General features: G+C 32.6%; 5 protein-coding genes and 6 non-coding genes across 12 annotated transcripts; 7 read left to right on the top strand and 4 right to left on the bottom strand.

Moving 5' to 3' along the window:
- The first annotated feature begins 2,738 nt into the window (after window positions 1-2,738).
- LOC133306840 (MYB-like transcription factor EOBII) lies at window positions 2,739-5,909 on the top strand. The gene is made up of 3 exons (XM_061507228.1): window positions 2,739-2,895; window positions 3,020-3,149; window positions 5,573-5,909. The coding sequence occupies exons 1-3, from the start codon at window positions 2,757-2,759 to the stop codon at window positions 5,907-5,909; spliced, it is 606 nt and encodes a 201-aa protein (XP_061363212.1). The 5' UTR covers window positions 2,739-2,756.
- Window positions 5,910-11,837: 5,928 nt separating this feature from the next.
- Window positions 11,838-11,909, top strand: TRNAP-UGG (transfer RNA proline (anticodon UGG)). The gene has a single exon. It is a non-coding gene; the product is annotated as a tRNA-Pro (tRNA).
- An 8,068-nt stretch (window positions 11,910-19,977) lies between these two features.
- Window positions 19,978-23,664, top strand: LOC133306834 (PWWP domain-containing protein 6-like). Its single transcript, XM_061507217.1, has 2 exons — window positions 19,978-20,248; window positions 20,516-23,664. Exon 2 carries the CDS (start codon window positions 20,555-20,557, stop codon window positions 23,441-23,443), a length of 2,889 nt encoding a protein of 962 aa, XP_061363201.1. The 5' UTR covers window positions 19,978-20,248; window positions 20,516-20,554; the 3' UTR covers window positions 23,444-23,664.
- Window positions 23,665-24,383: 719 nt separating this feature from the next.
- On the bottom strand, window positions 24,384-26,264 carry LOC133306839 (universal stress protein A-like protein). Its single transcript, XM_061507227.1, has 4 exons — window positions 26,041-26,264; window positions 25,240-25,361; window positions 24,922-25,040; window positions 24,384-24,780 (listed from the first exon to the last, which is right to left on the bottom strand). The coding sequence occupies exons 1-4, from the start codon at window positions 26,216-26,218 to the stop codon at window positions 24,672-24,674; spliced, it is 528 nt and encodes a 175-aa protein (XP_061363211.1). The 5' UTR covers window positions 26,219-26,264; the 3' UTR covers window positions 24,384-24,671.
- A 5,351-nt stretch (window positions 26,265-31,615) lies between these two features.
- On the bottom strand, window positions 31,616-32,146 carry LOC133306830 (uncharacterized). Its single transcript, XM_061507211.1, has one exon. It carries the CDS (start codon window positions 32,144-32,146, stop codon window positions 31,616-31,618), a length of 531 nt encoding a protein of 176 aa, XP_061363195.1.
- A 12,541-nt stretch (window positions 32,147-44,687) lies between these two features.
- On the top strand, window positions 44,688-44,768 carry LOC133306847 (small nucleolar RNA R12). Its single transcript, XR_009750965.1, has one exon. It is a non-coding gene; the product is annotated as a small nucleolar RNA R12 (small nucleolar RNA).
- A 75-nt stretch (window positions 44,769-44,843) lies between these two features.
- LOC133306846 (small nucleolar RNA SNORD24) lies at window positions 44,844-44,925 on the top strand. Its single transcript, XR_009750964.1, has one exon. It is a non-coding gene; the product is annotated as a small nucleolar RNA SNORD24 (small nucleolar RNA).
- Window positions 44,926-45,340: 415 nt separating this feature from the next.
- Window positions 45,341-45,421, top strand: LOC133306848 (small nucleolar RNA R12). The gene has a single exon (XR_009750966.1). It is a non-coding gene; the product is annotated as a small nucleolar RNA R12 (small nucleolar RNA).
- A 75-nt stretch (window positions 45,422-45,496) lies between these two features.
- Window positions 45,497-45,580, top strand: LOC133306845 (small nucleolar RNA SNORD24). Its single transcript, XR_009750963.1, has one exon. It is a non-coding gene; the product is annotated as a small nucleolar RNA SNORD24 (small nucleolar RNA).
- Window positions 45,581-57,819: 12,239 nt separating this feature from the next.
- LOC133306835 (cinnamoyl-CoA reductase-like SNL6) lies at window positions 57,820-62,955 on the bottom strand. 2 transcript variants are annotated; one of them, XM_061507218.1, is made up of 5 exons: window positions 62,401-62,955; window positions 60,524-60,705; window positions 58,854-59,048; window positions 58,355-58,508; window positions 57,820-58,265 (listed from the first exon to the last, which is right to left on the bottom strand). In XM_061507218.1, exons 1-5 carry the CDS (start codon window positions 62,663-62,665, stop codon window positions 57,970-57,972), a joined length of 1,092 nt encoding a protein of 363 aa, XP_061363202.1. In that variant the 5' UTR covers window positions 62,666-62,955; the 3' UTR covers window positions 57,820-57,969. The 2 variants fall into 2 exon arrangements, with proteins under 2 accessions (XP_061363202.1, XP_061363203.1); XM_061507219.1 differs by having other exon boundaries at window positions 60,524-60,702.
- Window positions 62,956-71,174: 8,219 nt separating this feature from the next.
- LOC133306844 (small nucleolar RNA U3) lies at window positions 71,175-71,398 on the bottom strand. Its single transcript, XR_009750962.1, has one exon. It is a non-coding gene; the product is annotated as a small nucleolar RNA U3 (small nucleolar RNA).
- Between the last annotated feature and the right edge of the window lie 691 nt (window positions 71,399-72,089).

The following is a 72,089-nucleotide window of genomic DNA, read 5'->3' as shown; positions in this document are numbered from 1 at the left end:
TTAAGACTTAAAATCATATTTAAACATAATTTAGTTATAGTTTTTATAGACATATTATTTATTAATGAAACTTGTAGTTTGTGTATCTCAAATTAAGATTCGAGGTATATAAATTATAATAGAAACAAACTTTTAATATCTTAGTTACTAGTGGATTGCTATTGTGAGAATGAAGATATCTTTTTGCCAACATAATAAGACTTTTAAAAAGAAAAGATAAAAAAAAACACAGAAGTTAGAAACAATAACTTCAGAAAATAAAATAAAATATTATAGATACTATATCGTATAATTTTAAAAAATAATAATAATATCTAAACACGACCATAATTATTATTCCATTTCTTAAGTGAGAATTAATGTTATCAGTCTGGTCTATTAAAAGATCAATTTAGTGGAACTTGATGAACCACTTTGATGGCCTCTGGTGACATTATCAAAGATAAGGGCATTCCTCTTAATTTTAAAAGTTAAGATATTTAAATAAAAGTTTCATAATTTTGAAATGAATGTACCATACATTTATTTATCAAAGTTAAGGGCATTCATGTTAAATATTCTTATATCTTTTTTAATAAAAAGTTATTTTATTTATTTATTACATTAGTTGACAGAATAACTTATAAAAAATTTGATTATTGACTGCTTTAATATTTTATACAATAGGAGTTAATTACAAATTAGTGCAATAAAGTCTATATATATATTTAACATGAAAATTTATTAGACATTATTAATAAAACTATATGATTTATGAGAACATGTTTGGTTTATATATATATATATATATATATATATATATATATATATATATATATATATATATATAGTAAAATTATTTCTGCAGCCGTTTTACGTACAACAACGACAGGTGTATGGTTATTATTCTCCACATTTAATATTTTCATCCTTTGTATGGTTATGATTTTCCGCATTTAATGATTTCAAGTATATATATGACAAGTATTTGATTGTTGCACGTACAACAGCTGTAGAAATGTAATCTCATATATATATATATATATATATATTTATATATATATATATATATATATATATATATATATATATATAGGTATAGGGCTTATCATTTCTCAAGTTGTCGGAGATAAAGTTATCTCCGGCTACTAAATCATAACCGAACAAAGATGGATCAATGATGATAAAGAAAGAGAAAAAAAAGAATCATAACTATTCAGAGGTGAATCAATTAATATAAGAAAATAAATAAACAAAACGACGTAGTTTTGTGATGGCCGGAGATAAACTTATCTCAAGTTGTCGGAGAAATATTTTTTGCATATATATATATATATATATATATATATATATATATATATATTTGATATGCGCGCATTAATTATCATCAACTATATACTAATATCACATGACGTTGATTGACGGCTGGATTAATAAATTTTGCATTTTATAAAATGTTATAAAAAAATAGAAGGGTACTATTGATAATTTAATCATGTATCTATACTACTAACATTGATATTCTCGTAACAACGTTAAATTTTCGCCACACTATTGAATTCTCTTTTAATATAGGTATATTTGTTCTGAACAAGATAATTATTAAATGGTTTTAACATTTTTTATTTTAATATAGAAATATTTTTTCTGTCCCTTTCGTATAAAAATGAGTGAGTTCTACAAATATTTTTTCTTTTTATTTATATTTAAAACGGGACCCACTTATTTTTATATGTGATAAGAAAATATTTCCGTAGCCAAAGTAAAATATTTTTTTCTTATTAAAATTATTTTAATATGATACTATATTGATAATTATTAATTAAAATAATTAATGGTTTGAATTTTAATAAAATATGATTTCATAAATAATAAATAATGTTATATTAAAGTTTATACATTTAATTACATTTTACATTTTAATTTTTTGAAATGTACCGTGTATTTAATTTAGAAGAAGTGAATACTTTTCTTCTCCCACTATATCGCACGAGACGTGCGATATTTTTGAAATATCGTATCCCCGTTCTTCTTTATAAAATATCTACATATACTGTCATATGCTTCTATTGCATGTGCTTGTATAACTTGAGAGGACGAAGGGGTATTAGTTTGTAAGCTATAGTTTACCGAAGAAACAAAAAATAGTCATGCATGCAAACATATATTAGTTTCGGTATTCATGCATGCATGTTTATACGATTAACATAGTTAGGTTCGTAAACACCTTTTTTTATTACTAATTGAAAAATTAACACTTTATTTACAAGTAACAAATTATCTTATTATTATCAGTGGCGGAGTCAGGTTCTAATTGGTGTTCGGGCCAAAAAATTATATGCGTATTTATTTTTTTAAATTTTTGTTAGTTCATATTATGATATATTTAAATTATATTAAATACAAAACACATGAGCAGAGAGCATCATCAAAAAAAATTATAATTTTATTAAATATATTTTAATTTTTTTATATAAGTGGAATGAAACACATAACTTAATACAACTTACTCAAATCTCTCACCAAATATATTTTAATTTTTTGATAAGGTCAAATTATAAATTTAGCCCGGGCCAAATTACAATTTTAGACTGAGCCAAATTATAATTAATTATATAATTATACATGATAAATACAATTTGTTAAAATTTAGCCCGAACCGAAGTCAACCCATGTAACTTGTGCCCCCCACTGATTATTATTCTTCTATTTAAACCCCCCAACACCCACTATGATTTCCATCTCTCTTCTCCTCTCTCTCTCTCTCATACATAGTGATGGACAAAAAACCATGCAACTCATCTCAAGATCCTGAAGTGAGAAAGGGACCATGGACCATGGAAGAAGACTTGATCTTGATCAACTATATTGCAAATCATGGTGAAGGTGTTTGGAACTCCTTAGCCAAAGCTGCAGGTAAACATGTATATATATCCATTTTTTTTTTCATTATAAACATCTTGAGTATTCTTCAACTCTTTCCATTCTTTCTCTATTTTTCACCATAAACCCTAGGGTGACATCATGGTTATTTTTGCAGGTCTTAAACGTACCGGAAAGAGTTGCCGGCTCCGGTGGCTAAACTATCTCCGTCCGGATGTTAGAAGAGGAAATATTACACCTGAGGAACAGCTTTTGATCATGGAGCTTCATGCAAAGTGGGGAAACAGGTGAATACACATATGATGATCATCATAAAAAAAAAAAAAAAAAAAAAAAAAACTTGCATTGCATGTGTTCTACCATCTAGATATTGAGTTTTGCACAAATGGTATATTGTTACCCAGAAATATTTTTTAATCATCAACCATATTCTCTATCTTTGTCATGGAGAGACAAAAGAAGTTCTTGGCTCTCACTTAAGTTGTACGTAGTATTTGGTTTTGGAATCACACCACTAGATGGCAGCATTAGTACGGTCCTTGAAGAAAACTATTTGAAGGGGGAAAGAACTTTGTCGTTGAGAGAATTCTAGCCAAAGATGAAGATTTAGCTAACACATGGGGGCTTTGTAAAACTTATGCTAAATCCGTTTCTAAAATTTTAGAGCCGCCAAAATGATTGGTTTGTGATTTTAACATATGGAAGAATTGGAGAGTTTTCCTTTGAAGGTACTTTGTTATATGTTTTCCTTTTTGTTCCATTCAATCTCTCTGTCTCTAGCTCGCTTTCCATGAATTATACTATAATGAAGATGGAGCATAAGTATATATGCTGTGAACTTCTTACACATGGCAGGTGGGGGGAGATTTAGATCCATCAAGAGCATATATAAGGAATCAATAGGCAAAATGTTAAACACCCTCCTCTTTTTCTTTCATTCTAAAGTTTTCCATGTCCTACTTTTTAAAAAATTTCATGAATTCATAGAGTGCAAATAGTTTCCCTTTATCTAATATTTTACTAATTTTAGAACTTCTAATTATCTATTATATTTGTTCTGAAAGTTAGAGGTTGGCTGTGAGAGGAACATCTAGCTTTGCTATATAATTTGATATTAAGACTCTAGAAGATCTATATAGATATGCCTACTACATAGGTTTAAGGTGAATAAAAATGTGGAAATCCAAAATCAAGTTAATTATTGTTAACTGTGTACAGTTTTCTTAAAAGATAATCTTAATAATAAAATGTAAATCAACTTTATAGAAGGTGAAAAAGACTGCATATGGTAAGGTTAAGAAACATGATAAAAAAAGGGGGGTAGAAAATAGGTACTTTTCTTAAACAAGAAATTTATGAACTAGGATAGGCTGTATGACTCAATAATATTAATTATTAGTTATATAATAGTGAAGGTATTAAATTTCCTGTAGCCATTCATTTTACGATTGGCTACCTCTATAATGATTGAGAACCAAATAGTTTGGACAAGCTTCTATTTTAGGCTGAGCTCATGTAGGAAGTGGGGCACATTTAAATATCTTTTTAGTTCACATGACAAAGAAATTACAAGGACTTTGGATGAAATAGATGCAAACCAATACCACGCATTTTTTGGCTCTTCATGACAAGGCGTGTACAATTGTAAATTTGTGAGTCTCCTTCATATATTATAGACTTACATAGTGCACAGATAAACTTGCCAGCTTAACCCTAGTAGCTTTCTCACCCTCCAACTCATCCCAACCAAGAAAACAACCTCAATGACTAAGATGGAAAAGACATAAATAGACCCTTCAATTCAAATATTACATTTATTTATAGTACTTTATAAAGTTACTAGCTAGGATAATGAAATCTGCCACGTATTTGGCACATGTGGCTTTTTCTTGAACAAAGAGAAGCGAAGTATATATATATATATATGTTTTATGAGAGTCAAAACACTAGGAAAGAATGAGGTCATCATATGTATGTACGTTAAAAAAGTTACTTGTAAATTTGTAATTGGATAAAACAAAACACAAAAACTGTACGTCTTTATGAAGAGAGAAATGTGTATGGAATTAAAAATACAATTGTAGATGTTTGAATTGAATCATACTTTCTACCTGAGGCATGCATTGAGAAATCTGAATATTTGGTGATCTTGAAGCCCCAGCTTCAAAGCAAAGGCATCATTTCCATACCAAGGGGACCTTCATCATCTTATTACAGAGTCTTTTTATATGTGTGAGTCTAACATGCATCACGTTTATTCTCAGCCAAAGAACATGCATGGTCTCAGCCAGACACACGATACCTATTTAATATTTGTGTTGCTACTTTTTGCTTATCAATAAAATGTGACAACCATTGGCAGCTTTTAATTAATATTCAATTTTATGCTTTTCTTTTTCAAGAAACTTCACGTATTTTTTTTTATCATAGTTTCTCTTTCACGCACCAACACACATGTTCACACACTATCATCACAAATTTCAATGACCTAGTTTCATTTCTAATGGTTTTCATCATATCATAACTTGCATTCTCTGTCTCATTAATATCCTTAACCAAATTAACACTCCTAAGACATACTTAAGTAATTTGTTTGACACCATTTTAAGTTTAGGTTCCAAAGTTTCTTAACATATGGCCAAGCAAAACAAGTACTTTTCAGTTATGTGTCATTGTCTTTTTCTCAAATCAAACATTCACAAATGTGTAGGTGGTCCAAAATTGCAAAGCATCTTCCGGGAAGAACTGACAATGAGATTAAGAACTTCTGGAGGACTAGGATTCAGAAACACATAAAGCAAGCTGAGAACTTCCAACAACAGAATTCAGAGATAAATGATCATCATCACCATCATGCAAGCAGTAGCCAAATGTCCACCATGGCAGAACCAATGGAGACTTATTCTCCAACTTCATACCAAGGAACTTTGGAGCCATTTCCAACTCAGTTCCCTACAATCACTGATCAGTCTAGTTGTTGTACCAATGACAGCAACTATTGGACCATGGAGGATATCTGGTCTATGCAATTACTCAATGGGGATTGAATTACCTAAGCATAAAAAAATATATATATATAAAAAATAAATTTATATATATACATAAATGCTTATGTGCCTATAAGCTAGAGTACTGTACCTGGCTGAATAACATTATTAGATATGTTTATGTAAGTAGTTAAAGTATGGAGTTTTACGTACGTACCATGAGTTCAGAGCTAAATTAGTTGTGGATTGTAATATATAGGAGCTTATACTATTTCTGCATTATCTTATTATAGTAAATGAGAGTAGGTTGATTATATATATATGTTTGAGAACCGCAAACGTTGAAGCATAATATATTCTCAGTGGCAGGCATGGTCATATTTTAATAGAGTCCTATTTTTTATTTTATTTTTTATCTCAATGACTGCTTTGTCTCTAATGTATGTGTATGCAGCTTAATTAGTTCAGGTTTTCTGTCTTTGTCTCAAGCTCAGCCTAATGATTAATTGTACCCTTACCTAGTTTAACACAGATTATTCTTACCAAGTAAAGATAAAACTTTAATTAATTAGTTGATAAAGGGAATTCAGAGAATCAGAGAAACAATGTACGTGAATTTGTCTAGGCCAATAATTGTCACGAGTCACAAAGGTTTATAAATATAAATATAAATATAAGAGTTTCATTTTGTGATGTTGCATGAAAATTATTTTCTCATATTGTGATTCAACTAGTTATGGGGCCCCACACTTATTATTAAAAAAAAATTTACACAAAAATCGAAGGATCACAAATTCACAACATAAGAAAACACTTCTCGTACAATATGCAAAGTGTTTTTCCCATAAATATATGACATTAATGTTTCTCATACTGTAGGAGATAATTTTATCTCCTATACACACATAAAAATGTGTGGGGCCCATGTGAGATCATGTGAAAAGAAGAGAGAAAAAATGGATCCTACACACTTTTATGTGTGTGTAGGAGATACAATTATCTCCTATAATATGAGAAACACTAATCCCTAAATATATTGGATGAGATATGTCCATTTTCATTTTATACCAGTATAAGTTATATTTTCTATCTTAGTTATTGTATCAATTTGCACCTAACGACTCACGTGACTAATAAACTAAAGTCGTTAGATACAAGTAGATCAACGGTTGAGATTTAGTAATTTTATCTCATCAATTGTATTTTCCCTTGTAGATTGGATAAGAACGTACGTGTAAGATGTGTTTGAGCTAGTAGTAGTCTGAAACTCTCATTCATATAAATGGAAAGACAACCAGGCGAGTATGGGCATGAACTTGCATTTACATTTCGGAAAAAGAAATTGCCCATACACTGCCTAACCGAAGCCACAAGGAAATTGACACATGGTTATGGAATAATAGCAACGTACCACTATCTATTTTTGTCAAGAATTCGCCTCTACTTTTCCTTATTACCCACTTTGGTGCATGGCCATGCAACATATTGGACCCCGACGTGAACCTAATTCTTGGCGATGAGTGCAGTTGAAGTCTTCACATGCCCCTCTTTAATTCACAACATCTACTTGTTCAACACATATATATATTCCATAACAACTTCCTTCACATATCCTTGATCATTAAGCAAGTCAAGAAAATATTAATTACTATTACTATCATCAATAGTAATTTTGTACAACTAATAATGCCATCATTAATATTGTTTTATACTATAGGGTGTTAACCCTCTTCCTTTTATGTATATTTGCTAGCTCTAGTTCTAGGTCATTGGTCATGATTCATGGCATTGTTAGAGGAAGGAGAGGAGAATAAGGATCTAATTGAAAGACTTGTCATTTTATGAGCACCAAGTTAGGCCAATGATGACATTAGAGTAGCATTCATGGTGTACCAAACTTCAACTTTAGCTCCCAACACATATTCAGACAAATGGATGAGAGGGTGACTAGAGTCTTGTCGTCCTCGGGTTGTGCCGTTTCTTATAATGGAAACGAGGACAATTACTTGTGAGCTTTAACTGTGTGCCTATTTCATATAAAAAAAGGAGCTTATAGCATCTATGGGCCATTCATTCTATTTAGTCACATGTTTTATGTGCAAAATACTTTTCCAAATGCAAAGGAAAACTCCCATGTGATGGATAAGGATCATGCACGTTGGGGGTCGGCCACTCAATGAAAACGTGAGCCAGCGATTTAAGAAGAGACAAAATTAATAGTACTTATATCGGGTAATTGTTTAGTGTATGGTGCACATACAATGGTTAAGAACTTTTGTTTCAATATGGTCATTACCTTTGATATAAAGCTCTATATCTCTTTCGCAATGTTATTGTTTAACTTAATTATATAACTCATTTTATTTTTTATTTCTAGTCTATCTTCATTTGCACATGCAGTACACTAGTAGTTAATGTGTACGAACGTGCAAATTATCCATGATATGCACTTGCATGAGTTTAGTGATGGGTACGTAGCTGAACCTAACATACTCATCTAAATGACCATTGATGATAAAGACAAAGGATATACTAAGGAAGGTATCAGTTAAATAAATAAAATAGAAGAAAAAAAATTATGTAATATTTCTTGTTTAAGTAATTATAAGTATTTAATACAAAATATTAAATATTTATTAACTAATATCTTTATAGCATTCTTTAATAAAGCCTAAAGATAATCAAGTGCCGACAAAGTTTTTGGTGCTAAACCTGATGATCACTCGTGGGCATGTGATGATGTCGTTGACTGAAACTGATATGGTGGATTGGTAGGTGTGACATCAGAGCGAAAGAACATTGTTTAGCAAGCTATGAAGATCGTTTTTACTCGTGGGTGAGATAACAAGTTTGTTACTTTGTTTTCCACTTTTTTGTCATCATAATTCATAAACTACTCGTAACTTTTTCTCAGCATCTACAAACCTGCAATCCTAAATTTCTCACTAGACCTGTGCAGGGGATGAACTAGGAATACAATTTTTTTAAGGGTCAAATGGCGAAAAAAAAAACTTTGACGACTTTCGAAAGAATAAATGCCAATCACAATCGACGGATACAATTGTTTAAATGGTTTAGGGTTGTCATGTACACATAAATATGATATTCATATTTTTTTTTTCCTTTTTCTTCTTTTTATATAGGTTCATACAGGTCACACGTATTTGTGTATAGAAAATAAATTTATCTCCTGTGATATAAAGAACCTTAAATCCTTATTTAATGGATATAATATTTCTCCTTGAAATAAAGTTATCTCCTTGCATACAAAATAAGCCATTTTGAAATTTAAAGAAAAATATTTGTATAATTTTATTTTATTTTGGTCTGTATGAAATTTTATAATGATATTTATTTTTTCCAAACCTTAAAACAACATTATTTTGAGGTCACATGATATAAGTTTATCTTATCTACGGAAAAACATTGAACATATGTTTAATTTTTTTTATTTTTTAGTTTGTGTACAATTTTAACAATCAAAAGAATTAGTTTTGAAAGGTAATATAATGACTATACAAACACATGCGTTTTATGTATTTGATACTTTGTTAGAGAGTTAGTCCAATATACGAACTTTCTTATGAACTCACTATGTGTCCTATCTATTCTTTCTTTCTTTGTATAGCACAATATACTTGCAGTTGGCTTATAATTATTTGCAACAGAAGTGATTTTTTTTTCTACTAATGTAATAAAGCGATAAAATGTTGTTGTGTATTGTTATTTCATGTAGCAAGAGAGAGATATAATATAAGAACTGAAGGTCGATAAATAGTTTTTATATTTTTTTTCTCATGCAATATCCATGGTTCAAGTCAAAAGGATTCTTGAGTAAAAGAGTGTGTTAGAGAGATATAATATAAAATCACCGAAGACTTATCACTTACAAGCTAAAACTAAGAAGCGAAGGTCTATTGAAGATTTTTATATTATATTTCTCTAATGTATAGAGAAAAATGTTGTTTTGCTTAAATTCAGGCACGTTTGGCATTGCAGCAATCAATTTTAAATTTCTACATTTGAAATAGAGTTTAGTTTGCCTATATTACGCACATGGAAGTCATGTCATGAGTGGGAAGAAAAACCAATCATCGATGTGGACCATGTGAGTTATTTCCAATAAAAAAATAAAAAAATGTGGACCATGTGAACTATGGTGCATGGCACGAGTAGTAGTTACATGTAACAATCGTCAAGATGCAAAGGATTTTCTCGCATTTTCACTGGGCCAATTATTGATTTGGTCCGAAAGAACAGAGGTTCGTTTGCTTCAGCCTCCTCTGAACGTTTATATAAAGTTGAAAATATGTGCTGGGCCTTAAGGGTCATGTGTTCTTCAAGATCCATTGATGGCTTATAACAAAGGAAAATTAAAAAAAAAAAGAAAAAAAAAAAGAGCCTTATATCCATAAAGCTTACCAAAGCAATTTCCTAAGGATGCAAAAGTTGTATTTTGATTCTTTTTACAGGTTACAAGTGTTAATCTAAGAGATGGAAGAAAGCTATTTGTGTAAAGGATTGTTGGTTAAGTGTTGAGATATATAAAATCATTAAAAAAAACCTTCATCCATCAGCTTAAGTTTTTGGGTTGAATTTGTTCTTTACATAGTATCAGAGCCCCATTAGGTGGCACGTGCATTGTCCACTCTTCAAGCTCAGTGGACTCTCGTGTGAGGGGACGTGCTGATATATATAAAACCATTAAAAAAAACCTTCACCAATCAACTTAAACTTTTGGGTTGAATTAGTTCTTTACAGTAAGCAAAGTCACTTTCTTGTGGCTTTCCTTGAAGATGGAACCAAAGAAGATTATGAAGCCATAGCTAAGGTTACTAGGTTAAGGTTAACTATTGAAAACTTGGCTAAGACAGAGAGAGGCATGGTTTTTGGGTTTGCTGTGACAGTTATTCAGAAACAGGTATCAACATTAGTTGATGTTTGTGCCTCTAACCTACTATTGGAAAAAACACTCTATGCTTGGTTTGTTGTGGTTATTCTTTCTGCATCATTAGTAACAGTTTATGCATTTTTTTTATGGAAGGAGGAGTGGTAGATGGTTCGACTTATGATATAGTGTATATTACCAATTGAAGATTATTGGTGTAAGCAGAGTCTAGATAGATGATCAAGCTGTAACATTAATAGGCCTAGGATATATTGACTTACTAGTTGTATCAATGTATGTGATCCAATTTACTAGAATACATTTTTGGTTCCATTCTTCATATGGGGCTATTGTTGTACCAAAAAACAAAACTATAAATGACTATCCTCCTTGGGGAGAAGATCTTTCTCGAGTTGCATGTATATATTGTTTAAAACTATTGTCTAAGAGAGAACATTCCCGATTATTGGAATTACATATTCAATATGCAAACTATTTATCATGATCATCACGGTAGTCAATAATATTGCTACTTAACCAAAGTGTCACAACAAAAGTATCACATGATAATAGTCAATCCAAATTAAATTACCTCCTCCTTTTATTTCTATAATTTTTGTTGAGTAGGAAGTGCATTTTGTTTATTTGAAAGGGAGGTCATGTATTTGGCTTCAGGCTTATTCAGCTAGGGAACATTAACTCGACTTGCTATAGCTAGGTTCAAATAACAAGAAAAAACAAAGGCCCCCCAAAACAAAAAAATATCCCTGCAATTTTTATTTTATTTTTCAAATTTGGTAAGTTTCACGATTTCATGAATTTGCAGAAGAGTTATAAATTTTTCTTGTAATTAACGGGAAAAACTTATAACCCAAAAAGAAATATCACTCATTAACAAATGCAAATCTAATTAATTACAATAACATATCACCACAACAAATCATATACTTTAATATTTGAATTAGTCAATCATATCATTTCTGTTTATTGTCTTAGACTCCGACATAGCTTTTGACCTCACTCCTTGGTTTTTGAGTTCTACACGGTCTACAAAATAACCGCAGCAACTGTTCTTTTGAAAACCAAAGTAGTAACAACATGGGCATTTGGTCTAGTGGTATGATTCTCGCTTTGGGTGCGAGAGGTCCCGAGTTCGATTCTCGGAATGCCCCATTTTACATTTTTGTATTGCAATACCACTTGTACCCTTATATCCTTTAACGACAAGCATTTAACTCCCTAGGGCAATTTAGGCACATCAATTTTCTTATTCTCTCTTCACTCAACGCATGTTATGGAAATATGGATTGAATTGAGGAATATTATACTTATAACTTATTTTCGTTTATAACATCTTATAATTATATATTAATCGTTGATTTTTGATTATCATTTATTGTGAATTAATAATTAATTAATAAGTTTGATTTGCGAAATTATTAATCTTTGATTGGCGGAAATCAATGGTTAAGATATGATTGTAAGAAATTGTAAATGAAAATAAATTGTAAATATAACTTTCCTCTACTGAATTAGTATTTCTTATGTTATATGATATAACATTAGGAAAAAAATATTTGTCCTTTTAAATGACACAACTTATGTCATTTCACTCTCACAAAGAAATAAGACCCACATATTTCTATTTTTTTGTCCACTCTCTCTCCTCCTTTATCTATCTTTTTTCCTCATTTAAAATGACACAACTTTACATCCTTTAAAATGATACACACTTTTCCCATAAAATTATTTCCTACATACATATAAAAATGTATAAGATTATTTTCTTTTTTTTATCTCTCCTCTTCACATTGCTCCACATGGAGCCTACATATTTTTACGTATATGTAAGAGGGAGTTATCTCCTACAACACATGAGAAATATTAATCTCAATATTTGTTATCTCAAATATCAAATAAAAAATTACCAGAAAAAAAGAAACGACTTCTAGAACTACCAGTAACGATAACGCCGCCGTATGCTTTGTAGAAATATGGGCATTTGGTATAGTGGTAGCCTGGTAGGAGTTCAATTCTCGGAATGGCCCCATATTTCATTTAGGGTGTGTTTGGTACATGTTTATCTTGGGTTTGATGGGAAAGTGTGGATGGGTATTGGTGTATACCATGTTTGGTACAAGTTATTGAAAAAAAATACTAGGAGACTTGAAAGGATAGGAAGCGTGCTTTGTGTTGATTTTTGGGTGAAAATCACTATTTGAAATAACCACTTGAGATGTGATTTTTTGGATATGATTGGGGAAGTGAAAAATAGGGCGCGAGTTTGACAAAATTGTGGACGGAATTGACCCTTGTGAATCATCTCCTCATGGGTTTCTTGCGAATCCTCATGCCCTTGTGAAAAGTCACCAGGTAGTGCAAGTTCTAATTCATCGGCCAAGTCCTCGAGTATCCCTTTCATTTCCTTGCATACCGTCATTAACTTCTTCATGGGAATGATATTTTGCATGATGTGTGGTATGCTGATTGGAGAAACTAAGACGGAGAGAAAGACAACGACTACGAGACCAAATATTGACGTTGGGGGGGAGGGTTTTGAGTAGGCGATGGTTCTTTAAAAAAAATTATAATGGGGTGTTTCTGTCTATTCAACCTATTTTCCCATCACTATTTTACATTCAACTAAATATAGATTTTGCAAATTTAAATAACTTTCTCTGGTAATATTTCGGTCAACCAAACATTTTTTTTTAACTTTTCTATCAAATTTACTTTCCTACCATTTCTCCAGTAATTGTATTTCCTTAGTAAAAAAATTTTTTCCTCTACCAAACGCTCCCTTAGCATTTTTGTATTGAAATGACACTTCTACGCTTATATCCTTTCATTGATCAAAATTTAACATATAGGGGCAATTACATACATCCACCTTTATCCTCTTATTTAATCTTTCTCTTTTTCTTTCTTAACAGTGTCACTCTCTGAGTAGAGGTGGCAATATAGGTTGAACCCAACTCGCCAACCCGCTAAACCTACCCCACTTATTTGTGGGTCAAAATGGGTTGGCGGTTGGTCAGGTCGGGGCGGGTTGACCCGCTGGTCATTTTTTTGTTACTATTTGATAGTATTTTATTTGTCACTAAACTTTTGTGGTATGAAATTTTTTTTATCTTAGTACTCTCTTAGAAAAAATAAAGAAGAAGAACTTTATTTATGACAAAGGTTATCCATATATAAAATAAGTTCCTAAAAAATGTTTGACTGAATATTAGTATATATTTAGGCTTGAGATTGAAAAAAAAGAAAGGGATTGTGAAATGAAAATAAGTAATATTATAAAATTATTGATATATAATTTATTTTTATTTTTTAATATTTTTTATTTTTTAGGCGGGTTGACCCGCCAACCCCCCACAAAACGGAGTGTGTAACACCCCGTATATATCTGGTTTGTTATCATATCATCGTATTAAGCCACGCTTAATTTAAAAATGCGGAATATCTTTTTCTTTTCAATTATGACGTCATTATCATTAGCCAAGTTGAATTACTTAATTCATTTCATAAAAAATCGCCTGTATGTAAATTGCAAAAGATAGCTAACTGAAATACCTCATAACATAAATAACATAATGTGTCTCTAGTCACGGAACTACCACACGTAGACCGGACAACCCTGATAGATTATACAACTCAAACTAAAAGTACTAACATCAATGTGGCATGGACAAACCCCATGCTCACCAAATAAGGCAACAAAGCCCACAAAAGAGTCTCAACTCAAATATCAATATAAAGACAGAAAACATAAACAGCATCCAATATCCAGTCATGTCAGCATACATCATATATAATCAGCTAAGCTCCGGCCTCCTGCCGCCAGAGGTCTCAACCCCCGCATTACCTGAACTTGAAATATGCGCCCCAAACGTGCGGTGAGATCTCTAAAAAGAAATCTCAATAAGACAAGGGTCCTCAAGGATCTTTCACTCCAAGCTCACTTACACAAGCAATATAAGTTCAAAAGCATTTAACAGTATAAGTTCCAAAACTATGCAGTGCAACAGATATTCATGCCATGTGTGTTATCACTATTCTACTGCCAGAGAAATGCAGGAATACTTCTATTACCTACAGTTAGTGCAAGGAACATCGCTTGCACCTCACCCACAGCCTCACCCTCTTGTATGTACTACATACTCAGGCTTACCGTATAGGTGGAACACCACATGCATATCATAAAGGCACTCGCATATAACAACTTAACAGCATTTCAACAAATCAATATATCATGAAAACAACATCATGCATATAACCATACCCCCATGGGACATAGTGGAACCAACAATGGCTAAACCGAGGACACGAAAGCTTACCTTGCAAGCTAACAATCCAAGCCAAGAGTCCAACCAATGCTCAAAGTCCAAACACAGCAGAATCACGATCTGATTTGGACCAGCAATCATATCAATAAACTTAGCTCATAAGCATAAACATAAAGGCAACGCTTCTCTTTTACGTTTTACGTCTTTAGGCTCCTCATAAAGCCTCAAGCGCTTAATCACTTGATTCTGACTTAGTTTAATTATTACAGAAGTTCAACTTCATCAATCTAGGGTCCACAAACCCCCAATAGCCTTCTGTATGAACAATACCTTCACTGTTCACGAAAACCCAAAATATCCGGATATGTGTCGGGGTAATATTCGGATATCAAAGAACCCCATATCCGGATATAAATATCCGGATATCACAGAACCCAATATCCGGATATCAATATCCGGATATTTTGCGACAGAATGCAGTTTCTGCATTTCGTGACATATCACTCCAAAGGTTCCATTTTTACCGATTACAGAAGCTTAAGCATGCATTTCTAGGTGTGTTTAACCTTACCCAACCTTAAGTTATGATCTTTAACTCATTACATGCATCAAGGTTCCATTTTTAAGCACTAAAACTCATGATCATGGTTGGTACAACTTACCCAAGCTTCAAACAGAAGCACAAGATGCTCTTGGAGCTCACTTGAAGCTCCCAAAGTCCAGCACACACAAGGACACGAAAATGGTGCACACACAAGGTCCTTCCTCTCCAAAGGTTGCTCCTTGGACCTCCAAAGTATGAAGCACAAGGTTCAAACACTCTCCAAACCCAAGGTCAGCACCCAACTCTCCCTCAAACTGACTCCCTTACTCAGAAACAAGACTACAAACCCATTCCAATGATAACCCTCTCTCACAACAAGTGTTTAAGAGAAGCTTTCATGCAAGAAAAGCCTCAAAGCTCAAGAAATGGAGAGGGAAATGCAATGGAACAGTAACAACAAGTCAGCTCCTCAAGAAGGTCACGTAGAGGCTGATAGAATACCTAGGGTTTGTGCAAGAGAGGTATTTATAGCCCACTTAGCCTTAATCGCACTGTATTATCATTAATTGTTACACTTAGCATTTTAATCCCAAACTTTAGAATCTGAACCTACTCATTTTTCTAAGATTTATCATATTTTTATTTTATTTTTCGCAGCACTTTTCCGGTAGGCGTTTTTCCATAGCCAGTATCAGTTCTGGCACCAGTTCTCATTATTTTGACTTGAAAATTGTTTTACAAATCCTATATATTATTCTAGTAATATTTCCACACTTATTATAATTTTCCGGGATACTTCATCGGTACGCATTTGTATCGAGTAGCAGAACCGGTATCTGCACTTTTCTTCAGAAAAGCGACTTTCAGATTATTACTCACTCACTGTAATTATCTAAGTCTCATAATAATTATTAGGGTCAATTATGGAATTATTTCCTAATTTCACATAATTAATTAATTAACTTCCTTAATTAACGGTGCTGGTTCTTACAGAGTGGGTTGGAATTTTCAACCCATATTTAAGATGCAGGGCGGACCAACATATTTTTGGCGAGTTGGCGGCGGGTCGGGCGGGCCGACCTGTTTTGCCACCTCTATCTCTGAATATCCGTTCAACAATGGCAAGGGCAACCACTACTCCTTCAAACCCTAGCCCTTTTCTTATCCTACACCCTCTTCTTATCCCGCACACTTCTCTAACAACACCATTCACTTCTCCACTATCCAAAAAACCCCTACCTTATCTCGCCGCCGTGTTTGTTGCTCCTTCCTCCCCCGTCGACGGTGCCACGTCGCAGCAGTGGAGGAGAAGACAGAGTTCGACGTGGTGATCGAAGGGGTTTTGAAGGAAGAAGCTGAAGATGCCAAGAAACATCTCATTGGAATCAATATTAAATTTTGTACCAACCCGTTGTATAATAATATGCCTTAGATATATGATGGTGCAACTTGAACCTAAATCGATGGAATCTTCTCGGCATTTTTCTTCCCTAATATGTGATTTGTGTAATTCTGATTAATGTTTTGAGAAGCATTTTACTGAAATTTCAAAGTCTAAACAATCTTGCAGTTTATTGCCTCATTCTATCAACATATATTTTTTATTGTTAAATGGAAAGTATTGTAATTTGTGAGTGATTGTTATTGTTAAAAGATTTCACCAACCATCTCATTGGAATCAATATTAAATTTTGTATCAACCTGTTGTATAATAATCTGCCTTATACATATGATGGTGCAATTTAAACCTAAATCGATGGAACCTTCTAGGTCTTTTTCTGCTGTAATATGTGATTTGTGTAGTTATGATTAATGTTTTGAGAAGCATTTTACTGAAATTTCAAAGTCTAAACAATTTGCAGTTTACTGCCTCATTCTATCAACATATGGTTGTTCAAAGATAGGTATGTTTCTTTGGTCCTTGCTCTCTCTCTCTCTCTCTCTCTCTCTCTCTTTTCATTGTCTCTTATTCAATGCACGGAGAGCATTGAATTCGGAGCTCCTTTTTACTAAAAGAGGAAAATTTTAAGGACTTAAACAAAAATGGGAAAAAAAATTTCTTTTTAGTAACAAGGAGCACTGAACAATACTTCTGGTGCATTGAAGTTTTTCTTCTTGAGTACCATACCTGGACCTGTAAACATGTTAAAATTTAGTACAAAGAATTTTATTGCACTTGTGAGGGATGTGCAAAATGTCTAATTGATCCAAACCACTTTTAAAAACTAAACCAAATCAAATTAAAAAATCGGTTTTTTTTAAAACAATTTAAAAAATATATCCACTTTTTAATTTTGAATGTGGTTTGGTTATCCATTTATCAAATGGTTTGGATGTGATGGATAACCAAACCATATCCATTTCTTTTCTTTAATCATTTTTTGTTTTTACGTTTTTACGTTTTCTGGTGTGGTCGCATTATAATGCGAGAACGCTCGAGTTTTAAACTATCACTTGGAACTCTGGAAATAATGATGTGGTGAAGGAGAACAACACGTTGTTTTCTTGATTGTTCTGAGGTATGCCGTTTGCGAAGGCAAAACGATGTTAGATTTGTCGTTGCTTGTTCTACTTTACCAGTTTACTAGGAAGCTTAGCTTAAGCTTTTGTCTAAACCTTCTTCCTGCTTTAAGTTAAGCGTGGCCTGGGTTAGTATGTGCTTTGTTTCAGCTAAACCAGGGTTTAAGGTAGCTGTTTTTTACTCTAGCGTTTCTAAATCCTGCCGCGTGTATAGATGGCTTCTTAATTGCACACATAGTGGTAGCGACCCAACACCGCAAAGAAATTAGGATTATTTATTGCATAGCCAAGTAGAGAAAAATTATTATGAGCATGAAATATATGAATTATGCATCGCGGGGATGGTTTTCGTGAGAAAATAAATAAACATATAAAGGTAATTTTTATTTTATTTTAAAAAATAGCATAACTCATCAAAAATCAGTTTTAAATTTGTTATAAAATCGATTTTAACTTGATAACCGGTTTATGATTCAAAATCGATTTTGAATTAAAATCGATTTTCAATCAAAACCGGTTATAATCCATAAACTAATTTTGGAACGGGTTTCAAATTGGTTTGGAAAAATTAAAATCAATTTTTAAATAGAAAATTAATTCGGTTAGAAAATCAAATCATTTAAAATTGATCCGATTTGATTTTTGATAAAAATCAAATCAAACTGCTCCATGCATAACCCTACTTGTGACTCTTGTTTAGGCTTGTTAGTTGGTGCTCGTTGACCCTTGTTATTAAATCCAACTAATTTATTTCCACAAAATTGTTGTGACCCTATTCTCATTTGGTTGGGCCCTTTATGTGCCGTAGTCCACTAAGTAAGTGGCTCTTCTTTTACGTCTTGGGTCTACAATCTCAAACGCAATTTCGACCCTTTAAACATCATTTTACAGTCGTGTAAGAAAAAACTTGTTTATAAATGTCTATTGACAAAAATACCTCTATAATTTAATATTATATCCACATTTTAATAATATTTAAATAAGTAAATTTCAATAACTTATGAATTTAATTTTGATACCTTTTTTGTATAAAACATTTTGATTCTATCACTCAATCTTATTTTTTATACTTTCCCAATGAATTTGACTGTATGAATAAAAATATTATTAAACTCAGTAAATGATGTGATAACATATTATTGGATAATAACGTAAATTTCTTTTGTATTAATAAACACATCAAATTAAATTATTCAACACATATACAAACTTAAAATTTTAAATTTTTAACATTAATTTATGAAAAAATATTTGTTTTTTTAAATGATATAACTTATATCATTTCAATCTTACAAAGAGGTGAGATTCACTTCTTTATTTATTTTTTTCCACTCTCTCTCTTATAATCTATCTCTTTCTCTCACTTAAAATGACACAACTTTACATGTTTTAAAATGACACACATTTTTTCCTTAATTTATTTTCAATTTAACTGAAGGAATAAATTCTTATTTTTTTTTTATAATCTTCATTATATCAAAATCTTTATATAAATATTTCTAAACAAATCAATAACTCAAACATATCTAACTCAAAACAAATCATTAATGATAATTCATACTTCTCAATTTTTTTTTTTTTTGTAATTTATTTAAATTAATGGATCACTTAACTTCTCATAAGACTAGGTAGGTAGCTAGTGTTAAAAGTTAAGACACACACATAACACACGTTGCAATCTTCTCTTCTAACGTTTGGGTTGTTGCTTGCACATTCCATTGGTCGGAGGACAAAGATAAAAGACATGGCATCAAACTAGAGCGTGTAGCTTCCATTATGTACTCTCTCGCGTGTCTGCAGTTTCTCTGAAACACAACATCAAATGTAAATATCGTCGAGACTCGAGACAATCACATTTCCCACTCCAACCTCCTCCTCTGCAGAGACAATTATGATATAAACAGTTTCGAGAGAAAATGAAAAAGTTGTCAGAATCTCGAGAACCCTCGATATTTTCAAATCCACGTACGATAATTTATTCTCTTTGTGACTCTAACATTACCATTTTTTTTTTAATTTATTTATTTATATCCCCAGAATCACATTCTTCTTCCTCTGTCTTCCTCTTTGATTAGAGATTCTCAAGTTAATGGTTTAAAGAGTTGGTACAGTTTGATGGCATAAAAATTAAAGCTTTGCTACAATAGCTTTCATCCTACAGGTTTTTTTTTTTAATTATTTTCTCTTCATATTTATATGTATTGAGTTGATTCCTTCTGCAAATATAAAATTTTAGTATAGTACTGTTATTTTTATTTTTATTTTTTGAACATTTTTCATTAGTGGGTAATGTTCTAAATCTCCATTTTTGTGAGTTATATTCACTCTTCCATGAAATGGAACCAAAAGCCCTAGAAATGTGTTGAATTTATTTGTTTGTTTGTTTATTTACATGTCTTTTTGTTTTTTGTTGTGTTTTTTTTATCAGAATAGGTTGATTTTCTCGAGAAAAGTTTGTTCTTTTTTGATGGGTACGGTTGAAACTCAATCCAAGGTACCATCTGGAGGTTCATCTCCTTTGTCAGAAAACATCAAGGTTCAAGGTCCAGAGCTGGAGAAGAAGGAGCTCAGTGAAGTTCTTAATGGGGAGGGAAGTTGTGGGGTTAATGAGAATGGGGTTTTTTCTAGCCTTGGAAACCAAGGTTTGGGTGATGATGGGGTTGTTGAAGTTGTCAAGAGTAGGGTTTTTGAGGCCAAGGTTTCGGTTATGAAGGAAAATGATTGTCAAGGTTTGGCTGATTCTGACATGAATGGGGTGTCCTCTTTGTTGAAAATGAGAGAAAGTGGCAGAAGCGCTGTGTTTTCTGGTGAGGGTGCTGAGAATTTGGATGATGTTTCTGCTTGTGAGAGAAGTGCAGCAGAAGGTACTGTTTTGAGTGAGGTTGGTTCAGTAGGAATTGGTGGGGAAGGCATAAGAGATGGGAAGAAAAGTGAGGAGGAAGGAAGAGATGAAGATTGTGATGGCAAAATTGTGACTATAGATGTTCCAATTGTTGAAACAATTGAGAAGTTGGATGATTTAAGTGATGAAGGGTGTGGGAAAATTGTGACTATAGATGTTCCAATTGTAGAAACAGTTGAGAAAATGGATGTTGAAGTGGAGGATTTAAGTGATGAAGGATATGAGTTTTCCATTGGTGATTTTGTTTGGGGTAAAATTAAGAGTCATGATTGGTGGCCCGGCCGGGTTTATGAGCCGTCTGATGCATCAGACTTTGCTTTAAGGCTGAAACAAAATGATCGACTCCTAGTGGTCTACTTTGGGGAAGGAACCTTTGCTTGGTGCCATCCATCACAATTAAAGCCATTTGAGGAGAACTTTGATGGTATGGTGAAGCAGAATAGCTCCAGAGCTTTTGTCAATGCTGTACAAGAGGCTGTGAATGAGATTGGAAGGCTACTGAATATGAAGCTTAGTCATTCATTTGTTTCAAAGATTACTAGTTCTGAATTTACTCCACCATTGTCGAAAAATTCTGGAATCAAGGAAGGAGTTCTTGTGCCTGAAAATGGCATAGAGAGACTTTCAGCCGTTCCAATTGCCTCAGCAGAATTGCTTTCTCTAGTGAAACAATTTGCACAAACTATTGCTATTGCTAGTATTCTGGAGCTGGAAATATTAAAAGCTCACCTCTCAGCCTTTTATCTGTCAAGAGGAGGTTACAAATTAGCTGTTTATGAGGATCCCCAGCCAGTTCTTGGACTTGAAGATAGTCTTACAGGTGAAACAGTTGATGTAGGTAACTGTAAGAGTGCAGTGGAAGCACCAGTCCAAGGGCCATTTGAAGAGGAGTACTCTACCTTGCCAGTGAGCCCAAAATTTGGTGAATTGTGTCATTCTCTAGGGCTTTCAGGGAATAGATTGATCCATAGAAGAAAACAGAAAAGCATTGCTGAAATTATGGGGGAGGACAAAGATGTTCATTCCAAAGATAGGGAGGGGGATGCAACTGATGAAGTGATGGATGCAATTGGTTCAAGTGGTAGAAAGAAGAGAAAAGGTAGTGAGGATGCAAGGGCATCTAAACCAGTTCAGAAGAGAAAAGAGTTGCTTTCAGATACTGATAGAAATGTGCTAAGTGCAGAAAATGATGGCAGTGAGGGCAAGGACTCATCATTGCAGTCAGAAGAGAAGAAAGAAGCTATTGGTGGTGAAAACATTAGCAGTGGGAACAAAAAAGAAGCTGATGAAGAAGGGAAGGCCAAAGAACTAAATGAGAAGGGTTCTTTATCAAGAGAGAGGAAGAAAAGTAAGTACTTGTCCCCTCCCTTCACTACTCTAATGAAGGGGCTAGGGAAGGGAAACATAGATACAGAATCCATTAAGGAAGGAATGACCAGGGCTGCTAGCCAGCTTTCCCCTCCAGTTTTGAAGCGCAATGATGAGGCATTTCAGGAGAATTTCTCCAAGGGAGTTACCATAGAGTGGAAGCTTTCTGATAGCTCAAATTACCAAACACAAGAAGATTATGAGAAGAGGACTATTGATCCAAAGAAGATCCGGGCTCTGTCAGTGGATGTTCTGTCCAAAATCCGCGATGTGGCTATCAGTCCACAGATTCCTAGGGAAAGTACTTCTCTGGATGAATTTGTGGACTTCATTTCTGTTTTCAGAAGTTCATTATATCACGAGGGATCGTTATACAAAGTATACAAGAAGCGTCAACCTGGAAGGAAGAGAAAGAAGCTAGAATCTGTTGGCGTTTTGCGGAAAGAACAAAGTCAATCTGATCATATGTCACCTGATCAAGATTCTCAGCCAACAAAGAGAAGAAAGGAGGCAACTCCCAGCATGTCAAAAGTGAGGAAAGCTCCTAAAACTGAGAATGACAAGAAGGGTAGTGATGAAAATTCTCAAGCAGCTGTGCTTTTTATCACATTTTGGCCAGGATCCTCTCTGCCTTCAAAATCTGATCTTATCACAGTATATAGTAAGTTTGGAGCTTTGGATGAAACAGAAACAAATATGTTCTGTACTAATTACACTGCTCGAGTGTCCTTCCTAAGAACTTGTGATGCTGAAAAGGCATTTAAAGATTCACAAAACATGAACCCCTTTCGATCTTCTGATGTAACTTTTCAGCTCCAGTATCTTTCTGCTGGATCCAAGTTTGGAGAACATGGTGAAACATCAAAAAGGTTCAAACCTTCGCCAGCTAAGAAGAAAGACAAGTCTGCAGCCTCACAGGGTAGTGAAGCATCCAAATTGAACTTCATAAAACAGAAACTTCAAGGTTTGACCTCAATGCTAGAAGCATCAGATGGCAAATCACCTGATATGAAGACAAAATTAGAGAGCGAGATGAAAGGTCTTTTGGAGGATGTGAACAAAATGGTAGAATCTTCTTCGTCCTAGATGACACTTATGAGAGTGGAGATTGTGTAGCTTATGATTAGGGAAGGTTTAGTGACATTATGCCATTTGCTTTTCGTGTTCTGTCTTTGTCCAATGGTAATTTTATTTGACCCTGTGTGCACCGAGCTTTATTTGAGATATTACTCGTTATACATAGATGGGGTTGTGATATTAGGTCCTTATCTATGTATGATATGTAACCTGTTGCATGCATGGTCTTTATAGAGATCGACATCTTTTTAGATTATTCTGTCTCTTATGGTAGTGATATGCAAACAGCTTTTAAGGATAAAAAATATCATTTTTTTCTTTTCTTTCTAAAACATAGTTATGTTAAATACTTAAGTTTTGAGATAGGACAGGGATAATATAGGGATAATATAGTGGGAAAAGTGTGTGTCATTTTAAATGATGTAACCTTATGTCATTTTAAGAAAAAGAAAGATATAGATAAAGGAGAAGAGAGAGTTGACAAAAAAAATAAAAGTGCAGGTCTCATCTTTTTGTGAAAGTGAAAGGATATAAGTTGTGTCATTGAAAAGGATAAATACTTTTCTCTAATATAATATAACAAAATATGCATTTTTTTTTTTTTTTTGAATATTACAGGAATCGAACTTGCAACTTAATACACACTACACACACCCAACACCACTTTGTACAGCTACTTGTTTCACTTTTTAACAACATTGATTAGTTTACCATGAAAAATGGTTCGCTGATTGGTTGTCTTGAGCTCATTCCCAGACTTTCTGGGCTACTAGTTCTTAGCCTGTTGGAAATCACATTGAAGTTAACGTATAATATGTTGACACATTTATTATTCAAGAAATTAAAGTTATTTCTATTGCTTTTTTATTTTTAAGAGAATTATGTGTACTGCTTATTCATAAAGTAAGGGAGGTAAAGATTTTGGCCTGGCAAAACTTCAAATCATGCAAGGCGCGTCATATATTCATGAACTATATTACACACTACTTTCAACTCTCAGAATTACAAACACCACAAATAACTTTTTACATTCAAAGAAATCAACATAGCTGGAAAATACAGATGGAGTATAAAAGGAACAAGGACAAGAAAGTACGAATATTAGTGTTCTTACATCAAACATCTGCATAGACTAATCTTAATGATATTCAAATTTTGTTTTGTTTCTTTTTTCTTTTTGTCTCAAACTCGACCAACATTGGTAATCTATCTCCAATGTCGAGTGCCTAACCATATATCAGTCATCAACCGGGTCATCAGGAGTTTCATCTGCCTTGCGTTTGATAGTAATAACAGGGCATTCAGCATGCTTCACACAAAATTCACTCACAGTGCCAACAAAAACCCTGCAGAAGAACATGTTAGCTATATTTCCTTAGTAACATATTTCAGAATCTAGGAGCATTAATGCACTCTTTAACATTTCATAAAAAACCAAGCAATTTATAACAGAAACAAAAAAGAAGAAAAAAAGACCAGGAGCATACTTTTGGAAAGGACCAAGACCTCGGCTACCCACAACCAGAAGATCTGGCTGTAGTCGTTTCACCTCATGTATTAGTACTTCTTTGGGATCACCCTGCCTTATCCATGCTTGACATGCCACCTACAAATAAATATATCAATATATTTAGACTTGTTGAGAAGATATCACAATTACAAATAATTGGGGTGGCAGAAAAGAAACTTCTAGTAATAAACCAATTTCACTACACATTTAACAAGAATGAAGGTGATGGAAGCTAGCTACAAAGAAAAAAAAGAAAGAAGCTAGAGCATACAGAAGTGGAACAGAAAAACTTTACCCCAATTTCATGACACCTATTGACAAAATATTCCAGCAGATGAAGCCCTCTAATCTTATCTCTCTGCTTCATGTTCTCAAAATCTTCAGGTGATGCGTAGATACTATCCATGTCATCAAAACCTAGTAGAAACAAGTAACACCATTAGACTTGTACAACATTCAAAGTAAGACCATTAGATTGTAGGTTCTTTTATTCTGCTTAGTATAATATATAAATGTCTCAATAGATTAGCTGCAGATTCAAAGAAAAAGCTCAATAAATCACAAAATAAGGATAAAGTAAAAAAATATATTACAATAATGCATTTAAAAATAAAACAAAACAAAAAGATGAGAACAACTCCAAATATCATCACAAGGTTATCAAATTCAATGTAAACAATGTTTACCTATGTCCCATCACTCAAAATAAACTCAAACAGTATACATAGTTTATTCGAAGGAATTTTCTTCTATATTTTTATATCTTTCTATCATCTTATACATTAAATAAAAAAACATGACATTACCAATCACTCACCGAAACAAAGACCCAAATTTGACGTGTGCAAGTTCAACCTCAATTAACTAATTTTACCCATCCGGGACTTAAAATAAAACAAATTCTAGGCCCCCTTTTTTATTTTCTTTCACTTTCCTTTCCTTTCCTCCATTTTCCGAGAATCCAAACAGAATAAAAAAAAACGCAAAATCGAACCCAGGAACAACCAAATAGAAAACCATAAAAAACCCAGAAAACAAAAACAAGAAATAAATATAAAAAGAGAGAGAGAGAGAGAGAGAGAGAGATGAAGAACACCATCTTCATCAGGAACTTGAACGTGAAGAAAGAGAAGAGTGAAAGCATTGACGTTGCAACGAACGAGCTTGTTTATGGTCCATTCGAAAGCCCCTTTGCTGCTAATTGAAGGGTAAGGGTAACCCTTCAAACTTGACTCGTTCACTCCCACCATTATCCGAGTCGTTTCTTCTGCCATGACTCACTCACTCACTGAGTCAAATACGCCGAGTCAACTCCCTCTTTCTGCTTTCACCTTTTATTGAGGAAGATTAGAGCGCATTTAGCATCCCCGTGTACGATAGCGTCATTCCCTCCCCGTTTCGCTAAACTGCGCACGGGACCGCTATTCGAACCACGTGTGCCGTTTCGCTTTATAACTTACGGGCCCTAGCGTCCTTTTCATTTCTCTGTTCCGAAGCGTCGTGAACAGAGCAAAACGACAAATCTCCCATAGCAGGAAAGTCATGAAACGACGATTCGAAGAGGGCAGGCGGTGATCCATTTGCGGTGCCGTTTTAGCTGCTCCTGATTTACATAAATTCATAATTATTGTGAAAAATATGTAAATTTATTTTTAATTAAACAAGATGCGAAATTTTGATGTGTTGTGTAGAATTCTTATATTTTTATGAGAAATATGTACGTTTAAATGTTTTTGAAAAAGAATTTTATACAAAAGTAAAAAAAATTACAGTTGCAAGTAACAGTTGAAATTATAAACTTTTACCATAGTTTCTCCTATTTTATATAGCGTAAGTCAAAAATTATGTTACATAATGTAACTTTCCTACACACAACTGAGAAGAGAAAGGAGAGAAAAATCAAAATATGAGACCATCATTCAATTATGTATGTAAAAATTTATATCATATCAGATAATATGATTTTTGATTTACCCTTTTATACAAGGATAATAGTTTTCTTGTTATTAGAAAAGAATTTGTTGCTGCAAATATATAGGTGGGTCCACTTTTATTTTTTTCTCCTATCTCTTTTTAGTGGACCCATTTATATATTATATTGTGTCAAGAAACAAATTTCTTTTATTGTAACAATGGAAAACTATTGCCCTTTATATAAATTAATTAAATTTCTGAAGTATTTTTTTTTCCGGTTAATTTGTTAAGTGCATTTATTGAGCTAAAAACACGCGTCTATGGTATTATTCTCATGTAGTAGTTTCAAATTTTCAACCAATCTATTACTTATTTGTTTGAGATTCAATGGTGGTTCTAGTAGTAGTAGTTCCTTTGTTCTCTAACATTATTGGGTTAATGTTTAGTTCTATATCAGCACGTAATTCTAATTTTTTTTCTTTTGAAAACTAATTCTTATTTAATGCTTTGTTAGTATAACCCTTCCATGTGTACATCTTTATTTTGCATATGTTTTTGACTAGTGAACTAATTATAAGTCTGCTGTCTTTTGATTGCTTGCCGCATCAAAGTGTGATTTTCCATACATGGGTGGAATGAGTTTTCATCCCTCCTGTCTGTCTTTTCTTAACACCATGGCAATATGCCAATTAAGTTTTGAAGTTTTGATAATTGGGTAAATCCAATATAATGTTACATGACATGATATTTTTACACACACAATTAAGAGGATAGAGGAGAAAAAAAATCAAAAAGAATAGGACCCTATGATTTTGATATAATTGTGTGTGTAAAAATATCATGTCACATGATATTTGATTTACTTTTTGATATTTTGTAATGAAAAGTATGTGATTTTATTTTATTTTTTACTATTAGGTTATTAAAATTTACGATATGTGATTATGACATATCAAAGTTATTATTTGAATTTGAGAACTAAGGCTGACGCGTGTGATCGCATATTATTGTTAAAAGGGTTCGCTTTTTTTGCCAGATAAGTCCAATATGATATTGTTTTGGGACTGAAATCATGATATTTTGTAATTTTAATTTATTTCAGAATTATAATAGTCTTTATATTTATAATTTTTTAAAATTTCAATACTAAAACGACGTCGTTTTAAGAATAAATGCAGATACTTATCTGCATTAAGTGCAGAAATATTTTTCCTTTATTAAAAAATATAAACAAAGAACCGGAAGAAGTGTGTGTGCACTGTGCACAACGTGAAAAGGATTATGATTTATCTATAAAATTTAATTCTTTATTTATAATTCTTTTTATTTAATTTTATATAATGTCCATTATCCAAGGCTAATGGGTCCATCACGTGGGTCCATAATAAAATCTTGAGTTCATAACAATCTCTTATGTAGAATAATGTTTAAGGGATTTTTATTAGAATACAGGGAGTAAGGGATGAAAAGAAAATTAATATTGCGTCAAAAAGCATTGGACCCTTAATCAGTTTTATTAAGAAAATAGAAAACAATTCATGTTCAAATATCAGAATTTTATATATATAAAAAAAAAATTAAATGTAAGGGAGCAAAAAATGTTTCCTAATTGTTTAATGGTTTTCAAAAGTTTTAAATGAAGCGTAGCTGTTTTTTTTTTTTTTTTTTTTAAGTTTTTCTTTTGGATCATTTAGTTTTTTGGATCCATGGTACGTGGATTGGACTTGGGTGGCTGTTTGCATACCTGTGACAGACAGACCTGTTTTACAACTATTTGATATATTTTACAACAGTCTAACATGTCTATGTAAGAAAGTAATTAGCATATCTCACTTAACATATACATAAATGTATGTTTTCATGTAATTACGAGTATGTAATTTAGTCGGCAATGTTTTTTTAATTGTAGATAAAAAAAAACCATTCGATATCCGATCGCTAATGGATGCTAATTAATTCGGATTTGAGTCGGATAAGACAATAAGAGTAGCAAAGTTTTCCTATCAAATTTTAATATAATTATGTACTCAAACTCAATACCATTAATTAAATTGGAATAACTCCTGAGAGTTGATATATATGTTTGATGATTTCAATTTGAATTATGTGTGGATTGATTTAATATGAGACACAAAGGTTTGTATTTCATTAGAGATATCTTACGGCTAAAAAATTATAATAGTCTTATGTATGAAAAATCTGTAAAGGTTTATCACATGACACCTCGTAATCAGTGGTGGAACGAGGAAGGGGTTAGCCTTCAAATTTATATAAACTTTTAGAAGTGTGCATTATTTTTAATTCTTTTAATTATATATCCAATACTCACCCCCTTCAAAATTTATAAAAACCTTTAATTTTATATATTATTTCTATTTTCTTATCATATAAAAAGTTATAATTTCAAATGAAATTATAGTTTTGCCCCGTTTACAAAATATTCTGACTATGCTATTAGTAGAAAAAAAAAAACTATGCTACTGGTCCCGACTTAAAGGTCACAGGAGTTCCTGACTAAGTTATAGTGTTATACTACTAACTTTATTCAATAAAAAATATAATGCTATTATTTGATGGAAGAAAATGACTGAAAAGTTAACTTGAAAATAGAGATATACAGAGAAAATATGGACAATATCATGAAAAAAAAATGTCATTTATATTTGATGAATCATTACTTATTGTTGGTTTTGTGTTATTTTACTAAAGTTCAAATGAGTAAGAGTATGATAAGAACTCAAGAAACTTAGAGTTGAGCTTAGGGTTAGGGAATCTTGAAACTTTATAAATACTACCACTTAAGTTATCAGTCTCTTAGGTCATTGAAGAAGAGGTAAGTTCAGATATGAAAAGTGCCCACACACTTCCCTTCCTTCTCGAGAGATAATATGAAAAATCAACCATTGTTCAGCCTCAAAGAATTTGTTCGTGCTGCAACGCTGAGGTAAACAGTTCGTGAAGATATACATAGAAAGATTCTATACAAGATCTACGCATCAAGATGTAAACGATGATGATCCATTTGTATCCTAAACAGCAATGGTCTAAAATGCTTCCACATATGCAATTGCTCCTACAATCTATACAAGACCTATTTTTTAGTATATTAGAAAAGAAAAATGTGTTTGTCCTTTTAAATTACACAACTTGTGTTATTTTACTCTCACAAAGAAGTGAGATTCTTTCAACCAAAAAAAAGTGAGATCGTACCTTTATTTTTCTGTCCATTCTTTTTCCTCCATAATCTGTATCTTTCTCTCATTTAAAAAGATACAATTTTATATTCTTACACACTTTTCCCATTAGAAAATTAACTTAAAACGTCCATGTAAACTCTTTTTTTTTTTAAGCTCAGTTAGATCAAGACTATTAATATCATATTTTGAAAGTGGTATATATCAGACAAGTAAGCTTTTAGTTAACGATTTTTAATTGATACAACACGTTTACGTAATTTATGTGTCTCAAATCTTAATTAGTTCACGTATGTAAATTTTTAATCGTAATTCATATGACTTGCTAGTTGCTAGGCCATTGCTTGTTCCTTTTATTAAAGCTTCAGATTCACTCGCATTATTGAATAGTCCACAGTAGAGTGTAGGACAATTTGGGATGGGCCCAAAAACAGAACACGAGTATTGGGTTGTCTTGTCATGGACCATACATTGTCCTGCACCGTACATCACTTTGATAAAGTGCCACCTTGACTCTAAAACCATGGACATTCTAATTTCCATTTTGAATACTAAAAAACAAAGCATACCCTCTTCAAAAATGGCAGTACATTACCTTGTTATCTTACTTATTTGTCCATATAGTCCCCAATAATGCGAGACCTTATAGTATGTTTGTTCCCAATTAGGCTGATGTAGAATCATTTCTTGATATCAAAAATATTTTTGAAGAGAAAATAAATAAATCAACCTTATCCCATTCTTGTCATTTGTTGTCATTATCTCTATCTTCACAAAGTTTTCAATTTTATAAGATCAGCTTGAACATATAATTGAAAAGGAAGTTGGTGCATCTTAAAACATCAAATATGTTGAGATATATAGTTTCATGTTGAGATATATAGTCTCACATTGATTGGATGAGCAACTAATATGATCTTTATTAAGAACCTTGAGGTCAACAACTCAAAAGCTAGCTCAAGGGGTGCGAGTGCCCAAGGTCTTATAAAAGTCATATTAGTTGCTCATCCAATCAACATGGAACTATATATCTCAACAAAATATGCTAACGATTGAAACGCAAAGAAACTTGGCCTTAGGATAATTGTATGCTATCTACATATAAGTCTCATAACATTAGAATAAAAAAAATGATATTCTAAACATCCAATATAGTGAATAGAAAGGTAAAACAACAATTAAAGAGAGATCTCAATACTCCTAGCACAAGGAATTAACAAGTGACACTTGAGCCCAACTTCAATTTTTATTAGATCTTATTCCAAATACAATCTTAATTGGACAGTAAAACACATGTCTCAGAAAGACATGTAGGTACTACTTAAATTGTAACTACACTTTGCTCTAGAAATCCATATATAAAATTCTGAAAACAACAATGTATTGACAGAGATCTCAGGTCAAAGTAACAGACAGGTCATAAATTCAATTCCTAACTGAGTCTGCTAAATTGCAAATAAACTTTTTAGAACACCCTGAAGATTAAAATTTACCTGTTATGAAAGACTAGTCTTTTTTATCATTCTGGGTTGGATTTGCCTCACCACAGACACATAAAATGAGTTAATCAACTGAAACAGAAACCCTCCCAAAATCCAAATGACTAATCTGATATAACTCAACCCAAACTTTCTCTGCTTCAAATCCAGCATTGACAGTGACACTATCAATTTCCCTATTCCTCTCCACCACAACAACATCATCACCATCATCATCAATATCTTCATGCCCCATCTTGCATTTTTTATTGGAATCTTGACCCTTTTTCTTGTTCTTATTCCCCAAACCAAAACACCTCCTTACAACCACCCACGGTGCCTTAACAAAAGCCAAGGCGAAGCAATGCACAACCGCACAAGGGCAACAACAGAGGGCAACACAATCAGCAATCAACCCTGCAGTGCATGACCTGCAATACTTGCCTGAACACTCTATCTGATCCCCACCACCGTCGTCCGCGGTGGCGAACCTGTTGTTGTTGCTGCTGCTGCTGCTCCTCCTCCTGCAGGTGGTTTTTGTGGTGGGTCCATCTCCTCTGCAGGATTCATGAGTCGCTTTGCTACGTGAAACTCGAGGTTGTTGTTTCTGTTCCATGTGATTCTCTACTTGATGCCCCTGCAAAAAGCTTTATATATATTATATATATATATATATATATAACAGCAACTTCAATGACAATAACCCTTATGATTCATTCGTTGACTCCTCTACCACTTCCATTTCAACGTCGCTCACCATTGCCATATAAATCTTTGTTCTCCGTGTCACATTATTCATATACTAATTTTATACGTGGAAGTATCAGTTTATAAATTTTTATAATAAATATTTACAAATTATATTATACTTCTGAATATCCTACTTTCGTCGAGTAGTTTATAAGAGTTTATAAATATAACACATTCCTTTGTCTCTCTCACACACGCGCACACACACATGTATATATATAGGGGTAGGATATTCTTATATAAGAATAAGAATTTTTATGTCAAATTTTAATCATTGATTTACTTGCATCCGACAGCTCAAATATCTAATAAAAAAAAATCGATAGATATAAATAAAATCAATGATCAAGATTAAAAATATAACTTAGGCTTGCATCTGATGACTTAAATATCTAATATATATATATATATATATATATATATATATATATATATATATAGGGTTTGGTGTTTGTCATTTTAAATGACATAAGTTATGTCATTTTAGGAGAGAGATAGATACAGAAAAACAGAAATCATGGGAGAGAGAAAATGAGTGGTTTTTTTAATTTAAAATTCAAATTTTCTGTGTCTGTATCTCTCTTAAAATGACATAACTTTCTGTCATTTAAAATGACAAACATTTTTCCCATATATATATATATATATTATGTCTATTTTTTATGCTATTTTTTTATTTTTCTCCAATACTATTATATCATTATCTCAACCAATAATGATAGGAGAGAGATAAAGTTCGGTTGATATCATGATCTAATGAAAATAGGATGAAAAAAGATAATGAAATTCACATTAATATAAGAAAAACAAGTCTTCTATCTAATTTTAATCATTTATCTACTTGCATGCTCTCAAATCTATAATAAATTAAAATTGTTAGATATATAAATACAATATATACGATTAAATGTTGGTGTAAGTTGTATAAAATGGTGGCTTTTGCAATGTGGTAATAAAGAGAGAGTTGGAATTTGGCAAAGTAACAGAGAGAAAGATTCACGCGCTTTACGTAGTTGTGGCCCCTACATTTAGTCCAATAGCCACTGAGACTGAGAAGGGTACTTTTTTTTATTTTTATTTAAGGAGACAGTGGCTTGGGACTTGTGTTGTGTAGTGTGTGGTATTTTCCCTTTGAGTTTGAATGGGGCACTCATGACTTTTTACCTTGGACTCTAAATTGACCATTTTTGGAAGTGAGTTAATGCTATTCACATAATTCGATTCACAGTCTTGTATCACTCAAATGCTAAATTAAACCTTTGGAATCAAATCTGAGTAAAAGCTACTTATCTAAAAGTCACCGAAAAAAGAAAAAGAAAAACCAATTATTAATGATATAGATATATATATGATTGATTTTGATAAGTATATACTATGTCATTCAAGTTTCAACAACCCATACAAGCAAGATCGCATCCATTTTAGAAAAAAATAATACACATAATTCTGAACATAGGGGTGGTATAGATCAATAGTAATCATAAAAAGAATTTAATTTTAATGCTCTAAATAAATTTAGAATAACTATTAACAAAGTCAAATACATTAAATGAAGTGTCAACATATAATTAGATGAGAGAGTAAAAAGTTTTACATTGATGTATATATTAAAATTAACTCTTACAAAAAAATGTATAAATAATACGAAAAAATTAATATGGAAATCAATTTAGGTATAATGATAAATAAAGATAATTTTTAAAAAGGATAATTTTTTATGTGCTATTTTACCGATTGTTTTTATTTTGGTATTAAAATTATATTTTGATTAACAATTTTATAATAAAATGATTAAAATAAAAATTTATTTATTAAATAAATTAACAAAAATAAAATAACCATTTATAAAATTTGGATATTTTACCAAAAGAAAAAACTTACAATAAGATGCTTTCACTAAGGGGGAAAAAATACAATAAATACACTATTGTTGATTGTTAAAGGAGAAATACAGCCTGACTATGCACGACTTGTTTAGTTTATAAGTTAAACGAGTTAATTTGAAAAGATAAAAGCTTAAATTGCTAGCTCAGATTATTTAAAGGCGGTGAATGAGTTAACTATTAAAAAATGTATTAGAATCAAATTCCTATATTAAAAATATAAATGTTGGATTTACAAAAAAAAAAAATATATATATATATAAATGTTGGAGATTATATGTAACCGTAGGTTTGAATTCTTTGTAACGTATATTGTTTGAATTCAATTCTTTGTAACCGTAGGTTTGAATTCTTTGTAACGTATATTGTTTGAATTCTTTGTAACCGTATGACTGTTTAGATAGAGTATTTATTTGTTTTAGTCGGTTACGTTGTTACCATTTATTGTATGTTCGCCTATTTAAAGGCTACCAATGAATGAGATAAACACACAGTTGAAACATCAAGTTTATCTTGGTATCAGAGCTAAGATATCATAGGATGCATGGCCTAGCCTGTTGTGCCACAAGTCAAACCAGATTATTCTTCCTTAATGTATCACGTGCCTTACTGTTTCATGCAAATCTCCCTGTTGATTTTTGGGAGGAGAGTATTCTTGTTGCTGTTCATATAATTAATAAAACATCTACAAGAGTTCTCCAAGGCAGGTCACCACATGAAGAATTGCATGGAGTTAAACCAGATTATACATACTTGCGCACGTTCGGTTGTCTGTCATTTGCTAATACAAGACCGAAACCAACTGACAAGTTTGCTCCACGTTCGCGACGATGTGTTTTCATCGGATATGCAATAGGGCAGAAAGGTTGGAGATTGTTTGATATAGAAGCGCAACAAAGCTTTGTGTACAGGGATGTAAAATTTTTTGAAAATATTTTTCCTTTTCGCGAAGCTCCAGTACAATCTGTTTCTGCACCAAATTCTCGTGTGCCTACAGAGCCAAATTACTTTGACGAAGGCCAAATTGTCCATGACGGTTCTGATGCATCAAATGACAGCCCAACGCCTAGTGGATCATGTGTTCCTCTGGACGATAGGGGGAGTGTTTCGCTGGAAGCAACACCAACTAACAAAGTTGCCGCTAGGGAGTCCTCCTTACTAGAAAGAAGTTCGAGTTCTAGTGATGCATCAACCCAACAACAGTTGCTGGAAGCAAATCTGCGTCAAACAGTCACACGCCAGCACTTTTGCCGTACCAGGAAGCAACCATCTTATTTGCAGGACTATGCATGTCAAGTAGCTGAAACACACACTCCTTCATCTCTCCCTACTCAAACCAATGTCACCTCAGGTACTCGGTATCCTATGTGCAATTATCTTAGCCTCACTAACTTTTCTAAGCAACATCAAGATTTTGTTTCAGCTATTGACACAGGTTATGAACCACGTACATTTCAAGATGCTATGAGAGACTCCCGATGGGTGGAAGCCATGAGGGCTGAAATCACAGCCTTAGAAGACAACCATACATGGTGCCTCACGGATTTACCTCCTTGGAAGCGTGCTCTTCCAAGCAAGTGGGTGTTTAAAATAAAATATCGTTCTGATGGAACGGTGGAACGGTATAAGGCAAGATTGGTGATTGCATGTAATTATCAGATTGCCGGAGAAGATTACAGTGAGACTTATGAGACTTATGCACCAGTGGCAAAGATGGTGAGTGTACGTACATTGCTTGCAGTGGCTGCAGCAAGAAACTGGGAGTTGCACCAGCTTGATGTTCATAACGCATTCTTGAATGGAGAAATAAGTGAGGAAGTTTACATGAGATTCCCCCTGGATTCAGTACTGGGTCTAAGCATAAAGTATGTCGTCTTACAAAGTCATTGTATGGTTTGCGCCAATCACCCCGAAACTGGTTTTCCAAACTCAGCAGTTCGTTGACGGCATATGGATTTGTTCAGTCAAAAGCTGATTACACCCTCTTTACTATGCAAAAAGGGAAGGTGTCTCTTGCACTTTTAGTTTATGTCGACGACATCATCTTAGCAGGTAATAATCCACATGCTTGTCTTGCAGTCAAGGAGTATCTGAATCAGTGTTTTAAAATAAAAGACCTGGGTAGTCTGAAATATTTTTTGGGTATTGAAATTGCCCGCAGCAAGAAAGGAATATTTTTATGTCAGCGTAAGTATGCCCTGGATATTCTTTCTGATTCTGGGCTCAGTGGATGTAAACCGGCGATTTCCCCCATAGAACAAAATCATCGTCTTGCCTTGGATGACGGACTAGTATATGAGAACCCTGAACTGTATAGAAGACTCATTGGTAAGTTGATTTACCTCATTATCACAAGACCCGACCTGAGCTATGTTGTTCATATCCTATCTCAATTCATGCATTCACCGCGCCTAACTCATTATGAGGTTGTTCTCCGGGTTATTCGATATGTAAAGAGAGATCCTGGTCAAGGACTTCTCCTCAAATCGGATTGTGACCTAAAAATTCATACCTATTGTAATTCGGATTGGGCTTCATGACCTCTTACCAGACGATCTCTCACTGGTTTCTTTATTATGTTGGGTTCTTCACCCGTATCCTGGAAGACCAAGAAACAAGTAACGGTGTCTCGCTCTTCTGCAGAAACAGAGTATAGATCAATGGTGCAGCTACAACAGAGATTGTGTGGCTCAAGTCGTTTCTCACCTCTCTTGGGGTCACTCACTCAAGTCCCATGGAATTGTTTTGTGATAACCAAGCTGCTTTACACATTGCAGCGAATCCGGTGTTTCACGAGCGTACCAAGCATATTGAGTTAGATTGCCACTTTGTACGTGAACATATTCTAGCCAAGCATATTACAACAGCTCATGTGCCTTCTCGTTCCCAACTTGCTGATTTGTTTACTAAAGCCTTGGGACAACGCGAGCTTCTTAGTTTTCTTCCCAAGTTGGGCATTTCATCCTTACATACTCCAACTTGAGGGGGAGTGTTGGAGATTATATGTAACCGTAGGTTTGAATTCTTTGTAACGTATATTGTTTGAATTCAATTCTTTGTAACCGTAGGTTTGAATTCTTTGTAACGTATATTGTTTGAATTCTTTGTAACCGTAGGACTGTTTAGATAGAGTATTTGTTTGTTTTAGTCGGTTACGTTGTTACCATTTATTGTATGTTCGTCTATTTAAAGGCTACTAATGAATGAGATAAACACACAGTTGAAATATCAAGTTTATCTATAAAACGATAAAGAAATTACTTTCAATGCATCTTAAACTAAAACATAAAAAATTCAAAATATTTTGGTTGTGTTTGATTAACAATAATATAAAAAGAATAACATGCACAATAATTAATAACATAAGTAGTTGAGTCACAACTCAAAACTTTTATTTAGTTTGTTGTTTTTGATAGGTAAACAAGTAATAGATTTAAGAATCCTATAACAACGATGTGATAGATTTTAAAAACAACACAATAGATAGAAGGATATGATGAAGGAAAACTAACCTTTTACCTCTGAATGACAATGTCGTACGTGACAAAGAAGGGGGTAAGGGGAACAAGCCAAGGATGAAGGAAGGAAGACAGGGAGATTAAATATATAAGGATTTGAGGTCTTTTATTTTTTATTTTATGCACGGAATTTTATCCAGTAATAAGTGATCCAGTTAAATATTTCTCATATAAAATTATTAACTTTAAAGATATAATAATATGAAAAAGACAAAAAAATAAAATAAAAAAAATTGAACATTTTCAAAACCAGAAGCGCCTCTTGTTTTAAAAAGGGAAGGATGAGTTTTCTCATTTCATAATAGAAATATCTCTCAGGTTACCTAATTTGGTGAAAAATAAAGATCCAGAGTTTTATGATATCCCTTGACTTACTTTTTGTCCCGACCTTCAATTATTTCACAAAACAAACAAACATATATTTTTTAAGTCTATTATCCCTTATTTTTAGCAAATCATGCACACCCTTTAAATTCAAGTTCATATCCAATTTCAAACAAATTAAATATTAGTATGTGTTGTCTACTATATATTTTTGTAAAACTTTTATTTTATGCTTTTAATAATTAAAAAACTAATTAAGTTAGTAAAATGATATTTTCCTTTTAAACCTTTATATTTAACTAGTGTATATAGCAAGCATTATGTACTGAAAAAGAAAGACAATCAACTAGTCAACTCATAAACACATGTTCACCATTTATCCATTAAACGAATTGACCAGTTTATTCATAAATTAAATATAAATAAGTTAATATATTTATGTTCAGTCAATTTAAATTTAATGACTAAGAAGACCAAGTGAAGGATTTCACCAATTTTCGTGGCGTTACTTTTAGAGGCAACAAGAGATGTGGCACGCATGTAGAAGCTCATGGATGAAACCTTTAGGTTCAAAATAGGGAATTTGACCCTGTTGTGCACTTTTTATGGCTATTGCAGGTAAAGAAGAAACTGAAATTAAGTGACAGAAATGCCTCTAACAATTAAAATAGTGGTAGAGGCAGGTCAACAATGCAAAATGCATATAGTAGGTGAGAGGGGTAAGACACTAAAAAGAAAGTGTTAATCTATATTAGAGTGTAACATGTTTTTACCTAAAATGTAAGAGGTGGCAAAGCAAGCAATCCGTCGTGTCTTATTCCATTTTTTAAAGTGGGTTACAAAATTCAAACCACCCCGTCTCACCTCTAACTCGTCCCACTAACCCGCTTATGTGTTTCAGATTTTCTTTCATGATTCAATTTTGAAGAAAAGAAGGAAAAAAAAATAATTTTTCATACATCAGTCTTATTTGTAATTGGAAAATGATTTATAAGAAAACATAAATAGCACCAAGTTTCAAAGTGAAAAAATTTGTCAGGACAAAGTACTATAATAACCAGACCATCCAAATCACCAGCAATACAACCATATTAAGAGCCAAGATAAGAAAATTTCAAATCGAATAGTATGCAATTTGATTATTTATTTGAAGTAAAGGCCAACACCAACTAGGTTAGTCTAGAAACAATCAGGATAATTAGTTATTTAATTTAAATTATTTTATGTTTACCTTATCTTCAAAAATTAGAATACGATGCAAATTATTTAATTTAGAATTAGGATTGATTTCCCTTATCTCCTACAATAATTAGGTTGTTCACTTGTTTTTATAAAGAGAAATATTTTTCTCAAGTTATATAAAAAAATTTATCTCATGTCACAGACACATCGCAATTCGAGCCAGTATTTTTTTTTTCTTTTAACCGTAGGACCCACCCAATTATGTCTCTACATGAGATAATACTATCTCACGTAGCATGAGAAAAACATTGCCCTTTTATAAATTGTTAAAACCTAGTTCTATAAAATCCAAATTATTTAGTCTCCAAAATTCTTTTCTCTCGATCTTGTGCTTTCTTACTCTCTTCTGCCAATTTCTTAATTCTTCCCTTCTTAATATGTATTATATATATATATATATATATATATATATATATATATATATATATTACTTTTATTTTTATAATATACAATTATTAAAAAAAAGGAAATTTTATTATACAATTACTTTTATTTTTATAATATACAATTATTAAAAAAAAGGAAATTTTATTATACAATTTTTTTGTTATATTGAGAGATGATATATCAATTAGTTTTTAAATAAATTTGTATATTTAATTTATGGGTTTGTTTTTTCTAAAGTTACTTTAGATAACTTTATCTAATGTTCATCGAAACGACGTTGTTTTAGGACGAAAATCATGGTGTTTTTGTAATTTTAATTTATTTCAGGGTTATAATAGTCTTTATCATTATATTTTTTTAATTTTTCAACCTCAAAACGACGTCGTTTTGATGAACATTAGACAAAGTTGTCTAAAGTAATATCGGAAACTTTTTCCCCTTAATTTATTTAATAAAATAATTCAAAATAATCGTTAAACTCGCTCTATAATATACCAAGATGAAGAAAATATAATGTAAAAGTGATTATTGATGTCGAAATTGAAATTTAATGAGCATAGAAATGACGGGAAAAGGCAAAATCCCATCAATTGCCAAATTCTTGAAACATCACTCGCTATTTTTACTGTGAGATAGGAATCGAATGGTTAAAACTTAAAAGCAAGCCCTGCTCTATACATATATAGTATGTATGTGGTACAAGGGATTATACTAGGTGAAAAAATGGAAATGCATTAATAAAGAAGGAATATGTTTTGGAAAAAGAAAGAAAAAAATTTATTTTTTAAAAAAAACTGGAAAAAGTGAGATTTTATAATTTAAGTCCCACATGACAAGACACTATAATTGGTACAATAATGCTCATTCACGTGGATTCCTTAAAAAATAAAAACAAAAAGATAAATAGTAGGAGTAGGTTACTACTATTGGTCTAAGATTTGAGTAGATAAAAAATCAATGTAAAAAATAAGTATTTAAACATGATAAAAATGATTTCTTTTACTTTTTTAAAATCTTAAAATAAACGAGCTTATAAAACAATTGTTAGTACTTAACTACTTAAGGAACTTAGTTTGAGTGAGAATCCACGTCTTATCAACATGTAATTCAATATAAAAATAAAGAAAAAGTTGTATTCTAGCTGGTCTTATCTATAGTAATTGCCCAATTTACCTTAAACAAGAATTAAAGAAGACAGTAAAATAAAAAAATGGTGGCTAGAGTTTCGTTTAAATAAAAATTAACGTGGCTCTTTCTCCAAGAGATCTGCCACTAAAATTAAAAAAGAAAATAAGGAAGAAAGAGAAAACAGATCTGCTAATGCTTGCCATGTTAATAATTGTATCAAATTTCTAATCTTATGATGTATTATTGACTATAATTAGTTCATGTTGCTGCCGTTAAACAACACATTCTTTAACAAGGGCTGTTAAATTTTTAGAGTTTATCAACTGAAGTATGACATTCTTAACCTGTATCAAATTTTTTTTTTTTAATATTTTACTGTTGAAAGTGTGATAAGCTTTACTATAAAGAGAAAGATGTCAATGTTTCCAACAATACAAATAATTTTAATTTTATAGGAATAATGGTGACCAAAATTCTACAACCTACTACTAATCCTATAGGTAATGTGATTTTCTCTTACATTGGAGTCGTGACTTATGTGTACATAGTACTCCTATTTTGGGTTTATGACATAAACAAATTGAAGTCCCATTTGTGGAAACAACAAATATCTTGATGTCCAATAAATGCTAAACCTATAAATTCTTTTTGGAGAGTGAAAGAGGTGTTTGTTTTAATTGCCAAAGGGTATTATTTCTTTTCATATAGCAGGATTTGATATATCTTATCTTTCTGATCATTTTGATAGATTATTCTCTTTGAAGTTGTATGCACACACAATGTGTAAATTTCAAGCATCCTAAAGTCAACAATAGAAGTGGCCCAATTCTTAATGTACAAGTAGTGTGTTTTCTGGATATAAAATTGAAGTATGGAGAGATTTTAATAGAAATCACAAATTTAATTAAATATGAAAAAATAATATATATCATATATATAGTTAGCACTACTCTTATAATTCAATAAAAGACATGTCATCAACCCACTCTTCCCCAGACCTTAAACCAAAAACATGAAAATAGAAACCTCTTGACATTAATTTTAATCATTGTCAAGGTTGGTGTGTAGAAAAGAGTTACACAAATGTAATGCACCAGAGGGAGGAATGGAGATCCGAAATGCAAATAGAAAGTATTTGTTGAGATATATAGTCTCACATTAGTTGTATGTGCAACTAATGTAAAGTTTATAAGACCTTGAGCACTCTCACCCTTTGAGCTAGCTTTTGGGGTGATGTATCCCAAAGTTCTGTACAGTATTGATTGGAAAGCTATCCATGATGTACTATCCAATTCAAAGTTTAATATAACAGTAAACAGATTTCAACTGAAAATATCATAATCTTTGGTTGCAAGCATTTATGTTCTTAACTTAGAAAGCTCAAATCTGAAGACTATAGGACTGAAGGCTAGTGCACTAATTATTAACTCAAAACTGAAATACATTGACATAACAAAAAGAAGAGCTTAAGAGAGTTACCTCAGTGTGCAAGAGTGACCCTTCAGAAACAAAATGAGAATAGCCTTCCAAGTTAAACTCCAGAATTCATTCTAACAAGATTAATCTAGTAGTGGCATTGCAAGCACAAGCATAAACTTGATCTGATATATAAGAAGCACCCATTTTATACAACCCTTGATTTTCTAGAGAAGAATCTCTTTCTCTCTCTGCCTCCCTGCATGCTTTATAATTTATTTTATCGTAGTTTGTAAAACTTTATTAATTAAAAAACAAAGCTATTTTATAATCATCAAATCTCAGGAGAACAATATATATATACATGTGTAGAAAAACTGTCTCATATATAGAAAGAGAAAGAGAGAGAGCTCACAATCAAGGGAAGTGTGTGTTGAAGAATCCTGATGAGAGGGAACATGTGGAAATGTTTCTGTTCTCCATGACTCTTTTTTTAAGTTACCCAACTCTAATTACCTCTTTGAAGTGATTTGGCTCCCTGGGTATTCTCACAAGTTTTGGTTCTTTGAGTCGGCTACGAGACTAATCCGGAATGCGTCTACTTACCTCTTTGAAATAAGTTGGCTCCCCGGATATTTCCACAAGTTACGATTCTTTGAGCCGATTATAAGACTAATCCGGAGTGCGAAGCTATATTAAAATATTTAAATTCCTCCCAAAAATGACATACGAGGATCGAACTAATACCTTTTCTTTTTCACTATTCAATTCCTTTGCTACTAACTGAGCTACCACCGTTTAGTTACGTGACTCTTTTTCCGCTGAATCTGACCGTATCATATGTTTGATTTTCTTACACCTGACCTGAGTAATATTCAAGCACGTGAGAGGCAGAGTGCACGTGCACCCACATTGGCTTTGTTGTGGCTGTGGGGGTGTCAAATACCAACTCTTCATGCACTTTGCTCTGTTTGTAAACAGAGCAAAATTTTAGATTTCAGTTCAGACATCAATGAGGGGAAAGAAACTGAAAGCAGATTAGGATAAGGGATTTGATTTTCTTTTTGATTCAAAAGAGAGATTTGGGCGGTTTGAAATTTAATGTGCAAAGCCTTTACTTGTATAAAGTGATAATTTTATAATACTATGAGTTTTTCAAGAAAAAGGGTTGTTTGGAAAATTACTTAGATTTGGATAATCCAAAGGTTAACATTTTAGAACAGCATTCTTAATTTTTAACATTAAAGTCAACACTCTAAATTTTATTCATGCACAAATAGTTATATATATAAAATAGAAAGTTGTTTTATTTATAACCTATTTTTCCTTACAAGCTCTTATAATTATTTTTATGGTAGTAGGAGAAAATCGAATCAGCAGTTACAAATAACATTAACTGAAAATATATTTTGATTTTGATTCAACAATCATAGAAGTGATAGTAAGAAGTAATAAATATATTTTTTCCTATAAAATACGGGTTATAAATAGATTTCACGCAAACACAACAACCAATGGACCTCATGCTTCTAAAAAAAGAGAAAATCATTTTTTCACGTTGTTGAAGATTGATTTATCATGTTAAGAGGTATCGAAATTCGTGCTATCTTCTTTTTATTTTTTAGTGAAAAAATAATCATGTGGTCATGTTATTTGATCATAATCACTCATTTAAAAATCATACATTTTTCTCTCTCTTATCTCATTATCAATAAGTGAAAATGAATGACTATGATCAAATAACATGACCACTTTTCCACATGAGAGGATCCAAATTCTTTTTTTATTTTTCTAACAAGTGACGAGCCTTACCACTTGTTGTGTCTATAACATAAGAGATGTTATTTGACGTGACATGATAAAAGAGAAACCCTTAAAAAAAAAAATGAAATCACGGATTTAGAGCTGAGAGAACAGGAGAAGAATGCTTCGGTCACTTACCCATAAAATATACCAATACAAATATAAAAGCCCAGTTCAATTTTTATTTTTAATTTTGTCTAGACATCCAAAAAAGAGGGCTCCATGATATTTAGAAGCCCAGAGGCCCATACCATTCGTCAAAAAGCCCATACCAAAAGAAATCCATATAAATTCCTCCATCGTTCCCATAACCCTACTCTTAGTTATTCTTTGAGTCGCCGACAGCACTAAACTACTCCTTTTTTTTTTTTATCTTAGTATTCTTGTTCTGAACAAGTGCAAAGATGGGGGGAGTGTTTGTATTCTTATCCCTCTCACTGCTAACACAATTTCAATTCCTTCAATTTTTTTAAATTATTATTATTATGGGTAATGCCCTTAAAATTGCAATTTTTAGGTAAGTTATTTCTACCTATGGCTCCGAGTATCCTCTTATCTAATTGATAGGGTGTTCGGTGACAAGGTTGATACATTTAAATTTTTTACTCATGCGTTTTTTTGTTTTGTTTTGTTTGATAGACATTAATTTTGTTTTATGGGTTTTGCTCTCGTTTAAATTTGATGTTCTACTTGATTTATGATATGATGTTGAGTGATGATAAAAATCAGACGGATTCCCATTGATATATTTTATGCATGAGATCACAACCAGCTACTTCTGACAACATCATATTCATATTTTTTTTTTTTTTGGTTTTTATAATTATTATGCTTTTTGTTATTCGCTCTACATTTGATGATGGGCCAATGAAGCTTCAAAAATATTTGCTACTCTTGATGGGTCGAACCCATTTGATGATTTTTATCCACCAAGATCTGAGGCCTTTATTTATTTATGTTACATGTAGTATCCATAGTATATAGTGTAATGTGTAGTAAAATAGTAATAATTTGTAGACAAAAAATTTATAAATATAACTCTTCTCTTTTATTACGGGCATGCCCTTAAATTGCAATTTTTTTGTAAATTGTTTTAGCTGTTTCAGTGAATATATATAAAAATCCTTTTATGCACGTATATATCCGATAATATATAATGTGTAATCTACCTATGGCTCCGAGTATCCTCTTATCTAATTGATAGGGTGTTTGGTGACAAGGTTGACACATTTTAATATTTTACTCATGCATTTTCTTTTGTTTGATAGACATTAATTTTGTTTCATGGGTTTTGCAGCTTTTGCTCTCGTTTAAATTTGATGTTCTAGATGTGTCCATGGATTTTGATTTATGATATGATGTTGAATGATGATAAAAATCAGACGGATTCCCATTGATATATTTTATGCATGAGATCACAACCAGCTACTTCTGACAACATCATATTCATATTCATTTTCTTTTTGGTTTGTATAATTATTATGCTTTTTGTTATTCGCTCTACATTTGATGATGGGCCAGTGATGCTTGAAAAATATTTGCTACTCTTGATGGGACGAACCCATTTGATGATTTTTATCCACCAAGATCTCTGAGGCCTTCATTTATTTGTGTTACATGTTTATCCCTTTTGGTCGTCCTTCATTCCAGGATTTGCAATCTGATACATTTCCATATGTGCCAGAGTTAAATATCGTTGTAGAAGTTGTTCCTTGACTTTTAAAGTCTCTAATTTTGTTCTTTTTTTAAGCCAATTTTTGGTATAGAATAAAATTAATGATATTGAAAGTCAAGGTTCAATTTCTGCAAATGATTTTCTTGACATTTTTTTTGGAGACATTCCAATCGATTCATTGTTTCCGACTAGTTTGATTCAAGGCGGATCCCGAGATTAAGATTGTAAACCTCTCGGGGGGAAGATCGATTCTTGGCAAAAAAAATTATATAGTGCCAGTGTTGCTAGTAGTTCTAATGCGTAGTTGAGTAGAGTGTTATGGTCAGAGTTTGTAAATTTGTAAAAAAAAAAAAGTTTGAAAATATAACTATACTCAACGTATTAATATCTTTTACTTTGATTTTTCTAAATGACCCCTCAATCTTTTATTATTTTGGCTTGACACTCATTTTCTATCGTAGACTATTATACTTTTCAATCTAATAAAAATTTGACCTTATACTTTACATTTGACATCATGTGACTAATAAATTTATGAAATAATTGCATTTGAAATTTAATATTATCTAGTGTATGTATTTGGTTTTTCAATTGAATTAGTCTATGATGCACCGATATTTCAAAAAGTCTGTCCGACACTTCAATACACATTGCATAGATTCAAAAAAGGATTCAAATGTTGGGTTGTGTTATGTTTTTAGTTTCAACTATTAGCTTCGTTGGATTACGATTATCATTTTATTGAGTTTAATAAATATTTATAATATCTTATATTTCTTTGCAAAGTTGATGGGTTTATAAGTTTAGTTTTATTTTTTTGTTAAATTATTGAATATTAAATATAATATACACTACATAAATTAAAAATATTATTTAATATTGTTATGGACCTAACAAAGGCCCACATTCTAGACGACCCAGGTAAGGTTAACGGCTAAGAGGGAATTAAGGAAATATTTCTTAATTATACTAATCATACTATGACAATAATTGATCAACAATTGGACCCCCAATACTCCTAAAGAAGTCCATTCTTGCAAGTTAACCCATCCATTGTTGTTAAAACGTAGTGTCGAAACGTTTCTACGTTTTAATGACCAAAAACGTGTCAAAACGTTAGTTGAAACGGATTTTGGATCGAAACGGTTGAAACGGCGAGTCAACTCGGTAAACTCAGTTGACTCGGCGAGTTTACCGAGTTGACTCAGTTTTTTTTTTAAAATAGGGGTATTTTTGTCCAATCAAGTCATCCCCAACTTAAAACAAAAAAAAACCCTACCGCTCATTCATCCTTGCGTGCACGTTGCTGACTGCTGAGTTTCTGCTGGCTTGCTTTTTCCGGTTTTCCCCAAAAAACAAAAAACGCGCTGCTTCTTCAGTTCTCCTTCATCAAGCGAGGTATTCTTCTTCTTGTTTCTTCTTGCGTCTTCACTCTTCAGAGCACATTCTTCTTCTTGTTTCTTCTTCAGAGCACGTTCTTTCTTGCTCATTTTTCTTTGCTCCTTTTTTGCTTTTGTACAGTACCGAGTTTTTTTAATAATAGAAGTATGGGTGATGTATCCTCTTCATATCTAACACGCCACCATCTTTTCATACTGATATTAATAATTTAATATAGTTGAATATTCAATATTGAATTTTTATAATTTTTTAATTTTTAATTTTTTAAATTTAATATAGATCTAGTTTTTTATTTATAATAAAAGAAATATTGAATTTCCTAAAGTATTTGATATTGTTTGAAAGTAGAAATATTTGACTGTATTTAATTTTTATAAATATTATTGAAAGTAGAAGTATTTAATTTTAATTCAAATCTAAACAATGTTTTATTCTTTTATTATTAAAAATGATCCAAATTTAATTTACACGTATGTTTCACTCTATGTAATCACTGAGAATTTTATTCCAGTAAAGTAATAGGAAGATTTCAATTTTATTGCATGATGTTGAGCAAAACAGGAAACTAAATTCAATTTTATTGTAATGACTTATATATTGGTGTGTTTTGGTTATATATATGTTGGATATATTTTATTTTTTTGGTATGGAGTAAACTCTTACGTTTCGTTTACGTTTCTCGATTTTACGTTTTTGCTTCCCCCTACCGTTTCAGCGTAGACTCTACGTTTTAACAACATTGAACCCATATATAAATAAGGGGTTAAGCCAATGAGGTAGACACACTCTAAACCCTCTCTCTTAACTAGTCATTGTGCACACACCCCACGTCTTGACTATGTCGTCTTTATTATTGTGCACCCCACGTCTTGACTATGTCATCTTTATTATTGTGCACAGTGATCTGCTGATCTCCAAGGTACCTTCCCCATAGGTACCTCAGAGAGGGCAAACATATTTTATATTAAAAATATCAATTTGTGATTGGACATCTCGATCTACTAGATCGTAACAAATATCATAACGTGTCTTAATGTTTCAATTTAATATATTTTAGAATTAACGTGTCGGAGTGTCGTGTAGTGTCCTATGTCGGTGTCTGTGCTACATAAGAATTAGTTATATTATATTGTTTCTGACATTAGTGATAATGAAAATTTAAAATTGGTTTGGAAATTGGTTGATTTTATTTGTTGAGATTTGTAATTGTAGCATGATAAAAGTATTTCAACAGGGAGATTAATGACAAAATAAACATTCAAAATTTGAATTTATTTTTAAAATAGTATCAATTTAAAATGTTGTGATTTTAAGATTATTAGTTTTTCTTCTTAAATGCCTTCCAAATATAGTGAGTGTTTTAAAATTATTTTATTGGGAAAAATGTTTATCCTTTTAAATGACACAACTTAAATCCTTTCACTCTCACAAAGAGGTGGGACCCACACCTTTATTTTTTTTGTCAACTCTCTCTCCTCCTTTATCTATCTCTTTCTCTCTCTTAAAATGACACAACTTTACCTCCTATAAAATGATACACATTTTTCGTATTTTATTTTATTTTATTTTTTTTGTCAACACTTCGACACGTTAATTCTAAAAAATGCTAAATTTTGATACGTTAGGACACGTTTTGATATTAAATAATAATTTTAATATATATAATATATTTTACATTTAAAAATGCTAAAGTTGACCGTTCCGGTGAAATAATATTTTATATAATGTTATAATTGATTAAAATTTAAAAAAATTTATAGCCAGTACTGCATATCTGGAATATATAGCCTTGTTTACCAACTCAGCGTTACCAGAAAGTGCTAGGCAAATCTCTAGAACTGGATGAACTGGTATCATATATATCCATCCACACGATCTGGTATCAAATCTCCAGAAATAGTTGAATCTAGGCAAATATTTTCCTTATAATAGATCCATTATCATACAAATCAAGAAAAAAGGAAAGCTGAGACGCTATTCTCTCTTTTTCTTCCTTTTCTCCTTTATCTCTGAAGTCAACTCAAGCTTAATTCAACTTTCCTCTTCCTTCAACTTCTTCACCATCAGCATTCTCTTCAATCTTCTCTTTTTTTGGATACTATATGGTGTCTTCTTTTGCTTGCTTGTGGCAATAAGAATAACCCCAGTTTATTTACCTCACGATTCTGCTATCTCCATCTTCTCCTTTAAGCCCCTAGGTTCGTTCTCAAACAAGACAAGCTTTTCTGGTTCAAGGATCCCACCGACGCTTTTCTGGTTCAGAGGTCTGACGAAGAAGAAGAGATGAGGTAGCGTCCAGTGAACGAGATAAGATAGGTTCTCTTTTGTTTATTTTTTAATTTTCATTAAATATTTTTAATTGTAATTTTATTTCTTGTTTACCAAAAAAATGCCAAAACGTGTCCATATACGTTGACCGCGTGTCAGATTCGGTCAAAATCGCGTGTCTCCTTAATCAACGTGTCCCAAAAAATTGACCGCGTGTCAGAATGTGTCAGTGTCGAACACGTGTCCAACACGCATTTTTTTCCTAAAAATTCCGTGTCCGTGCTTTAGAGGCTGCACTTAGTGCCTATGTTTCATTAGCATTAATATTTTCGAAAGCAGACAAGTTCTTGGAGGTTTACAAGTTTAGGCTTGATTCTTGGGCTTGGGCATTGGGTTTATTGTACATGTAATTAGTACCGTTAAACTATAGGATATACAAATCTTACGAAATAAAGTTCATTCTCAATTCTATTTTCTCTTAGAAGAATTTTTTTAATTTTAAATTCAATTTTTCTGTGCTTTATTTAATCTATATTTCTTTTATAAAAAATATACCTAATTTAAAAGAATTTTTACGTCATAATGAGATGCAATACTGGGTTGGAAATGGATCAGACCCAACCCATCAATCCAAAGCCCATAATTTTTTAGCTCTCCCTACTCATGAGCCCGACCTAGGGACTGAGGTGGGTGGCCGCTTTTCCTTAAAAAATTTTACATATAAAATAATGTTTTTTTATTAATAATAAGTTATTAATATTAATAGTTAGTCTTTTCCTAAAAAATATTTATAATAATTAGTGTTTTCTATTATTTGTTTTAAACTTTCTATTAGTCCTAATAATATTTGTAATTTTAAAATTTTATTTTCATCCCTTTATTATAAAAAATTCTGAGTCCGCCGTTAGCCTGACTTAGATCTTTTCTTCTCTTTGAAACAATCCTCTTTAGAACACTATCTCTCTCTCCTTCCAACTTTTCATCACAAAAGGTATTTTAACATGCTTCAGTCTTATTTATTTTTTTCTTCATATTTTTAATCTTATAAAGGATTAACAATTTTAAACACAATTCACATGACATGAAAAATTCGTATTCAGATTAATTTATTTTCAAATTCGTATTGTGTTTGTGTTAGTGAAAAACTAATATTAAAAATTTTGTGTGATGTTGTGTATCAACCAGCAAAATAAACTTGTGTTAATCTTTTCATATGTTATATATAATTCATGTTGTGTTTGTATTAAATGTATTTATATTTGTGTTAAATTCGTGAGATGTTAATCCAAATTGCCAATCAAACAATTTTTCTTATTTTTTGGTGTTGCCATTGCATGTCTAAAGCCCCAAGCTCCCCACCTTGTGGTGTTGAATGAATACATTGAGGGAGTATTCTTTCATTTTTGCTCTGCTTAAGATCCCTCAATAGAGGATGCCAATTTATACCCAAACAAGCAATCTAGCTGTTTCAAAATATGTATGTTCTAACTTTAAAAACACACATATAGAACTCACCCAAATGACTAGTGAATCACCACCACAATAAATAATAAGGACACACGGAGTTAACATTAGCTCTTCTGGAAAATCTACCTATTATATTTGCTAGAAGAGTCTTATTTTTATAAAATTATACATAATTCAGACATCTTCTACTATCCTTCTTTGGGAATTGTTTCTCCTTCAATGCTTGGCTCAAGTCCCAAGAGGTTGGAACTCTCCATTTTTTGTGCAAGGCTCAAGGGTCACAACCTTTGAGTGGTTCAATGTCTCTCTATAAATAAAAGTGCAAGGCTCAAGAGACACATCATTTGAGCGGTTCAATGTCTCTCCATAAATGAAGGTGCAAGGCTCAAGGACACATCCCTTGAGTGGTTCAATGTCTAGAATCATCTCCCTCCCATATATAAGCTTATAGTGTGTGAGGTTTAGATATATGAGAGATGAGATGAAAAATACCTCTAGAGAGAAGTTTGAGTGAGACCTCTTTAGGGAAGTTTGATATTACCACCATTGTAGGTGACGTTTGATTGTACCTTTAATGAAAGACTAGAGATGTTTGATTGTTGTAACGCATTATTCTTATAGTGGAAGTTTGGTTCTGGACTGGTGTCCCGTGGATTTTTACTTCTTCACATTGGAGAAGTTTTTCCTATGTTAAACAAATTGCTTGTGTTCTTCTCCATCTCTCTTCTCTTACATTTTACTGTTTCGCTTCCACAATTGACTCGAGGGTCCGACTTGACCCAACAACGGAATCAGATCCCGAGTTCAAAAGGTTCTGAAGAAGACAAGATGGAGACTAGTGGAATTTCACATGACAGAGATATGTTCAAGCTGACCGTAGACAATTTCACTTATTGGAGACCGATGATGGAAGATTATCTCTACTGCAAAGATTTACCTGAGCCCATTATCCTTGATGAGAGACCGGCAGGAAAATTTAATAAAGAGTGGGAGATCCTGAGTCGTAAGGCGATAGCTACAATCAGGAAATACATAGACAAAAGCCTCTTTGAGCACGTGTCCGAGTCTACAAACGCGTACGAATTATGGAACAAATTAGAGTTCATGATTCAAAAGAAGACTCCTAGGAACAAAGCACACCTGGTTCGCCGACTTGTGAAGTTTGAATACAAGGATGACATGAGCATGATTCAACACCTCAACACCTACAAAGGGATTGTGAAAAAGCTATCAAAAGCTGAGATGAAAATTGATGACGAGATGCAGGCTTTGCTGTTTTGAGCTCGTTGCCAGAAAGCTGAGATACTCTGGTGGTGACTTTGAGTAATTCAGCTCTAGAAGGAAAACTGAAGATGGATGCCATGACAGATAGCCTCCTGAATGAAGAAGCTAGGAGAAGGGAACGAGGTGTAACTAGCAGATCTGAGGCGAACGTGACCGAGAATAGAGGAAGGTCCATTTCCTGGGGTTGTAGCAAGAGCCGAGGTCGTGATAGACGTGATATCCAATATCCGGATATTTTTCGAGCATATATCCGGATATTTCGCGACAGAATGCAGTTTCTGCATTTCGCGAAGATATCCTTCCAAGGTTTCATTTTTAACACTTCCAGAAGCTTAAACATGCATCTTAAACATGGCATTTATGTTCATATGACAGTTGGTTACTTGTTTAATCCATTAAACATACCAAGACATCACCTTTAACCCATAAAAACCCATGAACAAGGTTGGTACCACTTACCAAAGTTCAAAACAGAGGCAAATGGCTGCTCTTAGAGCTCACAACCAGCTCCCAAGGTTCTGACTTGGACACCAAACGAAAATGCCTTCACAAAGGTTGGTTCTTTCACACCAAAGGTCACCACTTGGACCTCAAAATGCCATGACCATGGCTCAACTACACCAACTCCCAAAGTCAGCACCCAAAGGCCCTCAAGACAGCCCACCAACTCAAAAATGGAGCTCACAACACACTCACCCAAGTATTTCCCACTCACCCAAGGTGTTTTGGAGAAGAAACCAAGGAGAAAGGAAGCTCCTTGGCTCACAACAATGAAGGACAAGGTGGCAAGATGGTGGCTGACTCAAGACTCAGCAAAACTCACGTAGGAGGCAGCAATTTATGACCTAGGATCATGTGCACTAAGCTTATATAGTCACTTAACCAATTAACACACAGTATTAACTTTAATTGCTACGCTTATCATTTTAATCCCAAACTCAGTATTCTTAACCTACTCAATATTATAAGAATTATCATATTTTTCTTATATTTTTCGAACCACCTTTTCGGTACGCGCTTTTCATAGCCGGTACCAGTTTCTGGCACCAGTTCTCATTATTTTAACTTGAAAATCGTTTTACAAGTCCTACGTATTATTCTAGTAATTATCATGCACTTATTATAATTTTTCGGGATACTTTTTCGGTACGCATTTATATCGACTAGCCGAACCGGTATCTGCACTTTTCGTCAGAAAAGCGACTTTCAGCATTCTTAATCACTTACTATAATTATTAAAGCCTCATAATAATTATTAGGGTCAATTATGGAATTATCTCATTAAACTCATAATTAACTGATTAATTTCCTTAATTAACGGTGCAGGTTCTTACAAGTTGCACGCACTGCCTAGCTAGAAAGCAGCATCAGGTTTCGTTTGTGAAACCGGACCAACCCAGAAGACAAATGTATATTCTTGACCTCGTTCATATGTCGGAGAGATCCCTTGGAGGAGCTCAATATTTTGTTTCTTTTATTGATGACCACTCTCGCAAAGTGTGGTATATTTGTTGAAAACTAGAGATCAGGTACTTCAATCCTTTAAAGAGTTTCATGCTATGGTGGAAAGGGAGATTGCTGTGAAGGTGTCAGAATGATATTGATTCGGACGCATTGAAGTCGAAATAGGGAGATTTGTTGGGAGTTGTTCCTCCTTCAATGCTTGACTCAAGTCCCAAGAGGTTGGAACTCTCCATTTTTTGTGCAAGGCTCAAGGGTCACAACCTTTGAGTGGTTCAATATCTCTCCATAAATGAAAGTGCAAGGCTCAAGGGACACATCCTTTGAGTGGTTCAATGTCTCTCAATAAATGAAGGTGCAAGGCTCAAGGTACACATTCTTTGAGTGGTTCAATGTCTCTCCATAAATGAAGGTGCAAGGCTCAAGGTACACATTCTTTGAGTGGTTCAATGTCTAGAATCGTCTCCTTCCCCTATATAAGCTTATAGTGTGTGAGGTTTAGAGATACGAGAGATGAGATGAAAAATACATCTAGAGAGAAGTTTGAGTGAGACCTCTTTAGGGAAGTTTGATATTACCACCATTGTAGGTGACATTTGATTGTACCTCTAGTGAAAGACTAGGGATGTTTGATTGTTGTAACCCATTATTCTTATAGTGGAAGTTTGATTCTGGACTAGTGTCCTGTGAGTTTTTACTTCTTCACATTGGAGAAAGTTTTTCCACGTTAAACAAATTGCTTGTGTTCTTCTCCATCTCTCCCCTCTTACATTTTACTGTTTCGCTTCCGCAATTGACTTGAGGATCCGACTTGACCCAACACCTTCACATATAGCAGTATTAAAGTTTACCTTAAATTTTATTTGAATTCAATATTTTTTTTGGTGATATAATTAAATAAATTTTAACTGAACTCAATTATACTTTTTTGTAGATTTATTTTCTGCATTTTGCAAATTTAATGTGCAAATAATAGACTATTTTTACTCTTTACTTTTTGTACCTGCACTTTCCATATTGTGGTTGATATATAATAAGTGGCTATTTGTACCTGCTTACCTATCACATGCACCAACTAACTTTTTCCTTCCTCGCTTGTTGTTTGACACATTGCATTATGTGTGAAGCTTTTGTACACAATTTATCAGTATAAGATACATTTTCCTTTTAGCATATATGTATTATTAAGTACTAAATGCTACACATAAATAGTACGTGGGCAAGAAAGCAAAGACATTTCCATACATATTGTTATTAAGTGCTCTTCATAGTAATCAAATTAATAACAAGATAAACAGGCACGTAAAAATCATTTACTAAAAAAAAGGCATGCATGTAAAAATCAAGGTTTTTTAATTAGTGACATACTAAAATCAATTTATTAATGTAGCAGCATATCTATAAATATTTGAGTACTACAACTCACATAGAATTATTGTATCAGCAACTTTATAACTGCACCCATGGTTTAATACGAAATTCAACTTTGAAGTAGCTCTCTCTCTCTCTCTCTATATATATATATATCTAAGTTTTGTCTTCATGCAATTATGATATGCCATTGTTAATAGCTGGAAGCTGGAAAAAAGGATGGAGTGATTTGGAAATGCAAGTACATAAATGGAAGGCCATTTTATTTCCACGAAATAAAGCTTTTATTCACAGAATCCATTGTCAATAGCTGGAAGTTGGAAAAAAGGATGGAGTGATTTGGAAATGCATGTACATAAATGGAAGGCCATTTTATTTCCACGAAATAAAGCTTTTATTCACAGAATCCATAATAGGGCCTAAGGGTCCATAGCTATACAACCAAGTTTTGCCACCAAAATAATCAAACACATTAAATGGCCATTCCTTTGGCCTCAGAAAGTGAAACCGATTAATAAGGTATTAAAAGTTGGTGGAGCCACTCACGTGCTACCAACTACAGAAGCGCAGCCACAGAACAATAATTCAAATTATTTTCTCCATGAGAATAATTCAATTTACGATCACATAAAGTAAAAAGTAGATATTTGCTAAAAAAAAAGTAAAAAAAAGTTAGAGATAAACAAATAAGTATATAGGTTATAAAGTTTTTATAATTATGTATATTTTCTATTTAATTTTTGAATTTGTTTACTTGAATGAATTATTTTTAAATTAATTAAAGTGAAGTATTAAAAAACTAATGTGATGCAAATTTTTTAAATTTTGAAAAACTAATTCTTCCATATAAATAAATTTAAAGATATAACTGTAACTGAAAAAATTAAAAAGTAGGTTTATTTACTAAAAAAATTAACGTTTTGATTTAGATGAAGAATCTTTCAAGAAAAAAAAAGTCGATGCATTTATTTATCTGAGGGAAGTGTCCATGTACGATATGTAGGCCACAAGCCCACAACACATTATCATTCAATCTGAGCCAATTTAAAGGGTTCTCACTTATCTCATCTTGTTTTCTATGGTAGAATTTTTACATTAAAATTTAAAAAGTTAATATTATGTTAATCTATGAAATTAAGACAGGTGTTCAAATCGGTCAGTGTTTGTTTGGATAAAAATTCTTGAATCGACCTAATTAACATAAAATGTATAAACTAAGCAATTATAAACTGATCAGTCTAATAACTTAAGCAATTATAAATTGAGCCCCTGGTTATCTGAGTCTCGGCTGGAGCTGATGCTATGAGATGAGATTCCTCTGGGATGTATGTCTGAGCTGCAGGATGCAGATGATGAATGTCTGTTATTTAGTATTGATTGGAGAGATCGGAAGGAGGTATCTGCAAGACGCTCCGACATTCAAGTCAGTAGATATCTTATGTAGTTATGTCTGAATAGCTAGATAATTACATCCGAGTTTACTGCCTCTGTATATATAGTGATTGAGCATCTCGATTATGCTGCTTTAGTGTGGCTGTATTCGTTCTTATTGATGGGCAAAAGTGGCCTTTGCAGGGGATCCTGTGTGCACGATGCCTAATGTTGGGCTATGTCCCGTAGGTGTAGCTGCAAGCATGTGTCGATCTTCTAACCATTGGCTATTAAGGAGGTAGTAGGGTTTTGAGCTGTTGATGTCGTGTAGCCGTAATTAACTGAGCAGTTGGTGTCGTGTGTTAGAACGTTTTTCGGATGGTCATGATGCGCGTGATGGCCGCATTTCCTTCTCCTAGAAGCAATAGTTGTTAAGCATTTTACTAGTTGGGTCTATAATCTCGTGTGGGATGAGTACAGATCATAAGTGTATAACGAAAATAATATTTCTGTCTTTATTTCAGAAATTTTTTCTCTGCCATACTTACATAAAAATAAATGGGTTCCAATTTTTATATGAGCGTCACAGAAAAAAATTCTACAACAAAAAGAGAAATGGTAAACCCGTGTATAATTGGCAAGATTTTCTCTTTTGTGGCTAATGACAAGCTCCTAGAACAGGCAACAACAACGGTAAGCCAAGGACAGATATTGACTTTGTTAGTGCGATATTTTTCCATGTGTGTTGAAATTAACTTGATATTAGCTTAACCTCTCATTTCAGAAGGTCATTTTGTTTACCTAATTTTGCTCTTATGTAAAAATTAGGAATTATAAACCAATGTGTTAGTGTATAATTGGCAAGATATTCTCTTTTGTGGCTAATGACAAGCTCCTAGAACAGCTAACAACAACAGTACGCAAAGGACAGTTATTGACTTTGTTAGTGCAATATTTTTCCATTTGTGTTGAACTTAACTTGATATTAGGACATAAAACTCTCCTTTCAGAAGTTCATTTTGTTTACCTAATGTTTGCTCTTACAACATCGTTCTTTTTCTTTTCAAGTTTTCTCAACTTTTTGTTATACAATTTATAGGGCCTACTAACCTCACTTTGTTGAGAAAACAAAGTCCTCCTTACCAATATTCAGATTCTGTAGTTGAATTTAGCAACTTAAATTATTATAATCTTTGATACATAATATGCAGAGTTTTAATTATAGTTGACATTTTCTTCAAAATTACCTCAGCATGCCGGCAACCTGGTTGATTTTAATTACTTGCAATGGTTTCCAAGGCCAGCAATGAGATCATTAGCATTGTTTGGTACAAAATTGAATAGAATAATATATATATATATAGGAAAATATAAAAATTATGTTGCAGGAATGACACTGTTCATTCCTGCAACAAGGATCCGGCAACGTATCTTGAGGATACGGCGCCGTATCCTGATTTTGGTTTGACTTTTTTCTTTTAAGCGTGGGACCCACACTTGATTTGTGTGTGCAGGAAGATGATCTTGTTATGTGACATGATAAAAAACGAACCCATATATATATATATATCATTAGATCATAAATGAATACAGTGCCTCATCTATTTTCTCTCCTCTTCTTCTAAACACTAAGGCACACCATAATTAAACATTATTTTCATGGTATGATTAAAGCACAGCATTATTTCATCTAATATTCACTGTAACACCTTAGTGGCCTTGACATGAGTCTGCATAACTTCTCCTTTGAAAGTTCAAATCTATGCAAAGAATTGTTTGATGCATCACCACATATCTTTTCTTTAGGAATCCCAATCTCCTTGGCTAGCTTCTCTGCCTCACTCTGTGCATCAATTACATTATCAAAGCAAATGTATCTACCAGAAGCATTGTTATTCATTGCCTTGAATACACATGCATGAGCTTCAGCCAATTTTGTTACATCAACTGTTGCTAGCAAACCATGAGAATACATTTCTTGGGCTCCTGTATTAGCATTTGTTAACATTTTTAGATTCTATTATATCAAATGAAATACAAGAAATTGGACAATGATTTTTATCACATGATAGTACCTTTGAGATAAGCAATTGTTGCTGTTGGATTCCTACGACAAAATTCAGGACCTGTAATGAGAGCAGAACATATAGTAGTGAGCTTCAAACCCCTTTCATTAGCTATTCTCCAAGCAGCTTTCTCTGCCCTCATCTTTCCCAATGCATACCATAGCTGCAATATATTCACACAAAAAGAGAAGGGTCATATATTATAATTATATCACTCACATAAAAGGAAATTTCTTTGTTGCTACGGATTACGGATGCACCATAAACTCGGTGCATCTTCCATTCATTTTGTGACACGTGTCTTACTTTTGTCAAATCAATAATAAATAATTTATTTTGAAATTAAAAGAGAGAATGATTTGATATAAAGTAAGACACGTGTCACAATATGAATAGAAGATGCACTGAGTTTTCGGTGCATCTGTAGTACCAAAGATATTCTCCACATAAACATGTTGTATATGAGGAAATAAAATAAAAAACAGGTGCAATGGTTTTGGAAATTTACCTTCTTGTCTATGCAGAGTGATTCAGTGCTCCAGGATCCATGGTTAATAACATGGGAGAGGTCTGATTGTGCATTGTCTTGCCAGACACAAGCAGATAGTGATGAGGTGAACACACATCTTTTAATTGAAGGTGTTCTTGCACATGCTTCCATCACATTCTCGGTGACCCTGACTTCAATCTCAGCCATGGATTTCTAGATATCAGACAGAAACAATTGCTTAGATAAAACATGATAGATTATTTTTCTTTTACATATTTATTATGTCATTGTCACAACAATTAAACCATGCAGAACTAAAGATAACCTGTGTAACACAAGCATTGTGTGATTCAAAAAATTGAATGATAGAATTGAAGCTTTTGTCACATAATGTGCTTAATAATACATACCGTATTGTAGCTGTCAGTTAAGGGGGTAGGTATAGGAATCAATAATTATAAAATACCATGCTGTTTATTAGAATAACAAGTTATGTTCTGAAAGTAAATCACCACACCAGCAAGTAATTAAACTTTTTTGATTTTGGTTGATACTTGTCAGTTGGCAGTGTCACCATTATTTATCATGACTCGTACAAGTATGTACAAAATGAGGGTGGGGGGCAATCAATCAGGCAATTAATAATGCAAGTACAATAATGCTAGACGAGACAAGATAAAAAGTGCCTTTAATTAAAGGGCATATGTTGGGGTACCATAATTATAAGGATATAGTAAAATAAAGAACTTTTTCTCTAACAACATATATTTTGTTAGGTATGCGAGGGATAAATCTTTGGTACTACTGTTGTACCAAAGATACAGTGCATTTCACCAATGAAAATATTACATGTCAGTTAAAATACTTTTTTTCTATCAAATTTTTTCTCTCTCATATGATATGTAAGGCTCTCATTCATGAGATGCACTGAATCTAGGTACATCAGTAGTACCAAAGATTTATTCGTATGCGAGACTTAGAGCAATGATAAGATTATTTTTTGTGACATTTGTAAAATGGAAAAAAGTTTGTTCTTTTTTTTAGGGTATAATCTGGAGGGTATTCTCATTCAATCTCCTCCAGTCGAATAAATCTTTGAAACTATTGTTGCACCAAATATTTAGTACATCTCATCAATAGAAATATTACATGTTAGCTAAATTTTTATTTTCTCTGCCAAACTTTTTCTCTCTCCTATGATGTGTAATGCTCCTATTAATGGGATGCATTGAATCTTGGTGCAACAGTAGTACCAAAAATTTATTCCCTCCAGTCATCTTGTCCTCGGAGTACAGTCCGAAGACTACCCCTTATTGAAACAACGTGTGCATTGAGCTTCGCTACCGGAGGAAGAATGAGACTAATCTTCTTTCGAGAAGAGAGACATATTCTCTAACCCCTAAAGATTTTTTAAGAATTTGCTTGAGACATAGTTTCAAGCCCTGATCCAAGCAAACCCTTAAAAATTAAAAGTTTATTCTTTTAAAGTATATAAATTGTATCATGTTTTAAAAACACAACTTATATCCTTTAAATGACTTACGCAACAACCTTCACATATATCCTAAGAAATTAAAATCAGGCAACCTTATACAACAAGATTTGCCCTTTTTGCCCATATATTTTTCTAGAGTGTATATGTAGACATTGAAAGGAGAAAAAAGGAGTAAATGAGAAAAGATACTAACTGTATAACCAGAGAGTCCAGCAGGGTCGGTAAATGCAGAGGTGTGAAAGACGCCACGACAACCCTCAAATGCTTTCTCTAAGCTATTAACATCAGTTAGCTTTGCAATAACTACTTCAAAATGATATTCTGTGGTCCTCATCAAACCAGAACTCTCCATTTCCTGAAGCTTCTCTATGTCTTCTGCACCATACACATACAAATCAAGCCTCATTAATAACCAACACCTAAGGCTCAAAACTTGACAATTATCTGTCACATTTGTTCACTTTTTGCATTATAATTTTTTTTTTTTACATTAGCCTATTGAGAGAAATGTAAACAAATATAAACTGCTTACAAAATAAATTTAAGAGTCATTTAGTTATAAGATAAAGTTTATTATACAGATAAAGTATTAAATTAAAGATTACATGAATATTTAAGGATGTGAAAATAACATCATGATAGTGCATTGGTCCTACTTAATTAATGTGTAAAACTCAACTAAACTAAAGACATCCACATAATGGTGGCCATGTGTGAGCTTTCGTTTAGTGTTGTCCAAATAATAATATACAAAAGAAGAAAAGGGAATTATCTTTATTCATTAACTTCTTGCAGGCAGCACTCTTTCGGTTTGTTAGTATATTTAATTAACGCCGACAATAAACTATTAATGTAAAGATATTGGATAATTAAAATAAACCAAGATCATAGATATCATAAGAATTTTACTTTTATGTGAGACGGCTCTTTGGCATATATACGGAAGAGACTGATTCCTTATTCAAAATTGGACAATTGAATAATTAACATAGTCGTACATCATCATCATATATATAAATAAATATAAAATTGACATTTCACATATAATTATAACATTCTCTAGCGACGACTCACCAAAATAATAACTATTTTGGTGCATATTCCATTAGATTGGATCAGTCTTCAATAAATATGGACATCAAGTTGCCAACATGTATACAATTTTTTATCGCACATAATTTGCCATATACGTCAACAACAAAATATAGGAAAACTTCCACATGCACACTTTTCAAATTGTAGAATATGTTATCGTTGATTTGAACCGATCCCAAAAATTAACTTAAATAAAAGAGTTTTTATATTTTGTATTGAATAGTCCATTTTTAAAAAATTAACTTTCTAATGTTCTTAATTCTTTTTAGAGATTGAAAAACTTGAATTTATATCTACTATTTGAAAAACTGACTTCTCAGTGAAATTTCATGAAAAAAATTGACTTTCTAATACAAAATGAAAAAAAAAAATTGTCAGAAATAACGTGCAAGTGTATGTATTTTGAGAAATAAAAAAAAAGTTATTTACTTAACTAAAGATTTTTTATCAAACAGATTTCATAGATTACATTAAGGCAACTTATAAATTGTAATTCCCTTTAGAAGTCCATCATAATTTTAACAAAAAAATTATAATGAAAATTAATAATATTTACATTCACAAGTCACAATCTGTTAAGTAAATCTGGGAATAATATACACCGAATACCATTTAAATTCTCAAGTGTTGAAATTGTACAGCTCAACTTTGCTATATTTTCTCTCCCTCTCTGTTCTCTCATTACCTACCCTGATTTAATAAGAAACTAACATTGCCACCAACTTTGCAATTTTGTATTTTTTTATTTTTACATAACAAATTACGTATTATTATTCATAGTTCCTTGTTGACATCTTGAATTCAAAATTACCCATGAGAAGAAAAAAAATTCATATTTTGTTCAACACAATCAAACCCATGACCAATTCAACAGAATTTGAACTTGGAACAAATCCAAAACTGGTTTGTTCCAGAAAAAAAAAAAAAAAATTGGATTTGAGAAGAAAGAAAGAAAGAAAGAAAGAGGATACCAACCTGGGTTGTCAACTATGATTCGAACAGAGTAACCTAAGAGCAAAAGGTGGTTGACCAAAGCGAGTCCAAAATAGGAAACACCACTAGTGACACAGAGCATGTTCCTCCCTTCATCAACATCATCATCATAATCAGAACAAAAAAGGGTGTTTGTTCTTCTTCCTTCATCATCCTTCCTCCGCTGTATGCCGGCGGTTTCCACCATCTTCCGGCGAAAGTCCTCCAGCTCCACCCTCCTACTTTCCCACGTGCGCACAACTCCCATTATTTCTGATGAACAAGACTTATATAGATAGATATATAGAAGATAGAAAAACACCTATATATATATATATATATAGAGAGAGAGATATATGGTGTTATATGAATATGGAAAGAGATGAATATTGGGGTGTTGTGTTTATATTATGATTATGGGAATAGTAGTAATATCATGTCATGTAGAAAGGCTTGGCCTCTTTGTATGCTTGAGTTTCCAAGGGGGTATTTCAAAGAAGCTTCTTCTTTATGAATTAACTTGGTTTTGTGTATGGTTATGGTTGGTGTTGGTTTTGGGGTTTGGGTGGAGGCGAAATGGTTGATATGGAAGTAGCAATTTATAGAAGACTCAGTGTGCCTCAGTCCAATGGGTCAAGTGAACCTATTCATATTACTTTACCGTCAAAGTCCACCTTGGCGGGTTTGTAATGTAAACTATAACGGGAAGGTAGTATTTACATTTTTTATTTATAAATTCTTATAAATTATACTATGTTTAACCGATCATATTTTAATCAAGAGCATATAATTCATCAGATTTAATGTAATTTATAAAAAAAAAATTATAAACCGATCATTCTCTAAGCTATAAATGTATATATTTTTGACTTACTACTTAATCTTCTTTTTAATATATGTAATTTTTCTGAGAAATATATCTCTTATGTTAAACGATATAATTTTATCTCATACATAAAAATTTAAAATAAATGGGATTCATTTTTATTTTTTCTTTCTCGACTCCTCAGTGGGTTTCGTTCACTTATTTATGTGACTTCTTTTCAAATAGTAGGTCTAGGTTATTTTGTGAAGTCCGCATAATATTTTATCCAACAATAAATAATATGTTAAATATTAATGAATGTGTTAACTTTTTTTTAATAAATGTGTAACTAGTATTTCTCTAGCAATATAATATAATTGAAGGAAAAAATGATTGGATTCTATTTCGGCTAAAAATTATTCTTGAATGAAATAACATGGAAAGAATTATTTATTTGTTAAACAAGATATTATTATTTTGTTGAATATTCTAACAAAAAAAGTTTCTTTAGCATTTTTCACAAGGTAATTGTTTATATGTAAGTTATGATGCATAAAAATTTATTTTATGGTAATTTTTTTTTAATCGATACCTCTTTAAGTTACGTTGGCTCCAATTAGGGGTGCTAAATGAACCAGGGGCTTTAGACTCGGCTTGTGAAGGCTTGAGCCTACATGTCTAAAATTGATTGTTGGAACCAGACTTGGACTTGTATAAAAGCTCGTTTAATAAAAAGACCTCAGGCTTTAATTCAAAAGCTCGGCCTCAAAACCTTTCAGGCTGGCCTAATATACTAACTTTTATTTTTATTTTATATTTTTATACTATTCATAATAACTCTCTTTCTCCTCAACCTATTTCATCTCATTTTATTGGCTAAACAATTTTTTTGAATGTTTTTGTTCTATATTATACTTTTTGGATATACATTGAATTTATGAATATTTGTAAAGTTATTAGGGTTATTGATAATATATTTTGTTAGAATAAATTTTTTTATCTTATTTTTTTAAATAGACTAAATAAGACTTTTATTTTTTACAAATAAGACAGGCCACAGGCCGATAATTATATTCATAATAGGTAACAGGCTAGGTCAGACTGACACATTTAAACACAGACTTAGTCTTTTGAGACCAAAGCTCGACTCAGCTCATTAACACCCCTAGCCCCAGTAACTAGATCAGACTACCATATGGCAGAATTTTGGTTATGGGTTATAAATTTAGCTCCCTCTCTCATTTTTATATTCTCACTCCACATAAATTTATATTAAATTATTATTATTTTATAATTAATTAAAAATTAATACTAAATTAATTTGGTCAAAATTCCTGTAAATTTAAAAATATAAATTTATTATCAATGAAATAATTTTATTATTGATTTTCCTCTCTCTTTTTTTCTAATTTTCCCTGAAATGAAAAAAATATTATTTTCATAAATTAATCAAATTGGAATTAGAATGGTATTATCATTTTAGTATTGAATTAAAAATTGATAATAAATTTATTAAATCAAATAATATTTAACATCATAAATATTTCTCATTTTTCTGGATCTTTTGAAATACTTACAAATTAAAAAACGTGAACATTTTTTAATTATAATAATAATTTGGAAATTGATTTTTTATTTTTGTTCATGTTTATTTAAATTGTTCAATACATATGATGAAAATATTTAATTTTTATATTTTCATAAGTTATTTTCAAAATTTTAAAAGTTTGGAAGTGATGAAAAAAAAAGCTTATAGGCAAAAATATTCTTTTAACAATAGACAATACAACATATTTCTCAAAAAGATGTTATTCAGGGGAAAAAAGAGTCCCCTATGGAGCATTTTTTTTTTTGCAATTAGGAAAACAAATTATCATTATGGATAATAAATTTAATTTTTTGAATTTGCAGCTATTTTGAAATATCACGACCACCAAACACATAGATAATATCAGCTTAACCAGTGTTCCCGAGTTCAAGTTTTCGGAGAATGCTATTAAAACTTGATAGAGAGAACTTGAATAGATAATATCCACACACACAAAATGACGGGATAAATAAATTGTTTATGTTTTTAATTTTTTTATACATATGTTTTAAATTTTTTTCTACTTAATTATTATTTTCAATTTAATGGAATTTATATGAAATGAGAGGATAGAGATGGAAGAGAAAGTGAAATTTAAGATGAATGATCATGATTCTGTCATGAGAGAGAACCTGATTAATTTCGTTGGGCTTGAGATGACTAAGTTTTGCCACTTGGAAACTTGGTCTAACTAATAGTGCGAATTGGAAAAAAGTTTCTATAGTGAGATAAATCGAAAATAATTTTGGAAAAAATGATATCTTTTGATATTTGTGTCAAGTTATATATGAAGGAGTATCCGTGGATTGGTTTGATTTGTGTTTAGAAAAAAAATCCAAACCCATCCTCTCTAATTGGACTAGTTTGGTTTGGTTTTTGGAAAAAAAAAAAAAATTGTACAATCTATATATATATATAACTTGAACTAAACCGATCTAACCAAGATTGAATTGATTAGATATTGGATCCGCAGGTAGTGAAAACATAAATTGTACGTTATATTTTTCTAAATTTTATTCACAGCATCTTTTCTTGATTTAAAATTCTAAATTTTCTGTCATTGTAAGGTAAAATAATAGTTTTTTGCTCTTTCATAATCCCACACAATAATTAAAGTTAATTCCAAATGTTAATATTTAATTTCATTAACATTTAGCTTAGTGTATGCAGATGAAAGTATTATTATTTATTTTGAATATTAAGGTGCGATTGATTCTATTGAGAGATAGCACAAATTAAATAATTAATACAATACAACTGATTGAATCATTCAATAATTACAAATTAATTAAAAGGAGAAATAATAGTTCCCTCCGTGCTCACCACAAAGCTTGCTGAATCTTGCATTTCCAATTGACAGTTAAAAGCATGCATAGTTAATTTAAATATAATGGAAATAATAACTAAAAGGTAAAAAATAATAATAATTATAAATGAAATTTTCTAATAAAGTTGGACGTAAATGTGTGGATATTGTGAAACACCTGGTCACCTACCTCGCTGGCTCGTGTGTGTCCACCTGCTACATTCTTCACGTTCAGTCTCTAAAATAATATCTTTATCTCATTACACGATTAAATTAAAATAGGAGTTGTCACATACCATTTTGACATGCTTGGTATTTTAAACTGTTAATAAAAAAATCGAACATTTGCTCACACACACACTCTTTCTCTGGTTGTGTCAGGCGAGTTCAGGGAAAATTCGTGACGGGAAATTATTATTAATGAATTAAGTTAGACAAATACATCATATCAAGTGGATTCGACATTACATTTCAATTCAAAATCTTAAAATATTGAATTTATGGATCTTTTCATTTATGGGAAAGGTGTGTATCATTTTAAAAGATGTAAAATTATGTCATTTTAAGTGAGAGAAAGAGATAGATAAAGGAAGAGAGAGTAGACAAAAAAATATAAAGGTGTGAGTCTCATCTCTTTGTGAAAGTGAAACAATATAAATTGTGTCATTTAAAAGAATAAACATTTTTCCCTTCATTTATATACCGAGTAATGTAGGACTTGAATTTCTCAATAGGTTGAAGATGCTCACTTTATTAATTGTTTGTTCAACTACTTTTCAACTTTCCTAGACTCATAGTGAGTACATACAGATTCTTCTCTCAATTTCAAGACTTAGATGCTATGTTTGTTGAAGAAAATTTAATGAAAGATGTACGGGCATAAACAATGTCAAAAACTTTTTAAAAGTTTAAGGAAAAAAGAAAACAAAGGATATACATAACATGCTCACAAGGGCATAAAAAATAACGAATACCCTCCACTAGTGGCAATGTATGGGGTCAAGCATTGAAGGGTAGTTTGTAGCCCCTCGATTTACATAGAATACTATTAATTTACATAGGAAAATATGAATATCCTAAATATATAGTTTGAGCATAATTAATTTGGTTCCGTCAAGGGAAAAATATGCTGAAAAATTTAATAACAAGTTAATTTTTTTTTAGAATTTAAATAGGTGTCCAACTGATACGGCAAAAAATTAACCTGTACTAATTAATATTGTACATATGAAAAATAGTAAAATAAGTAATAAAAAATAGTATAGAAATCTCATGAGGCATGCGTGAGAAATATTTTATTATTTTCCTATTCTCATCAGGCTTGCATGAGAATATATTTTATTTCAAATGGTAAACAAATCAGAGTGTGTGGTGAGATTAGTTAATACTATAAAATTTATAATATAATATATATTTTTTAGTTTTTTAAAATTTATTATTATTTAAGTAGGTTGATCTGTCATAAAATAAAACGGATTGATGTTTTCAACCTATTTTTAAAAGGCGGGCAAACTCACCCTTCCTTTCTTTGGCTGATTAGTAATGAGGTGAAGGAGATGGACCCATTTTGTTACTTTTAATTGATAAATCAATTATTGATTTGTCAATCAACATCAACATCAACAATATCTTTATCCTAAATTAATTGGGGTCGGTAGTAGATGAACCCACATGAAAGATACAAAACGGTTGAAAAAAAGTAAAAAAGCAAAAAAAATAAAAAAATAAATAAAAATAGACAAATAAAATAAAATAAAAATATATGTATATATAAATAAATAAAAGTAAAAAAGAAAGGGACAAGAAGAAGTGGGGGAAATGAAGGGGAAAAAGACTGAAAAGGGACCATCTGGAACATAGGAATAACAGCGGGTCTAACCCTCCACCATACTTATAGCTTTTCTCCATTCCTTTCTAAGACATATTGTCCGCCAATCTATATCCCACTCCATTAAATCTTGTTTTACTACTTTCCCCCAAGTAAGCTTCGGCCTACCTCTGCCTCTTTTTGTGTTTAGCTCTTGGTAACAAACTTCTGTTCTTACAGGAGCATCCATGGGTCTTCTCATCACGTGCCCAAACCACCTCAATCTATGTTCCCTCATCTTCTCGGCTACCGGTACTACTTCGACCTTTCGTCGAATATCTTCATTTCTTATCTTATCCATCCTTGTGTAACTACACATCCACCTTAACATCCTCATCTCTGCTACTCCCATCTTATGTTCATGTTGCCTATGTGCTGGCCAGCATTCCGCTCCATATAGCATTGCCGGTCTTACTGCCGTTTTATAGAATTTTCCTTTTAACTTCAGGGGGATTTTGCGGTCACACAAAAATGCAGATGCACTGCGCCATTTCATCTACCCTGCTCTGATTCCGTGATTTACATCCTCATCAATCTCTCCACCGTTTTGTAAAATGGAGCCCAAGTATTTAAAAGCATCTTTTTTGGGTACCTCTTGACCATTTAGATGCACAGGTTCTTGGTCCTCATCTCGTACCAGAGAAAACTCACACTTCAGATACTCAGTCTTGCTTCGACTTAATGTGAATCCTCTGGATTCCAATGTGCTTCTCCACAATTCAAGTTTTTTATTAACACCCTCCTTGCTCTCATCAATAAGCACATTATGGTTTGCAAAAAGCATACACCATGGGACTTCCTCTTGAATATCTTTTGTTAGTTCATCCATAACTAAGGCAAAAAGGTAAGGACTTAGAGCTGACCCTTGGTGTACACCTACCGTGATAGGAAAATAACTTGATGATCCGTTACAAGCTTTTACACATGTAGTAGCCCCATCATACATATCCTTGATTGCCTTTACATACTTTAATGGAACCTTTTTCTTCTCCAGGACCCACCATAAAACTTTCCTTGGAACCCTATCGTATGCTTTCTCAAGGTCTATGAACACCATATGCAAGTCCTTCTTCTTTTCTCGGTATCTTTCCATTAGTTGTCGCATCAAGAAAATGGCTTCCATGGTACATCTTCCTGGCATAAATCCAATTTGATTTACAGAAACCTTGGTATCTCTCCTCAAGCGATGTTCAATAACCCTCTCCCACAACTTCATAGTATGGCTTAATGCCTCTATAGTTTGAACAATTCTGTATATCTCCCTTGTTTTTGTATATAGGCACAATCATACTTTTCCTCCATACATCAGGCATCTTATTCGTCTGGAGAATCTTATTAAAAAGATTGGTCAACCATTTTATTGCCACATCCCCCAGGCCTCTCCACACTTCAATAGGGACACCATCAGGCCCCAAGGCTTTATTAGTCTTCATCCTCTTTAAAGCCTCCTTAATTTCATGTGTATTAATTCTGCGTACAAATCTTCTATTCATATCATCATACGCGTCCTCTAAGTCCACCTCGCTTGTATCTTCATCCCCATTAAACAGCTTGTTGAAGTATTTCAACCATCTTTCATTTACATCTTCATCTCTCACCAGAAGTTTTTTGATTTTCATCCTTGATGCATCTAACTTGGGCGAGGTCTTTACTTTTCTTATCCCTTATCTTTGCAAGTTTATAAATACCTCTTTCCCCATCCTTGCTCCCAAGATTTTTATACAACTCGTCGAAAACCTTGCCTCTAGCTTCTCGTACTGCTTTCTTTGCATTTTTTCTCGCCAATCTAAACTTTTGCAGGTTCTCTTCACTGGGACTTTTATGCAAAGATCTAAATCACTCCTTCTTATGTTTAATTGCCTCTTGCACCTCTCCATTCCACCACCATGTTTCCTTTGTATGAAATCTATTTCCTTTGCTTTCTCCCAACACCCTCCTTCCCAAATTTTGAATACACTTAGCCATCTCATTTCATATTGCATTTACTCCTCCATCAAACTCCCAAGGTCCTTCGTGTAACATTCTATCATTGAACTCTCTCTCTTTTCCCTCCTTAAGCTTCCACCACCTTATCCTTGGATTCTGAGCCCTCTTCTTCATTGTACGTACTTTGTTGAACCGAACATCCAAGACTACCAGCTTATGTTGCGTAGCAACACACTCTCCAGGGTAGACCTTACATTCGACACAAGAAGTTCTATCTTCTCTTCTAGCCAGAAAGAAATCAATCTGACTACGATTATGGCCACTATGATAAGTGATTAGGTGTGACTCCCTTTTTTGAAAAAATGTGTTCACTAACATCAAATCGTAGGCTAGTGCAACATTCAAGATATCTTCTCCAGTCTCGTTTCTCGTCCCATAGCCAAAACCTCCTTGGATTCTATCAAAACCTCCATTGCTTTTACCAACATGACCATTTAGATCTCCTCCTACGAAAATCTTCTCCTCTCGAGGTATTCCCCTCAAAACCTCCTCCAAGTCTTCCCAAAATTGGCTTTTATCAGTTGGTTGCAATCCAATTTGGGGTGCGTACACACTGAGGATATTCAGGATTAAGTCACCCACAACAAGCTTAACCAGAATAATCTTGTCGCCTTTCCTTTTGACGTCCACAACTTTATCTCTGAAACTTTTATCGATCATAATTCCAACACCATTTCGACTCTTGTTCGTACCTGTGTACCATAACTTGAAACCAGTTCCATCCACTTCCTTGGCCTTTTCTCCAGCCCACTTAGTTTCTTGCAAACAAACAATATTCACTTTCCTTCTAGCAAAAACATCTGCCAACTCCCTCAATTTACCCGTTAAGGTTCCTATGTTCCAGCTTCCCAATCTCATCCTTAACCCCTGGGCTGTGTTTGCCCGCCACGCTCGCCCATCTGCGTGTTGGGACCCTGGCATACTTCTCACCAAATCCGGGTGAAGACCTGGCGCCTTGCCTTGGGGCAAGGACCCTAGCCCACTTTTCACTACACCCCGGGCCCGATGCAGCGCCTTGCCTTGTGGCAAGGACCCTAGCCCATTTTTCGCTACACCCGGGGCCCGATGCAACGCGTCGCTATGAAGGGTACGCCCCAACGAAAAATCATATAGGTTCATCACATAAAAATATAGCTGTTTTTTACGGCCGGTTCGCAACACCTGACGCCAACCCTCCTCCTTTATCCTGGCTTGGGACAGGCCATGCATACAAGCATAAATTTATAGTCTGTCAGACAACCGAGTGATCCACCCAACCAGATTACACTAGCTGGGAACGATCCTCTACAACCGAAGATGATTCCCCCCGAAGTGGGAATCACGCGGTCATTAATCACGCTCAGATCACACGGTCCTGAGTCATCCACCAGACTTAGGTTCCTGTCTCCTTAGAACTCAAGGATACAGAGGTACGAGCCTATAGAACAGATCCTGTTCAAGTAAGGTCGTAATTATTGATTTGTCAATGAATAATTAAAATTATCTCACTATGTTCATATTAAATATCATTTGAGATGATTGATTTCCATTCTAATACATAGAAAGATTTATGCTTACGAAAAAATATTTGCATAAAATGTTTTATATTTTTTTTTGGAGATAAAAATGTTTAATATATATGTATAGGGAAAAATGTGTGTAATCTTAAATGACACACTTACATCCTTTCACTCTCTTACAAAGAGATGAAACCCACATCTTTGAAAAAAATTCCCTCACTCTCTCTCCCATGATTTATCTTTTTCTCTCACTTAAAATGACACAACTTTGTGTAGGGATGTGCATGGGTTGACCTGAATCAATTTTTTTGAAAAACAGAACCGAATTGGTTTAAATAGTTTGGTTCGAAAATGGTTCGGTTTGGATGTGGTTCGGTTCGGTTCGGTTGAAAATGATTCGGTTCGGTTCAGAACCGGTTTGAGTCGACTTTATTTTGAAAAGAAAAAAAATTAAAAAATAAAGTTATAAAAATCAATTTGGTTCGGTTCGAAAACGGTTCGGTTCTTAAACTGGTTCGGTTCATGAACCGATTTTTAAAAACTGGTTATTTTAAGTGCAACTCAGATCAGTTCATGGTTCGATTCAGTTTTTTGGTTATTTTGCACACTCTTAACTTTGTGTCATTTAAAATGATACACAC

Source organism: Gastrolobium bilobum, unplaced genomic scaffold (assembly GCF_033153095.1).
Source record: "Gastrolobium bilobum isolate Gb01-03AN ecotype WA unplaced genomic scaffold, APGP_CSIRO_Gbil_v1 utg13820, whole genome shotgun sequence".
In the NCBI taxonomy this organism is placed as follows: domain Eukaryota; kingdom Viridiplantae; phylum Streptophyta; class Magnoliopsida; order Fabales; family Fabaceae; genus Gastrolobium; species Gastrolobium bilobum.
This window is presented reverse-complemented; position numbering and strand designations above follow the sequence as displayed.

What these genes read in the sequence shown, in the direction of transcription:
- LOC133306835 (XM_061507218.1), bottom strand. Translation starts at nt 62,665, where the DNA reads ATGGGAGTTGTGCGCACGTGGGAAAGTAGGAGGGTGGAGCTGGAGGAC. An exon ending in AATCATAGTTGACAACCCAG is followed by an intron (nt 60,706 to 62,400) that starts GTTGGTATCCTC and finishes TGTATGGTGCAG; the next exon opens with AAGACATAGAGAAGCTTCAG. An exon ending in CTGGACTCTCTGGTTATACA is followed by an intron (nt 59,049 to 60,523) that starts GTTAGTATCTTT and finishes TCTGATATCTAG; the next exon opens with AAATCCATGGCTGAGATTGA.
- LOC133306839 (XM_061507227.1), bottom strand. Translation starts at nt 26,218, where the DNA reads ATGGCAGAAGAAACGACTCGGATAATGGTGGGAGTGAACGAGTCAAGT. An exon ending in TCAAGTTCCTGATGAAGATG is followed by an intron (nt 25,362 to 26,040) that starts GTGTTCTTCATC and finishes TGTTTCTACTAG; the next exon opens with GTTTTGATGACATGGATAGT. An exon ending in GGTCTTGGTCCTTTCCAAAA is followed by an intron (nt 24,781 to 24,921) that starts GTATGCTCCTGG and finishes GTTCTTCTGCAG; the next exon opens with GGTTTTTGTTGGCACTGTGA.
- LOC133306840 (XM_061507228.1), top strand. Translation starts at nt 2,757, where the DNA reads ATGGACAAAAAACCATGCAACTCATCTCAAGATCCTGAAGTGAGAAAG. An exon ending in CTCCTTAGCCAAAGCTGCAG is followed by an intron (nt 2,896 to 3,019) that starts GTAAACATGTAT and finishes TTATTTTTGCAG; the next exon opens with GTCTTAAACGTACCGGAAAG. An exon ending in CATGCAAAGTGGGGAAACAG is followed by an intron (nt 3,150 to 5,572) that starts GTGAATACACAT and finishes ACAAATGTGTAG; the next exon opens with GTGGTCCAAAATTGCAAAGC.
- LOC133306830 (XM_061507211.1), bottom strand. Translation starts at nt 32,146, where the DNA reads ATGGAACAGAAACAACAACCTCGAGTTTCACGTAGCAAAGCGACTCAT.
- LOC133306834 (XM_061507217.1), top strand. Translation starts at nt 20,555, where the DNA reads ATGGGTACGGTTGAAACTCAATCCAAGGTACCATCTGGAGGTTCATCT.